This window comes from Pongo abelii, chromosome 18 (assembly GCF_028885655.2).
Source record: "Pongo abelii isolate AG06213 chromosome 18, NHGRI_mPonAbe1-v2.0_pri, whole genome shotgun sequence".
Classification (NCBI taxonomy): Eukaryota; Metazoa; Chordata; class Mammalia; order Primates; family Hominidae; genus Pongo; species Pongo abelii.
The window spans coordinates 72494565-72566653 of NC_072003.2; the positions used below are offsets into that span (position 1 = coordinate 72494565).

The 72089-nt window shown below is 39.9% G+C and overlaps 1 protein-coding gene and 1 long non-coding RNA gene across 2 annotated transcripts; one reads left to right on the plus strand and one right to left on the minus strand.

Moving 5' to 3' along the window:
- Nucleotides 1–21752: 21752 nt before the first annotated feature.
- Nucleotides 21753–46263, minus strand: LOC129050841 (uncharacterized). Its single transcript, XR_008514669.1, has 4 exons — nucleotides 46089–46263; nucleotides 24658–24721; nucleotides 23716–23928; nucleotides 21753–22861 (listed from the first exon to the last, which is right to left on the minus strand). It is a non-coding gene; the product is annotated as an uncharacterized LOC129050841 (long non-coding RNA).
- CMTR2 (cap methyltransferase 2) lies at nucleotides 45615–52690 on the plus strand. The gene is given in 3 exon segments (NM_001132150.1): nucleotides 45615–45892; nucleotides 46107–46162; nucleotides 49124–52690. A coding segment is annotated over 1 exon segment (2310 nt). The 5' UTR covers nucleotides 45615–45892; nucleotides 46107–46162; nucleotides 49124–49142; the 3' UTR covers nucleotides 51453–52690.
- The last annotated feature ends 19399 nt before the right edge of the window (nucleotides 52691–72089 follow it).

Sequence of the window (72089 nt, forward strand, 5' to 3'; positions counted from 1 at the left end):
TAGATCACAAGGTCAGGAGCTCAAGACCAGCCTTACCAACATGGTGAAACCACATCTCTACTAAAACTACAAAAATTAGCTGGGCATGGTGGCACACGCCTGTAATCCCAGCTACTCAGGAGGCTGAGGCAGAAGAATTGCTTGAACCTGGAAGGCGGAGGTTGCAGTGAGCTGAGATCATGCCATTGCACTCCAGCCGGGGCGACAGAGTGAGACTCTGTCTCAAAAAAAAGAAAAAGAAAATTTATCTCATTACCATTAACCAAAAACCAATATTATTTGCCATAAACAGGAGGTAACAAAAAAGTGTGGTAATGTCACATCATTATTATCATTTTATCAATGTTTATCTATGTATTAATTGCACTTGTCTTGCAGTTCACTAGCAGAATACATTAGGCTAAATCCTTCTGTAAGGAAAGAAGAGTATGCCCAGCTCTGGATTATCTATAGGTGGCAGGTCAGATTTACCATTCTCCTATGTCTTTTTCTGGGGAACTGTTAGTTCATTAATTCATTCATTGACTTGACATTGTTTAAATCTCTATTCTGAGCCTGGCAAAGGTCCCCATCCCTGTGATTCCTTCTAAGTGAGATTATTTCTGTGGGTGTTTTGGCCTGGGTTTTTGTTGTGCTTCCTTGGCTGCAAACTGGGCTGATCTTTAGCCAAGACACACCAGCACAGTCACACCACATCCATGGCTGACACCTGTTCTAATTGCTTAGTGCATCTGGTTCAGATGGAATCGTTTTTCAATATTTTGAATACCCCCCTTAGTGGCAGGCAATAGAAACAGATTCAAATTAATTTAAGCACAAGGGAATTCAATGGAAGGAACTGAGAGCTCACAGATTTTTTTTTCTTTTTTTTTTCTTTTTTTTTTTGAAGGCTGAAGAACCAGGCTGGCGACAGGGCAGAACTAAGGCCAATCTGGAGAGCAACAGTGCTGGAGTCCCCAGCTGATTAGAACATTGATGCTGGTCAGGAATGGAGCCCACCAGGGTTAGTCTCTTTGGCCCTCTGCTCATGAATAAAATTCTAGGGAAGGAGGGTCTGACTGCTGAAGGCTGTGGTCACAAGCACACACCTTGAGTGGCAAAAGGAAAGACCTGAATGCTTGTATCCCAAAGAGAAGAGGCACATTTTCAAAGGAAATAGGAGTGTTTTTAGAAGATGGAAGTGGATGCTGAGTGGTCAAAAGGCAACACATATCCAAATACATTGCCTTTTCAGATATGGGGGAGAAAAACGTAGGTCCCTTGCTAATCAGTAGAGTAATTGTGGGATGGAAAGATGAGTTTTGCCATAAATAATCATTAAAAAATGTTGGCAATATTTATGCCCTAACCATTTATGAGAAAGAAGTGTCTTTTTCTCTCAATCATTATGTATGTCCTTATTACACAATTATACTAACTACGCTTGTATATTTAATGAGAAGGATCTTTGTACCTGGAAATGAAAGATTCTCATTTTGCCTTTGTTCAACTCTGAGCTTAGTATAGGGAAAACAAACACACACACACACACACACAAACACACACAAGAGAGAGAGATTTAATGAACAGGATATTTTTCTCTGAGTCTCAGCCCTCTCATTGAGTAACTTGTGAGATCTTTGGTGAGATACTTTCTAGGAGCCTTTTCTGAAGTCAGAGACCAAGACAAACTTCTCAGTATCTGTCTTGGGTTGATGGCTACACAGATTGATGTTCTAAGGCAGAAGGTGACTCTGTAGGCTGGGTGCGGTGGCTTATGCCTGTAATCCCAGCACTTTGGGAGGATGAGGTGGGCGGATCATGAGGTCAGGAGTTCGAGACCAGCATGACCAACATGGTGAAACCCAGTCTTTACTAAAAATACAAAAATTAGCCAGGCATAGTGGTGGGCACCTGTAATCCCAACTACTCAGGAAGCTGAAGCAGGAGAATCGCTAGAACCTGGGAGGTGGAGGTTGCAGTGAGCCAAGATCATGCCATTGCACTCCAGCCTGGGTGAGAGAGTGAGACTCTGTCTCAAAAAAAAAAAAAAAAAAAAAAAGGTGACTCTGTAGAGGCCTCTTCAATTCATAAGCAGTTTTATTGATGCCCAACAGTGAAACAGTGAGAGAGCATACTTCTAGTGAAAATTCCCTAATTTATAAATTTTCTGGAGAAAAATATTTTAGTTTATTCTTTAGCATCAAGTAGATCAAGTCCCAGATGTCTGACTAAATTTTTGACTCAGGTGTTTGACATTTAGGGTACTAGCCTAAGTTCCCCAGAGATGTAATTTGCTGGGCCATTGGGACTTCTTTATTTACTGTGGCTAGACCAGGAGAAATGACACGTACAACTTTAATCAGAGGCAGAGACCAAATAGTCCAGCTGGAAATAGTTTGAGAATGGATTTTTCTAGAGAAAAGTGATCTAATGGATCAGTGGTCTCCCAACTTTTGTCTTCACTGAACACACACACACACACACACGCACACACACACACACCAAACAATAACAACAAAAAAACAGAACAAGATAGTAGGTTCATCAAACAATACTTACCCTGACTATGTGCAAATACACTATACATTTTTATTTCATTCTTTCCTTCTTTATTTTATTTTTAAAGTGCTGCTCACAGCCCTTTAGTATTGATTTTGCATAGGCCCACAATTTTAAGAACACTGATATAGCTGGGCGCAGTGGCTCATGCCTGTAATCCTAGCACTTTGGGAGGCCGAGACAGGTGGATCACGAGGTCAGGAGATAGAGACCATCCTGGCTAACATGGTGAAACCCCATCTCTACTAAAAATACAAAAAAATTAGCCGGGCATGGTGGCGGGCACCTGTAGTCCCAGCTACTTGGGAGGCTGAGGCAGGAGAATTGCTTGAACCTGGGAGGCGCAGCTTGCAGTGAGCCAAGATCGCACCACTGCACTCCAGCCTGGGCAACAGAGTGAGACTCCATCTCAAAAACAAACAAACAAACAAACAAAAAAACAAAAAAACACTGATATAGATGGTCTAATTTTAAAGCCAGCACCACCTGCCCCATTTGCAATTAATGGAGCTGTCCACAGTGCTGATTTCTGCCCACTAAATTGACTTGGTACATAAGAAAAAAAATCCTAAGGCCTTTTGAGAAAGATGCACTTTCATGCTCAGATTTTTCTTTTTTTCTTTTTTTTTTTTTCCCACTCTCTTTTTATTTATTTATTTATTTATTTATTATTATTTTTTCTTTTTTCAAAGTACAGAGAAATCTCTTTTTTTTTCTTTTTATTATTATTATTATTATACTTTAGGCTCTATGGTACATGTGCGCAACGTGCAGGTAAGTTACATATGTATACATGTGCCATGCTGGTGCGCTGCACCCACCAACTCGTCATCTAGCATTAGGTATATCTCCCAGTGCTATCCCTCCCCCCTCCCCCCACCCCACAACAGTCCCCAGAGTGTGATGTTCCCCTTCCTGTGTCCATGTGTTCTCATTGTTCAATTGCCACCTATGAGTGAGAATATGCGGTGTTTGGTTTTTAGTTCTTGCGATAGTTTACTGAGAGTAATGATTTCCAATTTCATCCATGTCCCCACAAAGGACGTGAACTCATCATTTTTTATGGCTGCATAGTATTCCATGGTGTATATGTGCCACATTTTCTTAATCCAGTCTATCATTGTTGGACATTTGGGTTGGTTCCAAGTCTTTGCTATTGTGAATAATGCCGCAATAAACATACGTGTGCATGTGTCCTTATAGCAGCATGATTTATAGTCCTTTGGGTATATACCCAGTAATGGGATGGCTGGGTCAAATGGAATTTCTAGTTCTAGATCCCTGAGGAATCGCCACACTGACTTCCACAAGGGTTGAACTAGTTTACAGTCCCACCAACAGTGTAAAAGTGTTCCTATTTCTCCACATCCTCTCCAGCACCTGTTGTTTCCTGACTTTTTAATGATTGCCATTCTAACTGGTGTGAGATGGTATCTCATTGTGGTTTTGATTTGCATTTCTCTGATGGCCAGTGATGGTGAGCATTTTTTCATGTGTTTTTTGGCTGCATAAATGTCTTCTTTTGAGAAGTATCTGTTCATGTCCTTCGCCCACTTTTTGATGGGGTTGTTTGTTTTTTTCTTGTAAATTTGTTGGAGTTCATTGTAGATTCTGGATATTAGCCCTTTGTCAGATGAGTAGGTTGCGAAAATTTTCTCCCATTTTGTAGGTTGCCTGTTCACTCTGATGGTAGTTTCCTTTGCTGTGCAGAAGCTCTTTAGTTTAATTAGATCCCATTTGTCAATTTTGGCTTTTGTTGCCATTGCTTTTGGTGTTTTAGACATGAAGTCCTTGCCCATGCCTATGTCCTGAATGGTATTGCCTAGGTTTTCTTCTAGGGTTTTTATGGTTTTAGGTCTAACATTTAAGTCTTTAATCCATCGTGAATTGATTTTTGTATAAGGTGTAAGGAAGGGATCCAGTTTCAGCTTTCTACATATGGCTAGCCAGTTTTCCCAGCACCATTTATTAAATAGGGAATCCTTTCCCCATTTCTTGTTTTTCTCAGGTTTGTCAAAGATCAGATAGTTGTAGATATGTGGCATTATTTCTGACGGCTCTGTTCTGTTCCATTGATCTATATCTCTGTTTTGGTACCAGTACCATGCTGTTTTGGTTACTGTAGCCTTGTAGTATAGTTTGAAGTCAGGTAGCGTGATGCCTCCAGCTTTGTTCTTTTGGCTTAGGATTGACTTGGCGATGCGGGCTCTTTTTTGGTTCCATATGAACTTTAAAGTAGTTTTTTCCAATTCTGTGAAGAAAGTCATTGGTAACTTGATGGGGATGGCATTGAATCTGTAAATTACCTTGGGAAGGATGGCCATTTTCATGATATTGATTCTTCCTACCCATGAGCATGGAATGTTCTTCCATTTGTTTGTATCCTCTTTTATTTCCTTGAGCAGTGGTTTGTAGTTCTCCTTGAAGAGGTCCTTCACATCCCTTGTAAGTTGGATTCCTAGGTCTTTTATTCTCTTTGAAGCAATTGTGAATGGGAGTTCACTCATGATTTGGCTCTCTGTTTGTCTGTTATTGATGTATAAGAATGCTTGTGATTTTTGTACATTGATTTTGTATCCTGAGACTTTGCTGAAGTTGCTTATCAGCTTAAGGAGATTTTGGGCTGAGACAATGGGGTTTTCTAGATATACTATCATGTCATCTGCAAACAGGGACAATTTGACTTCCTCTTTTCCTAATTGAATACCCTTGATTTCCTTCTCTTGCCTAATTGCCCTGGCCAGAACTTCCAACACTATGTTGAATAGAAGTGGTGAGAGAGGGCATCCCTGTCTTGTGCCAGTTTTCAAAGGGAATGCTTCCAGTTTTTGCCCATTCAGTATGATATTGGCTGTGGGTTTGTCATAAATAGCTCTTATTATTTTGATATACGACCCATCAATACCTAATTTATTGAGAGTTTTTAGCATGAAGCGTTGTTGAATTTTGTCAAAGGCCTTTTCTGCATCTATTGAGATAATCATGTGGTTTTTGACTTTGGTTCTGTTCATATGCTGGATTACATTTATTGATTTGCGTATATTGAACCAGCCTTGCATCCCAGGGATGAAGCCCACTTGATCATGGTGGATAAGCTTTTTGATGTGCTGCTGGATTCTGTTTGCCAGTATTTTATTGAGGATTTTTGCATCAATGTTCATCAAGGATATTGGTCTAAAATTCTCTTTTTTGGTTGTGTCTCTGCCAGGCTTTGGTATCAGGATGATGCTGGCCTCATAAAATGAGTTAGGGAGGATTCCCTCTTTTTCTATTGATTGGAATAGTTTCAGAAGGAATGGTACCAGCTCCTCCTTGTACCTCTGGTAGAATTTGGCTGTGAACCCATCTGGTCCTGGACTTTTTTTGGTTGGTAAGCTATTGATTATTGCCACAATTTCAGCTCCTGTTATTGGTCTATTCAGAGATTCAACTTCTTCCTGGTTTAGTCTTGGGAGGGTGTATGTGTTGAGGAATTTATCCATTTCTTCTAGATTTTCTAGTTTATTTGCGTAGAGGTGTTTGTAATATTCTCTGATGGTAGTTTGTATTTCTGTGGGATCGGTGGTGATATCCCCTTTATCATTTTTTATTGCATCTATTTGATTCTTCTCTCTTTTTTTCTTTATTAATCTTGCTAGCGGTCTATCAATTTTGTTGATCCTTTCAAAAAAACCAGCTCCTGGATTCATTTATTTTTTGAAGGGTTTTTTGTGTCTCTATTTCCTTCAGTTCTGCTGTGATTTTAGTTATTTCTTGCCTTCTGCTAGCTTTTGAATGTGTTTGCTCTTGCTTTTCTAGTTCTTTTAATTGTGATGTTAGGGTGTCAATTTTAGATCTTTCCTGCTTTCTCTTGTGGGCATTTAGTGCTATAAATTTCCCTCTACACACTGCTTTGAATGCATCCCAGAGATTCTGGTATGTTGTGTCTCGGTTCTCGTTGGTTTCAAAGAACATCTTTATTTCTGCCTTCATTTCGTTATGTACCCAGTAGTCATTCAGGAGCAGGTTGTTCAGTTTCCACGTAGTTGAGTGGTTTTGAGTGAGATTCTTAATCCTGAGTTCTAGCTTGATTGCACTGTGATCTGAGAGATAGTTTGTTATAATTTCTGTTCTTTTACATTTATTAAGGAGAGCTTTACTTCCAAGTATATGGTCAATTTTGGAATAGGTGTGGTGTGGTGCTGAAAAAAATGTATATTCTGTTGATTTGGGGTGGAGAGTTCTGTAGATGTCTATTAGGTCCGCTTGGTGCAGAGCTGAGTTCAATTCCTGGGTATCCTTGTTGATTTTCTGTTTCGTTGATCTGTCTAATGTTGACAGTGGGGTGTTAAAGTCTCCCATTATTAATGTGTGGGAGTCTAAGTCTCTTTGTAGGTCACTCAGGACTTGCTTTATGAATCTGGGTGCTCCTGTATTGGGTGCATATATATTTAGGATAGTTAGCTCTTCTTGTTGAATTAATCCCTTTACCATTATGTAATGGCCTTCTTCGTCTCTTTTGATCTTTGTTGGTTTAAAGTCTGTTTTATCAGAGACTAGGATTGCAACCCCTGCCTTTTTTTGTTTTCCATTTGCTTGGTAGATCTTCCTCTATCCTTTTATTTTGAGCCTATGTGTGTCTCTGCACGTGAGATGGGTTTCCTGAATACAGCACACTGATGGGTCTTGAGTCTTTATCCAATTTGCCAGTCTGTGTCTTTTAATTGGAGCATTTAGTCTATTTACATTTAAAGTTAATATTGTTATGTGTGAATCTGATCCTGTCATTATGATGTTAGCTGGTTATTTTGCTCGTTAGTTGATGCAGTCTCTTCCTAGTCTCGATGGTCTTTACATTTCGGTATGATTTTGCAGTGGCTGGTACCGGTTGTGCCTTTCCATGTTTAGCGCTTCCTTCAGGAGCTCTTTTAGGGCAGGCCTGGTGGTGACAAAATCTCTCAGCATTTGCTTGTCTGTAAAGTATTTTATTTCTCCTTCACTTATGAAGCTTAGTTTGGCAGGATATGAAATTCTGGGTTGAAAATTCTTTTCTTTAAGAATGTTGAATATTGGCCCCCACTCTCTTCTGGCTTGTAGGGTTTCTGCCGAGAGATCCGCTGTTAGTCTGATGGGCTTCCCTTTGAGGGTAACCCCACCTTTCTCTCTGGCTGCCCTTAACATTTTTTCCTTCATTTCAACTTTGGTGAATCTGACAATTATGTGTCTTGGAGTTGCTCTTCTCGAGGAGTATCTTTGTGGCGTTCTCTGTATTTCCTGAATCTGAATGTTGGCCTGCCTTGCTAGATTGGGGAGGTTCTCCTGGATAATATCCTGCAGAGTGTTTTCCAACTTGTTTCCATTCTCCCCGTCACTTTCAGGTACACCAATCAGACGTAGATTTGGTCTTTTCACATAGTCCCACATTTCTTGGAGGCTTTGCTCGTTTCTTTTTATTCTTTTTTCTCTAAACTTCCCTTCTCGCTTCATTTCATTCATTTCATCTTCCAGGGCTGATACCCTTTCTTCCATTTGATCGCATCGGCTCCTGAGGCTTCTGCATTCTTCACGTAGTTCTCGAGCCTTGGTTTTCAGCTCCATCAGCTCCTTTAAGCACTTCTCTGTATTGGTTATTCTAGTTATACATTCTTCTAAATTTTTTTCAAAGTTTTCAACTTCTTTGCCTTTGGTTTGAATATCCTCCCGTAGCTCAGAGTAATTTGATCGTCTGAAGCCTTCTTCTCTCAGCTCGTCAAAGTCATTCTCCGTCCAGCTTTGTTCCGTTGCTGGTGAGGAACTGCGTTCCTTTGGAGGAGGAGAGGTACTCTGCTTTTTAGAGTTTCCAGTTTTTCTGCTCTGTTTTTTCCCCATCTTTGTGGTTTTATCTACTTTTGGTCTTTGATGATGGTGATGTACAGATGGGTTTTTGGTGTGGATGTCCTTTCTGTTAGTTTTCCTTCTAACAGACATGACCCTCAGCTGCAGGTCTGTTGGAGTACCTGGCCGGCCGTGTGAGGTGTCAGTCTGCCCCTGCTGGGGGGTGCCTCCCAGTTAGGCTGCTCGGGGGTCAGGGGTCAGGGACCCACTTGAGGAGGCAGTCAGCCCGTTCTCAGATCTCCAGTTGCGTGCTGGGAGAACCACTGCTCTCCTCAAAGCTGTCAGACAGTGACATTTAAGTCTGCAGAGGTTATTGCTGTCTTTTTGTTTGTCTGTGCCCTGCCCCCAGAGGTGGAGCCTACAGAGGCAGGCAGGCCTCCTTGAGCTGTGGTGGGCTCCACCCAGTTCAAGCTTCCCGGCTGCTTTGTTTACCTAAGCGAGCCTGGGCAATGGCGGGCGCCCCTCCCCCAGCCTCGCTGCCGACTTGCTGTTTGATCTCAGACTGCTGTGCTAGCAATCAGCGAGACTCCGTGGGCGTAGGACCCTCTGAGCCAGGTGCGGGCTATACTCTCCTGGGGCACCGTTTCCTAAGCCCGTCGGAAAAGCACAGTATTCGGGTGGGAGTGGCCCGATTTTCCAGGTGCCGTCTGTCACCCCTGGAAAGGCAACTCCCTGACCCCTTGCGCTTCCCGAGTGAGGCAATGCCTCACCCCTGCTTCGGCTGGCGCACGGTGCACTCACCCACTGACCTGCGCCCACTGTCTGGCACTCCCTAGTGAGATGAACACGGTACCTCAGATGGAAATGCAGAAATCACCCGTCTTCTGCGTTGCTCGCGCTGGGAGCTGTAGACCGGAGCTGTTCCTATTCGGCCATCTTGGCTCCAGATTTTTCTTTTGCCCATCCTAGAATATATTCTCTGTCTACAGTGCTGGATATATCAATGCAGAATTGTGTGCAAGTGTGTGACTTGCTAGCAGTCAGCCACGGTCCCATGCACTTTGAATATACTATCTCTTTTAATTCTTATGATCACCTCATTCATAAGAGGTAGGCACCATTCTCATCCTCATTTTCCAGATAAATAATCTGATGCTCAAGGAGATTGTATAACTTGCTTGAAATTACACAGTTGCATAGAGTGGAGTGGAGATTTAAGTCCAGGCCTCTTCTGCCTTCAAACATTTTAGTAAAATCTTCTCCTTAATATATGTAGGTATGCAGGCTGAATAATTTAGATCAATACTAGTGCACAGTATTTACTTTTGACAGAAGGTCTTAGTTTTCTGTCCAAATAACAGTACTCACCCCAGGGCCCAGAGCTGCTGATGGATGGTCAGAGTGCACAACTGCACATGATGCTCAGTGTGGGTGACTGGCTAACACTGATGACTGAGCCTTGCTGATGGCCAAAAACACATTCCTCTGAACTCCAAGCACCCTGCCATCTGGAGAAATGCTTCCCTTATGTTTTGGAGGATTGCTAAACACAGCAGACCTTCCATAGCAGCAAATGTACCTTCCACATGCCTATATGTTGATTTACAGCAAATTCAGCCAACTAGAACACAGCCAATTCAAGAAAGCAGGAAGAGAGCACGTGTGTTCAAAGAGCACCTATATTTGCAGTCACCATAAATATACTCTCTGGCTTAAACCAGTGAGTTTAATATAGCTACTTAAATGGTCAGTATTATACCAATGTAAGCTTTCTCAAGGTCAGCTGGGCATTGCAATATTTTACAATCCGGACAACTGACACGAACCAAATGGCCCCCTTCTTCTTTTATAACGACGTGTTTACTTCTTCTCATCCTCCTGACATTTATGGAGTACCTGGTCAGATGAGCAAAGAAAAATAAGACAAGGCTCATCTGCTATTGAAGCTGATGCAATCTCATTCCTTCCAGAACTGCTTATTATGGATCTTTGTGTATTGCCTGAGGCTTTACCTTTCTCTTTCTGTTCTTTTCTTCTGTTTCTGCAAACTCCTTCTTGCTCTCCTCAGGGATAAACACAAATTAATGGGTGTACTGGAGGCCAGCACATGGTGACATCAGAATTTTAAGGAAGCCAGTTTTCTCTGTGTAGAAATGAGAGGCTCAGCTCTCCATGATTCCTTGACTTCTAATCAAACATGCTAATTAGAACCCCATAAACAAGCCAAGGCTTAGAAGAGGGTGGTTTCAAACAGGGTAAGTGTGGAAAGCTATTCTGAATTCCACTAACACTGTGGGTTAATACTTCTTACCCTTTTTTTTCTCATCAAAAAATACTATACTGCTCTTTCAACCTGCATTCTCTTAGCTACTATACAAGATAATAATCTATACCTTTTTTCCTGAGACTATTTTACCATCATCTTTATCATGGTTGACAAGTAACATATAATTTTGGTGTTCGTTTAATTGGTACTGTATAAGAGTAGGTATTGATATCTCTTTTGATCACCCTTTGACTTTTTACGGTAGGTGTTGAATACATGTTTGTTGAATTCATTAATGAAAAAATGATGCGGGTAAGTACCCAAGTGATACTCATAGTGCAAATATCTTCAATAAATTCCAGATTCATCTAGAAATCTTTCATTGTTCCTGGGTAGTATATGATAGAACATTCTCAAGAGAAATACTTATGGGAACTCTGAGAGTCAACAAACATCTCTGGATTTGGGGCAAAGTTCACATCAGCCAGTTAGTTGACCACAACCATCTTTTCTGACAGTGCCTTTATGCTTGTAATGAGATGTGATCACAGAGCTATAAAGAAGTGAGAAAGTTAAACCTGAGAGACTTGTGAAATATTACAGTGAGATAAATTTTGGGGACATTTGGACAAAATGTATCTTTTTTCAGTAACATGGAAGATGGCTACAGCTTTGTTCTCATATCTGGTAAATATTATCAATAGCATGTTCTAGGATTCCACAATCCAGACCTTTCTCTCATCTCTCTGTTGGCTTAGGACCCCAAAATGCCTTAAGATTCTTGGAATTTAGAGCCAGAAAGAAATTTCGATATTACTGTATCCAAGTTACTGTGTTTCATAAATGAGTCTTGAGCTAATAAATTCCTTCATTTATTCAACATCTATGTACTGAAGATCTCCTAGATGCCAGACACTGAACTCATGGACTGCAATATCACAACTAAAAAGGTTCTCCTAACCACACTCTTTGCTCTTATGTAGTTTGCATTCTGGTAGAATGACACAGAAGAGAAAACCAGTCAATAAATAAATGAGTAGCATAGTTTCAGATAGTGGTGAATACTGTGAAGAAGATAAAGCAAGGATGGACACAGGAATAAGGGAACACGCCTCGACAAGGAATGATATCTGAGTTGAGCTCTGAATGACAAGAAGGAGCCAGGCTTGGAGAGTTCAAGGTGAAGGATTTTCTGGCTGCTTCTCTGGCAAATATCACAAGGCAGGAATAAGTTGCCAAATTCAAATCAGAAAGCCCGTTTGCCTGGATCATAGTGAGGTATGAGGAGGAGAGAGACACAGTGGCTGTGTCAGGTATGGGCAATGGTTGTGTCAGGTATAGCTCTGTAAATCAGACCAAGCATTCTGGGTTTCATTCTTTGTGCAATGGGAAACCACTGGAAAGCTTTAAGCTGGGAAGTAAAGTGATATATTTATTTTTAAAAGATTACTCTAGCTGTCCAAGGAGAAACTAGTCCATTGGGGTTGGCATGGGAAAAGTATAGGTAAGAGGCTATGCTATGATCTAAATGAGAGATAAATCCTCAAACATATAGTGACTTACTGGCAGATCCTAGGGTAAAAATTTAGGTTTCCTCCAACAACAAATGAATTCAGTACAGTTAAAAAATACCAAATAAAAGGGTAGTTAATATTTATTAAGTGCTTAGTGTTTGCCAGATCCTTTATAGGCATCACTTTAGTTGGCTGCTTTCTAAGCATCATTTTATTTACTATTTGTCAGAATTATCTGAGGTGGATTCTATTCTTTCTATATTACAGATGAGGAAACTGAAGCCTTAAGAATTTAAGTGTGTTTCCCATGTTTACACAGATAGCAAGTGACAGAGTGGCAGGGTGGGGGCTAGAACCTAGACTGGCCCAGAACCCATAAGCCTCAAAGACCAGTCTCACTAGTTGTAGTGAGGGGCAGATAGTAGAGTGGTCACGCAGGTGGGTATTGGAGCCAGAAAGCCTGCATTCAGATCCCAGCTCTCTTGCTTATGAACCCTGTGACCTTGGGTGAATCACTTCATTAACTTCTCATGCCTTTATTTCCTCATCTATAAACTAGGAAGAAGAAGAAGAGTAGATTATGCTTCATAGACTTATTGATTTAACATATGCACAGAGTTTAGAACGGTGTTTGGCACATAGGAAGCATTTAGCAAATACTGTCATTGTTATTTAGTCACACCATGTGAATGTGAGCCACGTTTTAGACTATAATGCAAAGAAGCTCCTCCCTTCATCTTCTGGGTAACTGAAACGCTCAGCCCAGAGCAGGGGCTCAAGAGACATTTGTTTGAAGATATTGTTTTCTTGAAGCCAGATGGACTTCTTACTCATTTGGATTCCAGGTGAGCTGGGAGGAAGTGTGCAAGTGATCCATCTCTGCTAGTGTTCCCTAGTTTTGGGTGTGTCCCCCTTGGAAGCTCTGCTTGGCTAGGGGGAAACTGAGTAACTGCTACAGTTTCATCCTCAGAACAACAGGAGGGGAAGAGGAGCATCTGGGAGGAAGTGAGGCCTGGGGATCCAGCTTCATGTCAGGTGGTGGTTAGGGAAATTGTTTAGAGAAGTCCCTCCTCAGGCATAAAAACAAAGAGAAAAATATTTAAGGCTTTCATTTTCAGGTAACATTTCAGGGAGAGCCAGACACTCTAGATTCAGAACCAAGACAAAGATCCAATGACCTAACGAGATTCTAGAACTTTAGTAATGTGATTGCAATGTTTGCTATATTGCATCCTTTCCCCTCCCCATGTTCCCATGGTGATTAGTATTATAATAAAACTCGGGAAAGAAATATGACCCCTGAGCTTTGTCTTTGCAAAGGATGGAAAAACGGAGACGCTGGGTCCCATTTCACAGCCACAGTTTGTAGAATGGATATGGCAGCAGTGCCTGAAAGAAAGGGAAAACGCTGATTCTCTGGCTCCCTGGGGCAAAAGAAAAAGGAAAGTGGAGGAGGGGGAGTTTCATTGAACTTAGGGCTAATAAGTGGCTTTGGCACTGGTCAGGCAGAAGTCCACATAGGTTCCTTGGTATATGTGTGGTCTCAAAGACCACCAGCCTCTCATCCCCTTGCAGCCTCTGCTGGTCTCGGAAGCACAAGTTCATTATTTCAACGGGCTGTCGGCGTCTGTGCTGTTACACATAATGGTCAGCAGGGGGCAGTGTAGCCAACTTATTACTTGTGAGTGAGGGGCTGTCAGCTTTCCGCAGGAGGGTCTGGGGAAAAAGTTTATGCAACCTAAAATTGCGCCTAGCTGTGCAGGCTCTGAGTAGAAGACTCTACCTTTTCCCTTTCTCGCCTCCAGGATTCTACACTTCCCTCTCACTCTTGTCTCTTGTTCTATTTTGCTTCCTTGCTCCCTCTGCTCAGCCGCCTACCTTTTATCTTTGCAAAGCATGCTCACATCCACTGCCTTCTTGGGTCCTCCCAGATATTCTATGAGAGATGGGGCCAGGTTAAATATCGAACATTTTGCAGATGAAGAAACAGAGACCTAGAGAGGCGCCTGGTCCCTAGCCCCCGTTCTTTCTTCCCATACATTTAGGGGACACGAAAGCCAACAGCCCAGGGTTACATTGTTTTTCATTGCAGAGGAGGCTCTTCTGCCTCCAGGGGCACTGCACACACACGTTGGAATTAGAGCAAGAGCTGCCAAAGTAATAAATTGAGAAGGGGCTTGTTCAGAGGCATGGACTCTGGGGTATCGTCAATTTCGTCAGGCCCTCCACGGAAAGGATGAAAAGTCAAAGGACTATATACCCTTTGAAGACACACTTGGGACAAGGTGGGAAGAAATCTTTCCTTGTGCTTGTTAAGAAAAGACGTCACCAGTGCTCCTGGATCAGGGCTCGGGGGCCGGACCGAGCCAGTGAAAGCTAAGACTACATCCTCCGTACAGGAGTGTGAGACTATGAGTGCCTTTTTCCATCTCTTTAAACCTTGGTTTCCTCTCATATGAGGGGTGATTGTAACAGTGTTGATCTCGCAGAGCAGTTTTGATGGAGTCCTGCACATTCTCTGCATTCAATCAATATTGCTGTTAGTATCAAAATAAGAGATTGACTGTTTTCATAGCTACTCTGTGTGAAAGACTGATTATATTGATGGTGTTGGTTAATGCCTGCTTGTAGCTACCCTTTGCTATGGGACCTTCTAGTCTCTGCCCACTCTGAGTCCAGACTGGACTTGGGTCTTGCTTTGGCCAATGGAATGCCTAAGTGACTTTGGCCAAAGGGACTCTGTGATAGTTTCAAGCCTGGCTTCCAGTATCCTTGAACTCTTCTGTTTTCTCTTGCTTGCTCTTGAAACATTGCCACCACTGTATGGAAAAGCCCGGGCTAGCCTAGTGGAGGATGAGAATGACATGGAGCAGAGCGAGTCCAGTTTCCTAACCGAGGTTATTATTGGACCAGGCTCAGACGCTGGACTTCCAATCATGTGGGAGAGCCCAGCTAACATCAGCAGAACTGCCTACCTGACCACAGCTGACCCGGGTATAGGAGTAGATCCACCTGCCACCAGAAGAACTTCTCAGCTGACCCATACCGACTTGGAAACAATCATAAATACTTATTGTTTGATGCCACTTACTTTTGAGAGAGTCTGTTTTACAGCAATAGCTAGTGATCCACTACTTAAAGTTTTACAGCGCTTCATTGAAGGAGGGGGGCAATGCTGGGTAGGACTATCTGAAAAGTGACCAATGTATTAGCTATATTGCTAAATACTTAAGCCAGTAGTGATATTTTTAAAGTCTCAAGTTTAATGATAGGTGCATGATGATTCAGAGTAAACACTGGAGTAAGACAGTCCTGATTCCAAATGCCTGCTCCACCTTTGGCCAAATTTCGGAACTGCTGTATGCCTCGATCTCCTCTCCTGCAAAGTGGGGATAATAACAGTTGATGGGAGGAATTGTGGTGGGAATTACATGGGATAATCTATGTAGAGTGTTTACCATGGTGCCTGGCACATAGTGAGCACTCTATAAGTGGTAAGCATTTTTATTAATAGTGATGAATTAAATCTTCAAAGAACATCTCTATACACCACCATGTGTTTGCTGCAAATCCAGTTGATAATCCAGGACAGAATTTTGCAATTAATACATTTAAAGCTTTGAAAAAAGAACAATTACAATTACATATATATTGTATATGTATGTGTGTGTATATATATATATTTCCTTCTTTCTTTAATTAAAAAAGTAACATATATGTTGCTGTGTATATATTCCAACATATATACATATTTCCTTCTTTCTTTAATTAAAAAAGTAACGTATACTATATACCTTAATCCAAAATTTCTCCTAGGGCAAAAATGCTGATTCAAAAAAATTTGAATTGTGAGTTATGGCTTATGATTATGAAAATCGAACTCCATTGCACTGAGGTCAACTTTATTTTCTTAGAAAAGAAATGTGCACACTGTGCTCTTCTGTTAGATGATGGCATAAATCTCTTCGGGCTGTGAGTGGTAAAGATTTACCTTATATTTTGTTGAAGAAGGAAGCAGAGCAATTATCCACAATAGCTCAGGTGAGAAAAAAATCATCTGACTAGGTAGCTCTTGTGTAAAGGTTTAACTCATCAGGAGATCTCAAAAGGAAACTAGACTTAGGTTTAATTCAAATTCAGGATGACACTTCAAGGATCAATCCCTTACCAGCTTTCAGATTGTACGTGGTGTTTATTCCTAATGGAGAGGAGAAACTGGGGAGCAGATAGGAGTCATGGAGAAATTCTCCAGTTTGCAGAGGAATGCTGTGTCAACTCCTTGTTCCTGGACAGAATTACGCTGTGTGAGCACTCACTGATTTTGTTGATTCTCAGTTAATTACAAAAAAAAGGTAAAAATAAACTTGACCCTCTCCCCAAACACTAGCTCTTGCACTTTTTTGTCTTATCTTGGTCCTGTCTTTGGAATCCTGTCCTGTCCTATCTGGTGTTAGCTACATGCTTGTGGATGTTGCACGTAAGATCAAGGGCTTTTCCTGGGTATCCTTTTTAACATTCTGTCTCATTGATCTGTCTAATGTTGACAGTGGGGTGTTAAAATCTTCCATTATTATTGTGTGGGAGTCTAAGTCTCTTTGTAGGTCTGTAAGGACTTGCTTTATGAATCTGGGTGCTCCTGTATTGGGCGCATATATATTTAGGATAGTTAGCTCTTCTTGTTGAATTGATCCTTTTACCATTATGTAATGGCCTTCTTTGTGTCTTTTGATCTTTGTTGGTTTAAAGTCTGTTTTATCAGAGACTAGGATTGCAACCCCTGCCTTTTTTTGTTTTCCATTTGCTTGGTAGATCTTCCTCCATCCCTTTATTTTGAGCCTATGTGTGTCTCTGCACGTGAGATGGGTCTCCTGAATACAGCACACTGATGGGTCTTGACTCTATTTGCCAGTCTGTGTCTTTTAATTGGAGCATTTAGCCCATTTATATTTAAGGTTAATATTGTTATGTGTGAATTTGATCCTGTCATTATGATGTTAGCTGGTTATTTTGCTCGTTAGTTGATGCAGTTTCTTCCTAGCTTTGATGGTCTTTACAATTTGGCATGTTTTTGCAGTGGCTGGTACTGGTTGTTCATTTCCATGTTTAGTGCTTCCTTCAGGAGCTCTTGTACGGTGGGCCTGGTGGTGACAAAATCTCTCAGCATTTGCTTGTCTGTAAAGTATTTTATTTCTCCTTCACTTATGAAGCTTAGTTTGGCTGGATATGAAATTCTGGGTTGAAAATTCTTTCCTTTAAGAATGTTGAATATTGGTCCCCACTCTCTTGTGGCTTGTAGAGTTTCTGCCAAGAGATCTGCTGTTAGTCTGATGGGCTTCCCTTTGAGGGTAACCCGACCTTTCTCTCTGGCTGCCCTTAACATATTTTCCTTCATTTCAACTTTGGTGAATCTCACAATTATGGATTGAACTCACCTCTGCACTAAGCAGACCTAGTAGACATCTACAGAACTCTCCACCCCAAATCAACAGAATGTACATTCTTCTCAGTACCACATCACACTTATTCCAAAATTGACCACATAGTTGGAAGTAAAGCATTCCTCAGCAAATGTAAAGAACAGAAATTATAACAAACTGTCTCTCAGACAACAGTGCAATCAAACTAGAACTCAGGATAAAGAAACTCACTCAAAACTGCTCAACTACATGGAAACTGAACAACCTGCTCCTGAATGACTACTGGGTACGTAACGTAATGAAGGTAGAAATAAAGATGTTCTTTGAAACCAATGAGAACAAAGACACAACATACCAGAATCTCTGGGACACATTTAAAACAGTGTGTAGAGGGAAATTTATAGCACTAAATGCCCACAAGAGAAAGCAGGAAAGATCTAAAATTGACACCCTAACATCACAATTAAAAGAACTAGAGAAGCAAGAGCAAACACATTCAAAAGCTGGCAGAAGGCAAGAAATAACTAAGATCAGAGCAGAACTGAAGGAAATAGAGACACAAAAAACCCTTCAAAAAATCAATAAATCCAGGAGGTGGTTTTTTGAAAAGATCAACGAAAAGATAGACCACTAGCGAGACTAATAAGAAAAGAAAGAAGAATCAAGTAGATGCAATAAAAAATGATAAAGGGGATATCACCACCAATCCCACAGAGATACAAACTACCATCAGAGAATAATATAAACACCCCTATGCAAATAAACTACAAAATCTAGAAGAAATGGATAAATTCCTGGACACTTACACCCTCCCAAGACTAAACCAGGAAGAAATTGAATCTCTGAATAGACCAATAACAGGCTCTGAAATTGAGGCAATAATTAAGAGCCTACCAACCAAAAAAAGTCCAAGACCAGATGGATTCACAGCCGAATTCTACCAGAGGTACAAGGAGGAGCTGGTACCATTCCTTCTGAAACTATCCCAATCAATAGAAAAAGAGGGAATCCTCCCTAACTCATTTTATGAGGCCAGCATCATCCTGATACCAAAGCCTGGCAGAGACACAAAAAAAAAAAGAGAATTTTAGACCAATATCCCTGCTGAACATTGATGCAAAAATCCTCAATAAAATACTGGCAAACCAAATCCAGCAGCACATCAAAAAGCTTATCCACCATAATCAAGTGGGCTTCATCCCTGGGATGCAACGCTGGTTCAACATACACAAATCAATAAACGTAATCCAGCATATAAACAGAACCAACGACAAAAACCGTATGATTATCTCAATAGATGCAGAAAAGGCCTTTGACAAAATTCAACAGCCCTTCATGCTAAAAAATCTCAATAAATTAGGTATTGATGTGATATATCTCAAAATAATAAGAGCTATTTATGACAAATCCACAGCCAATATCATAATGGGCAAAAACTGGAAGCATTCCCTTTGAAAACTGGCACAAGACAGGATGCCCTCTCTTACCACTCCTATTCAACATAGTGTTGGAAGTTCTGGCCAGGGCAATCAGGCAGGAGAAAGAAATACAGGGTATTCAATTAGGAAAAGAAGAAGTCAAATTGTCCCTGTTTGCAGATGACATGATTATATATTTAGAAAACCCCATCATCTCGGGCCAAAATCTCCTTAAGCTGATAAGCAACTTCAGCAAAGTCTCAGGATACAAAATCAATATGCAAAAATCACAAGCATTCTTATACACAAATAACAGACAAACAGAGAGCCAAATCATGAGTGAACGCCCATTCACAATTGCTTCAAAGAGAATAAAATACCTAAGAATCCAACTTACAAGGGATGTGAAGGACCTCTTCAAGGAGAACTACAAACCACTGGTCAATGAAATAAAAGAGGACACAAACAAACAGAAGAACATTCCATGCTCATGGATAGCAAGAATCAATATCGTGAAAATGGCCATACTGCTCAAGGTAATTTATAGATTCAATGCCATCCCCATCAAGCTACCAATGACATTCTTCACAGAATTAGAAAAACTACTTTTAAGTTCATATGGAACCAAAAAAGAGCCTGCATTGCCAAGACAATCCTAAGCCAAAAGAACAAAGCTGGAGGCATCACGCTACCTGACTTCAAACTATACTACAAGGCTACAGTAACCAAAACAGCATGGCACTGGTACCAAAACAGAGATATAAACCAATGGAACAGAACAGAGCCCTCAGAAATAATACCACACATCTACAACCATCTGATCTTTGACAAACCTGACAAAAACAAGAAATGGGGAAAGGATTCCCTATTTAATAAATGGTGCTGGGAAAACTGGCTAGCCATATGTAGAAAGCTGAAACTGGATCCCTTCCTTACACCTTACACAAAAATTAATTCAAGATGGATTAAAGACTTAAATGTTAGACCTAAAACCATAAAAACCCTAGAAGAAAACCTAGGCAATACCATTCAGGACATAGGCATGGGCAAGGACTTCATGTCTAAAACACCAAAAGCAATGGCAACAAAAGCCAAAATGGACAAATGGATCTAATTAAACTAAAGAGCTTCTGCACAGCAAAAGAAACTACCAGAGTTAACAAGCAACCTACAGAATGGGAGAAAATTTTTGCAATCTACTCATCTGACAAAGGGCTAATATCCAGAATCTACAAAGAACTCAAACAAATTTACAAGAAAAAAAGAACCCCATCAAAAAGTGGGCAAAGGATATGAACAGACACTTCTCAAAAGAAGACATTTATGCAGCCAACAGACACATGAAAAAATGCTCATCATCACTGGCCATCAGAGAAATGCAAATCAAAACCACAATGAGATACCATCTCACACCAGTTAGAATGGCAATCATTAAAAAGTCAGGAAACAACAGGTGCTGAAGAGGTTGTGGAGAAATAGGAACACTTTTAGACTGTTGGTGGGACTGTAAACTAGTTCAACCATTGTGGAAGACAGTGTGGCAATTCCTCAAGGATCTAGAACTAGAAATACCATTTGACCCAGCCATCTCATTACTGGGTATATGCCCAAAGGTTTATAAATCATGCTACTATAAAGACACATGCACACGTATGTTTATTGCGGCACTATTCACAATAGCAAGGACTTGGAACCAACCCAAATGTCCATCAACGATAGACTGGATTAAGAAAATGTGGCATATATACACCATGGAATACTATGCAGCCATAAAAAATGATGAGTTCATGTCCTTTGTAGGGACATGGATGAAGCTGGAAACTATCATTCTCAGCAAACTATTGCAAGGACAAAAAACCAAACACCACAAGTTCTCACTTATAGGTGGGAATTGAACAATGAGAACACCTGGACACAGGAAGGGGAACATCACACATGGGGGCCTGTCGTGTGGTGGGGGGAGTGGGGAGGGATAGCATTGGGAGACATACCTAATGTAAATGACGAGTTAATGGGTGCAGCACACCAACATGGCACATGTATACATATGTAACAAACCTGCATGTTGTGCACATGTACCCTAGAACTTAAAGTATAATTTAAAAAAAAAAAAAAGATCAAGGGCTTTATGATCCACAGACCCAGGTTGCAGGTCCTGTTTTAGAGGAAGTGGCAAGTTTCTTAAATCCCACCACCCAGAGGTGGCTCTTTTCAGCCTCTTCTCACTCAGATCAGATGTAGGCTTTTCATCCCTGTCTAGGATACTCGTGTGTGTTCTTCCGGGAATCACAGTGAGTGAGCCAGAAAAGCACTGGACATTGTCTCAAAAGCCTCCGCTGTGAGTTGTCTGCCACAGATACTGACTCCCCAGTGGGTTACAGAGCAAATCTGCAATCACACCAAGGTTTCTGTGCTATGTCACCGTGACTCACTGCTGGTGATCTGAGGTTCTTAGGCCCCACCTTTCCCCAGCCTGCCTGCCTTCGGGCTGCAGTGTGGTCAAGGCCAGATTGCAGTGGCCTTGGGATGGCAGACAGCTGGTGGGTACCCAGCATTCAGCAGTGGGACCACACCAGCTGTTTATGGTGAGCTCCTTCTGGATTGGTTGGTATTTGGACCTTATTGGTTGTTAAATGTTAACATTAATTCATCTAAAGCTTTGAAAAAAGAATTATCATTGCATATATATACATATTCTGTTTTTTCTTTAGTTAAAAAAGTAACATATACTATACACCTTAATTCAAAATCTCTCCTGGGGCAAAATTGCTGATTCAAAAAAATGGAAATATCACCCCTGGTTGCATGTGACAGAAACCTAGTTTTTATTGTACCTTTTCAAACCCAGGGGAGGAACCACAACCATCCTCTTTGTCTCTCTCTCTCTCTGTCTCTATGCCTCTCTCTGTCTCTCACTCCTATCTAGCCATCTCTACTTATTTTTGAACACAGCAGAAGATGGCTGTCCCAAAGCTCCCAATTATTTCATTTCAAACCTCTAGCAGAAACCAACCAGGGTCTCTGAATTGCAATTCAGAATTCCTGGGGGAGAGAATCTAATTGGCCTAGTTTGGATCAGGTGTCCATCTCTGGTCCAGTCAGCTGTGGCTGGGGGCGGGGGGTCACAGTCACAGAACGCAAGCACATCGTTTAGCTTGCCCCTAGGAGTGATGGGGTGGGCAGTTGTCTGAGAAGGGCGCAGTGGTAGGCGGCTTCTGAAATGCCTCCCAATGATCCCGACCTACTGGTATTGACACCTCTGTGTAATCCCCACCCCTTGAGTAAGGGCTGGACCTGGTGACTCACTTCTAATGAATCAACTCTGCCAATAGTGAGGAGCTGTCACTTACAAAATTAGGTTACAAAAGACCATAACTTCCATTTTGCACACTGTTTCTCTCTGGTTCTTCTTGTTCACTTGCTCTGAGAAAGCAAGCTGCTGTGTGTGCCCTGGGGAGAGGTCCATGTGGCAAGGGACAGAGGGTGGCCACTGGTCTAGTGCCAGCGAGGGACTAAATCCTGCTAACAACCAAAAACAGAGATTGGGAGTGGACCCTTCCCCAGTCCAGCCTTGAGATGGCTGCAGCCTTGCCTGTCACCTTGATAGTAGCCTCATGAGAGACTGTGCGGTAGAGGCACCCTGCTAACCCATGCACAGATTCCTGACCCATAGAAACTGTGAGATAACAGATGTTGTTTTAAGCCACTAAGTTTTACCCCACCGTTCCAGCAGTCCTGCTCCTAAGCTACGAAATGTTGGGGCAATTTGTTATGCAGCAGTAGATAACTAATACAGGTATTTCATGATTGGAGAGACTCTTGAGGTCAGATGCCCGTGTCTTGTCCTTGCTTCATCATGTACCAGCTGTGGTCTTGTGCAAGTCATGGAACCTATTCAAGCCACATTCTCCTCTGTAAAATAGAGATAATAATAACAATATGGTTGCTGTGAGGACTAAATGAAATAATATAAACCCAGTGCTTCCACTTAGTTTAGGTATATTCATATTGACTAATTAAAATGAATATTAGCAATATCAATAAAGTTTAGCTATTGTTAGTGAGCTGTCACAGCTCTTCCAACCCCTACATATTTGGGTCATTTGTGCCTCAGTTCTATCTTCAAAGAAATCTGGAGAATTTTATGCTCTTTACAGAAATGATATGGAAAGAAACATAAAATATCCAAAAATCTTGAAGCAAATGGCTATTTAACTACTAAATATAGAGAACTATTTTCATTTAACTCATTTTGGTCATACAGCAAAGAACAATTGCATATCATGGAGAAGACAAATAGAAATTGAACCAGTGCTCTCAGATTTGAAATATAAAAAAACAATTTGAGTTGATGGAATAAAATTTGTTTTTGTAGTTTCCTCCCACAGCAAGGCATCTGACAACTTTCTGCAGCCAATTATTTTGTGCATGGAAATGCCAGGGCGCTGTGCAGGTGGCAATCCACTACAGAGACGAACCTGAAGATGAGGGGCACAGGGGTTGTCACTGGCACTTTCAAGGTTTCTGCCTTCTGAGGCCAAAATCCATGATGTCAAGGGTTTGATGGGATTTGCTTATTAATTCCAAGCACAAATGCTCAGTTCCTGTGTTTTCATTCCTCCTTGAGATGTGGTCTTTCTATCCCTGGGAGCTGTAAACCTTGTTTGGTGGTGAGAGAGTCTAGATTTGCAGATCCCCTACCCCACCTCACCTTCATCCTTTCACTGCTCCGGCCCAAGGCCACTGTTGGAGCCGAGATTTCCTACCTGCCATGGCTGTGTGTTCGTTCCAGGAGCCAGGGGCTCAGCCTACCGGCCCCCTCTTCTCCATCCATTCACATCGCTGTGCCTCTTCCTTCCTGAATGTGGCTCCTGGGGGTGAGGGCGGTGTAGGTAGCTTCCTTAGCTCCCCTACTTTTCCTGTCTTAAGGTCAGGCACAACAGAAGCCCTTTCTGTGTGAAAAGCAGCATTACTCCTTGCTGAGAAAACAAAGGGTAGCAGAAAGATTGAATGAGAAGTATGGTGGGCAGGTACGCTTTACAAAAAAAATACCAAGCCCCCTGAGGACAGACTGCCTCTGCCATGAAGCTGGGTGCTTCTGGGGTCTGGTGGGGGTCACTGCATTTCATCACCCTCACCCCAACCCTGTCCCTAATGATGCTAGAAAAAAATTGGCAGTATATATATTTGTTTTTGCTTCCAGAATCACCCTCCTCCAATCCTCAATGAAATAAACCAATTAAAAAAATTACCAGTAACAACTAGACAAGGAAAGAGGGGATCCTCTTGCTATAAACTGAAAAGTATCCAACAAGAAGAAAAGCAGGAGATTTTAGTGTGACTTAATGCAGCCCCTCTTCCTACAGAATGATACAAAAGGAAGTGAGTCGTAAAACCTCGAAAATTCTCACCAATAACCCCGATTTGGATAGAAGCAGACAAAGTTAGGAATAGGGGGCTTAGAAAAAAGTCAAAGAAATCTTCCTAAGTGCAGAGGCTCCTAGGTGTGGTTTCAGTATTTCCCGGCTCAATTCAAGTTGAGTCAGGAAAAGCCCCAAAGTGTTACCATCTCCCAGGACCCTGTGCTGAATCCGGGGACTGATCTGAAGTCTGAGAATACCCCCACTCCATGAGAAGAGGGAGAAAGGGAGTACCCCAAACTGGACATTACCAAAACCTTAGAAGAGAGGGTAAGCCCAGTACCATACCAAAGGCTGCAGAAAGTTTGCCAAGCTTTTTCCAAGTTCCTGTCCCCCGGCATTAAAATAGTATCTGGAAGGGAAAAAAGACCCCAGGTAAGGTTGGGAGGGTTTCGCTGAGAATTACTCTTCTTTTTGTCAGAGCCAAAAGAAGAACTGGACAGAGCTGTCCGCTTGAAGCATGAGCAAGATGAAAAGAAGCAATATGGTTACTGAGCAAGCATTTTGCAGGAGAATACAATGAAAGCGAAGACTTAAATAAGCATGGTAGGCATAAAACAGAGGAAAGACTGCAAGAAACAATAACCCAAGGAACCTAGGAAAAGTTTCTTGCAATTGCTTCGAGCTGCAGAGGAAATTATTAAAAACATGAATTCAATAAGACAAGAGCCAAAACCAAACCAAAACAAAACCCAACTACTTCAATGATGAAATTCAACAAACCAAAAGACAAACGGAGAAGCCAAAGAAAGAAGAATAAATGTAACACTCATTCCCCGGCAATCATGGAGCAACTGCTGCAAACCTGTGGGGGAAAGAAAGTATAAATGTCCTTCGGGGATAAAGGCAATAGGAGACATTTATTTTTATTTTTTAAGGCAGAGTCTCGCTCTGTCACCCGGGCTAGAATGTAGTGACATGTTCATAGCTCACCGCAGCCTCGACCTCCAGGGCTCAAGCAATATTCTCACCTCAGCCTCCTGAGTAGCTGGGACTACAGGCACGCACCACCATGCCTGTTTAATTTTGTTTATTTTTTGTAGAGATGAGGTCTCACTATGTTGCCCAGGCTGGTCTCGAACTCCTGAGCTTCAGCTATCCTCCCACCACGGCCTCCCAAAGTGCTGGGATTGTAGGTGTGAGCCACCATGCCTGGCCAATAGGAAATATTTTAAGCTTGCCCTATTTAAACTTGGCATCTATGAACCCTCTTGAAAAAAGCATAAATAGAAAAACCATAGAGTCCTTTTACTGAAGGACTCAAAGTGAATCAACTTTTATATATGATGATAAAAAGATTTGCATTTGCACAACTTGGAGAATGAGTTACCATCTCATTCCAGTCCCAAACAGTTGACTGTGGTAGGCTGTGGGTGGAAGAGGTGTTTGGAACTGAAATTCAATTTTAACTCCATTTGAGAAGCTTATGAGGCATCCCAGTGGAGATGTTGAATAGGCAGTTGGATCTAAGAGACTAGAAGTTGGAAGACAGTTCTGGGACGAAGACACACATTTGGGACTCATAGACATACAGGTGGTATTTAAGGCTTGAAAGTGGATGAGATCACTCAAAGGGTGTAGAGAAGAAGGCCAAGGAATAAGACTTTGTTCACTCCAGTATTAAGAAATCAGGAAGAAGAGGAGGAATGAGCAAAGAAGACTGAGGTGGAAAGTCAGTGAGGAAGGAAGAAAACCAGAAGAGGGTGGTATCTGGAAGGCCAAGTGAAGGACAGGTATCAAGGAGAAACGCCATCAGCTGTGTCAACTGTGGCCGAAAGATCAAAGTAAGATGAGATCTGAGGATTATCCACTGTTTTTAGCAATGCAGAAGTCACGGGCGATTTTGACAAGAGTGTTTCAGTGGAGCTGGAGCTGTCGAGTTGAAAGCCGGCTTAGAGGGAGTCTAAGAGAAAGAGTTGGAGAGAAATTGGAGCAGTAAATATAGACAACTTTTTCAAGAAGTTTTGCTGCAAATGGAGCAGATAAATAGGTGATAGCTGGCTGGGGTGGTGGGTTTGAGATAATTTTTTTTTTTTTTTTTTTTTTTTGAGATGGAGTCTTGCTCTTTTGCCCAGGCTGGAGTGCAATGGCACTATCTTGGGTCACTGCAAGCTCCACCTCCTGGGTTCACGCCATTCTCCTGCCTCAGCCTCCCGAGTAGCTGGGGCTACAGGCACCTGCCACCACACCTGGCTAATTTTTTGTATTTTCAGTAGAGACGGGTTTCACTGTTAGCCAGGATGGTCTCAATCTCCTGACCTCGTGATCCACCCTCCTCGGCCTCCCAAAGTGCTGAGATTACAGGTGTAAGCCACCGCGCCTGGCCGAGATAATTATTTTTTCAAGATGGAACTGGATGTGGTGAGTAAGGCTAAGAGGGGTGATTTCTAATTCTGTTAGGCAATTGGCCAGCTGATTCTAGCCTCAGTGATGAGCTCTGGGTTGGAAAAATAAACTTGAGGATCATCATTAGATTTAAAATTGCCTAGAGATGGCCCAGTGCAGTGACTTATGCCTGTAATCCTAGCACTTTGGGAGGCCAAGGCAGGGGTATCGAGCTTAGGAGTTCAAGAGCAGCCTGGGCAACATGGCAAAACCATGTCTCTACAAAAAATACAAAAAGTAGCTGGGGATGGTGGCGTGCATGTGTAGTCTCAGCTACTTGGAAGACTGAGGTTGAAGAGGGGTCCCTTGAGCCTGGGAGGCAGAGGTTGCAGTAAGGTGAGATCGGGCCACTGCACTCCAGCCTGGGTGACAGAGCCAGACCCTGTCTCAAAAAAAAAAAAAGCCTAGAGATGAGATGATATGTCCTAGGGGAGTATGTAGACTAAGAGTCAAGGGCCTAGCAGAGAACCCTGAACATACAGTTTTTTAACAAATAGGCAGAGTTATTTGTTAAAAATCTGTATCTTCAGAGTGTTGGGGGCATGGTTTCCTCCTATGGTCATTCTCCTGTAGGCTTCTTTGTAGGTCTACAAAGCCAACAAAGAAGCCTAAAGGAGAATGACCACAGGAGGAAAATCAGGAGATCATGTTGTTACCAGAACCACGGAAGAGAACGTTTCATTTCAATAGGGTTGATGAGTGCCAGAGATTTAGTAAAGAGCAAAGAATTCTAAGTTGGATGTAGCACCACAGGAAGTTATTTGGGATCTTCAATGAGAACGTTTCAGGAATATAATGGAGGAGAAGCAGATTTATCATTAGTTGAGAAATTATTGGAAGATGATGAACTGGAGACAGTGAACACAGAACCCTATCAAGAACTTTGACTGTGAAGGAGGTAGAGCGAGAGAAAGGGCAACAATTGGAGGAGGAGAGACTTATTTTCAAGATGGTAGAGGTATGCATGACTAAACATTGATGGAAGGTTTCCAGGAGAAAAAGAGAGAAGGAGAGAGGGGAGAGGCGGGAGAGGAAGGCAGGGAAGGGTGGGGAGCAGAAGGCAGGGGAGGAAAAAGGAGGGGAGGAGGGGAGAAAGAACTCTGAAACTTCCTCCACTTATAAAATAACAAAACTATCTGAAATCAGTTGGAACCAATATGGCAGTGGACTGAGCTTGCTGACATCATAGCCTGAATTTCCGCTGCATACTTTCCCATCAGGAAGTATAAAGCATGAACTGCGCATGCCCAGGGACCTTCCAGACCTCCCCTTTCCTTCCACCAATCACCGGCGGCTAATCCCAGAATCCACTCCCAAACAGTTTCTAATGCAATTACTGCCTTGAAGCCAGCACAGGAAGACAGATTTGAGCTGGACTCCTCTCTTCTCATTTGTCAACTTGTAATAAAAGCCATTCTCTTCTCAAACACCCAGTATCATAGTATTGGCTTCTAACACACTGAGCATTGAGCCGCTTTTGCTAGGTAACAAGAGAATGTTCAACAAAGAAAGAGAAACTAGACATGCAAGAGTGTCTATTTATCATCTTCCACAGCAAGCTTCCACAAATAAGGATCCACCTTATTTGTGGATAAGGGCCAAATCCAGCCCACTGCCTGTTTTTGCGATAAAGTTTGATTGCAATCCAGCCACACCCACCTGTTTACACATTGTCTGTGGCTGCCTTACAGCTACATCAGAGTTGAGTGGTTGTGATAGAGACCTTATGATCTGCAAAGACAGAAGTTTTACTATCGGCCCTTTACAGAGAATGTTTGTCAATCCCTGTTCTACAGGAAAGATGGGAAGGTTTTAGAGAAAAGGCAACCTTCAGAAAAATCCAACTTCTGAGTCTGTTTCCTTTTCTGCAAAATAAGGACACCATTCATTAAATCAGTCTTTCATTTCACAGACATTTATTGATTGCTACTATGCGCCAGAAGCTGGGAGTGCAGAGATCAATAAGATCTAGCCTTGTCCTTTGAAAGTCCATGGTCTAGTGGCAGAGATAGATGGATAAACAAATAGTTGGAATATTTAGAGTCAAATGCTATGTGCATGCTGTGCAGATGAAGGGGAGGCACTTTACCTGGCTTGGATGGGGCTGGGAAGGAATCATTGGCATATGAGGTTGCTGTGGTTGAGAATGAAGCCAGTCAGTGATTAGTATGGCACAAGTAAAGATCAAAGAGAATCAAAGAGGAAGAATTCCGGAAAGCACTAAGATAGAAGGGCTAAGGGAAGGGAGACTGAGAAGGAGCAGTGAGAGAGGTAGAAGGAGAATAAGGAACGTGTTCCTGGTTGATTTTAGAACTATAGCACCCTATCTTCCAAAAAAGAACATACATTTTTCCAGAGCAGCTAATATTTATCAGATACTGGCTAAGTGCAAGAATCTGTTCTAAGTGCTTTACATGCATTTGGTAATCCTCAATACAAGCTGGTGGGAGAGGGATGTCTTCCTAGCCCAGGGTTATACAGCTAGTAGGTGAAATATCAATGGGACATACATAGGATACCACTCTATCACTCTGCCCTTGACACACCTCCCTAGCTGATCATTGCCCTCCCTGCTCAGTCCAGATGTGGCTTCACAATGTGTCTCAACAGAGCTTTCTGGGCAGCCACCACCAATCAGTTGGAGTCGGCCCCTGAGATGAAATCTATTTTATTTGTTATCCCGTCTTTTTTTTTTTTTTTTTAGTTTTTAGTATCTATATTTTTGAATTTCCCATTACAAAAAAAAAACTATAAAAATGCTACTGGTTGTATATGATAAAAATTTTGCACTTGATTTTCCACTATTTAATTTAGCATTGATCAAACTCTTTGAAGGTGGCAAACAGTGTTTTTCTTTCTTTCCATTTTCAGCTACTGCCTTCTTAAGCACATTTTCTTTTTTTTTTTTTATTATACTTTAAGTTTTAGGGTACATGTGCACAATGCGCAGGTTAGTTACATATGTATACATGTGCCATGTTGGTGTGCTGCACCCATTAACTCATCATTTAACATTAGGTATATCTCCTAATGCTATCCCTCCCCCATCCCCCCACCCCACAACAGGCCCTGGTGTGTGATGTTCCCCTTCCTGCGTCCATGTGTTCTCATTGTTCAATTCCCACCTATGAGTGAGAACATGCGGTGTTTGGTTTTTTGTCCTTGTGATAGTTTGCTCAGAATGATGGTTTCCAGCTTCATCCATGTCCCTATGAAGGACATGAACTCATCATTTTTTATGGCTGCATAGTATTCCATGGTGTATATGTGCCACATTTTCTTAATCCAGTCTATCATTGTTGGACATTTGGGTTGGTTCCAAGTCTTGCTATTGTGAATAGTGCCACAATAAACATACGTGTGCATGTGTCTTTATAGCGGCATGATTTATAATCCTTTGGGTATATACCCAGTAATGTGTTATCCCGTCTTAATGCACACCCAAGCAGTTTGTAAAGTACAAAGCACCCCTGCCTTAAAATGTGGTATTACTATTACTATTGATTATTAATAAAATTAAACAAAATAAAAACCTAACAATGACATGATAATATGTGTGACATTCAACCCAGATGTTTTGGAATCTGGAATGTATTTTGGCAATGTAAATGTAACACAAATACATAACTGATCTTTAATAGATTCATTATACTCTTTTCAAATTGAGTCTAGGATGCATACTCATTCCTGGAAAATCATTCCTACATGTAATTTAACTGAGCAAATAAGGAATTTCTAAAATGTACGGGAGATTGAATGGATTTAGGAATGGGGCAGATAGTCCCCTTTATTATGTTTAACATTTTAAGGAAATATTTCAAACATTCAGTAAAGAGAAAAGTATAACACCCATGTATTCACTACCTAGATTTTAAAAGTAGACATCCTTCAGTATCCATGAGGGATTTGTTTCAGGACCCCTCTATCAGCATACCAAAATCCATGGATGCTCAAGTCCTTTATATAAAATAGTGGAGTGTTTGCATATAACCAATGCACTTCCTCCCGTATACTTTCAGTCATCTCTAGATTACTTGTAATACCTAATACGATGTAAATACTATGCAACTAGCGGTATGCTGTATTGTTTAGGGAATAATGATAAGAAAAAGAGTCTGTACATGTTCACTACAGATGCGACATAGATTTTTTCCTCTGAATATTTCTGTGATTGGCAGAATCCACAGATGTAGAAGCCAGAGATACAGAGGGCCATCTGTACTAGCATTTTGCCATTGCATCAGAGATTAATGAAAATAATACAATTATTACAGATACAGTTGGTGTTCATTTTATGCCTCCTTCCCATCCTGAATTCTCTCCTTCTCCCTGGAGGTTACCACTCTTCAGAGGGTGGTGTGTATCCTCTTCATCCACGTTTTTATATTTTTACTGTATTTATATAAATGAACACTAAACAGAACTGTTTCACATGTTTTTAAACATTACAAAAATGCTAAGGCAACGTAAAATTGTTCTGCAACTCGCCTTTATCATTCCATACTATGTTTTTGAAATGCCTTTGTGTTGATTCATGTGTTCATTCATTTTATAGCCTGTCTTCTTTCTATTCTTTGAAACCTGTCCAAATTGTTGAAGACAGAAAGCAGATATATCTGACAGCTTCTCTGTAGCAGATATGAAATCATTTGGCCTCAATTGTTTTCTCTTTTTTCCCTTTTTTCTTCTTAGTCTCTCCCCTCCCCTTTCCTCTTCTGCTCTACTAAGGATTTTGAATATAAAAGGAAACAGCAGAAGAGAGAAAACTCTACATGGAGGGTCTGAATTTAGCACCTTATCTTCCAAAAAAGAACAGACATTTTTTTTTGGAGCAGCTAACATTTATCAGATACCAGCGAAGTGCAAGAATCTGTTCTAAGCACTTTACATTTATTTGGTAATCTTCAATACAACCTGGTGGACAGAGGTGTCTTCCTAGCCCAGGGTAGGTGGTGATTTTATTTATTTATTTATTTATTTATTATTATACTTTAAGTTTTAGGGTACATGTGCACAATGTGCAGGTTAGTTACATATGTATACATGTGCCATGCTGGTGCGCTGCACCCACTAACTTGTCATCTAGCATTAGGTATATCTCCCAATGCTATCCCTCCCTCCTCCCCCCACCCCACAACAGTCCCCAGAGTGTGATGTTCCCCTTCCTGTGTCCATGTGTTCTCATTGTTCAATTGCCACCTATGAGTGAGAATATGCGGTGTTTGCTTTTTTGTTCTTGCCATAGTTTACTGAGAATGATGATTTCCAATTTCATCCATGTCCCTACAAAGGACATGAACTCATCATTTTTTATGGCTGCATAGTATTCCATGGTGTATATGTGCCACATTTTCTTAATCCAGTCTATCATTGTTGGACATTTGGGTTGGTTCCAAGTCTTTGCTATTGTGAATAATGCCGCAATAAACATACGTGTGCATGTGTCTTTATAGCAGCATGATTTATAGTCCTTTGGGCATATACCCAGTAATGGGATGGCTGGGTCAAATGGTATTTCTGGTTCTAGATCCCTGAGGAATCGCCACACTGACTTCCACAATGGTTGAACTAGTTTACAGTCCCACCAACAGTGTAAAAGTGTTCCTATTTCTCCACATCCTCTCCAGGACCTGTTGTTTCCTGACTTTTTAATGATTGCCATTCTAAGTGGTGTGAGATGGTATCTCACTGTGGTTTTGATTTGCATTTCTCTGATGGCCGGTGATGGTGAGCATTTTTTCATGTGTTTTTTGGCTGCATAAATGTCTTCTTTTGAGAAGTGTCTGTTCATGTCCTTCACCCACTTTTTGATGGGGTTGTTTGTTTTTTTCTTGTAAATGTGTTTGAGTTCATTGTAGATTCTGGATATTAGCCCTTTGTCAGATGAGTAGGTTGCGAAAATTTTCTCCCATTTTGTAGGTTGCCTGTTCACTCTGATGGTAGTTTCTTTTGCTGTGCAGAAGCTCTTTAGTTTAATTAGATCCCATTTGTCCATTTTGGCTTTTGTTGCCATTGCTTTTGGTGTTTTAGACATGAAGTCCTTGCCCATGCCTATGTCCTGAATGGTAATGCCTAGGTTTTCTTCTAGGGTTTTTATGGTTTTAGGTCTGACGTTTAAGTCTTTAATCCATCTTGAATTGATTTTTGTATAAGGTGTAAGGAAGGGATCCAGTTTCAGCTTTCTACATATGGCTAGCCAGTTTTCCCAGCACCATTTATTAAATAGGGAATCCTTTCCCCATTTCTTGTTTTTCTCAGGTTTGTCAAAGATCACATAGTTGTAGATATGCAGCGTTATTTCTGAGGGCTCTGTTCTGTTCCATTGATCTATATCTCTGTTTTGGTACCAGTGCCATGCTGTTTTGGTTACTGTAGCCTTGTAGTATAGTTTGAAGTCAGGTGGTGTGATGCCTCCAGCTTTTTTTTTTTTGGCTTAGGGTTGACTTGGTGATGCGGGCTCTTTTCTGGTTCCATATGAACTTAAAAGTAGTTTTTTCCAATTCTGTGAAGAAAGTCATTGGTAGCTTGATGGGGATGGCATTGAATCAGTAAATTACCTTGGGCGGTATGGCCATTTTCACTATATTGATTCTTCCTACCCATGAGCATGGAATGTTCTTCCATTTGTTTGTATCCTCTTTTATTTCATTGAGCAGTGGTTTGTAGTTCTCCTTGAGGAGGTCCTTCACGTCTCTTGTAAGTTGGATTCCTAGGTATTTTATTCTCTTTGAAGCAATTGTGAATGGGAGTTCACTCATGATTTGGCTCTCTGTTTGTCTGTTGTTGGTGTATAAGAATGCTTGTGATTTTTGTACATTGATTTTGTATCCTGAGACTTTGCTGAAGTTGCTTATCAGCTTAAGGAGATTTTGGCCTGAGACGATGGGGTTTTCTAGACATACAATCATGTCATCTGCAAACAGGGACAATTTGACTTCCTCTTTTCCTAGTTGAATACTCATTATTTCCTTCTCCTGCCTAATTGCCCTGGCCAGAACTTCCGACACTATGTTGAATAGGAGTGGTGAGAGAGGGCATCCCTGTCTTGTGCCAGTTTTCAAAGGGAATGCTTCCAGTTTTTGTCCATTCAGTATGATATTGGCTGTGGTTTGTCATAGATAGCTCTTATTATTTTGAGATATGTCCCATCAATACCTAATTTATTGAGAGTTTTTAGCATAAAAGATTGTTGAATTTTGTCAAAGGCCTTTTCTGCATCTATTGAGATAATCATGTGGTTTTTGTCTTTGGTTCTGTTTATATGCTGGATTACATTTATTGATTTGCGTATATTGAACCAGTCTTGCATCTCAGGGATGAAGCCCACTTGATCATGGTGGATAAGCTTTTTGATGTGCTGCTGGATTCGGTTTGCCGGTATTTTATTGAGGATTTTTGCATCAATGTTCATCAAGGATACTGGTCTAAAATTCTCTTTTTTGGTTGTGTCTCTGCCAGGCTTTGGTATCAGGATGATGCTGGCCTCATAAAATGAGTTAGGGAGGATTCCCTCTTTTTCTGTTGATTGGAATAGTTTCAGAAGGAATGGTACCAGTTCCTCCTTGTACCTCTGGTAGAATTCAGCTGTGAATCCATCTGGTCCTGGACTCTTTTTGGTTGGTAAGCTATTGATTATTGCCACAATTTCAGCTCCTGTTATTGGTCTATTCAGAGATTCAACTTCTTCCTGGTTTAGTCTTGGGAGAGTGTATGTGTTGAGGAATTTATCCATTTCTTCTAGATTTTCTAGTTTATTTGCATAGAGGTGTTTGTAGTATTCTCTGATGGTAGTTTGTATTTCTGTGGGATCGGTGGTGATATCCCCTTTATCATTTTTTATTGCATCTATTTGATTCTTCTCTCTTTTTTTCTTTATGAGTCTTGCTAGCAGTCTATCAATTTTGTTGATCTTTTTAAAAAACCAGCTCCTGGATTCATTAATTTTTTGAAGAGGTTTTTGTTTCTCTATTTCCTTCAGTTCTGCTCTGATTTTAGTTATTTCTTGCCTTCTGCTAGCTTTTGAATGTGTTTGCTCTTGCTTTTCTAGTTCTTTTAACTGTGATGTTAGGGTGTCAATTTTGGATCTTTCCTGCTTTCTCTTGTGGGCATTTAGTGCTATAAATTTCCCTCTACACACTACTTTGAATGCATCCCAGAGATTCTGTATGTTGTGTCTTTGTTCTCGTTGGTTTCAAAGAACATCTTTATTTCTGCCTTCATTTCGTTATGTACCCAGTAGTCATTCAGGAGCAGGTTGTTCAGTTTCCATGTAGTTGAGTGGTTTTGAGTGAGATTCTTAATCCTGAGTTCTAGTTTGATTGCACTGTGATCTGAGAGATAGTTTGTTATAATTTCTGTTCTTTTACATTTGCTGAGGAGAGCTTTACTTTCAAGTATGTGGTCAATTTTGGAATAAGTGTGGTGTGGTGCTGAAAAAATGTATATTCTGTTGATTTGGGATGGAGAGTTCTGTAGATGTCTATTAGGTCTGCTTGGTGCAGAGCTGAGTTCAATTCCTGGGTATCCTTGTTGACTTTCTGTCTCGTTGATCTGTCTAATGTTGACAGTGGGGTGTTAAAGTCTCCCATTATTAATGTGTGGGAGTCTAAGTCTCTCTGTAGGTCACTCAGGACTTGCTTTATGAATCTGGGTGCTCCTGTATTGGGTGCATATATATTTAGGATAGTTAGCTATTCTTGTTGAATTGATCCCTTTACCATTATGTAATATAATGGCCTTCTTTGTCTCTTTTAATCTTTGTTGGTTTAAAGTCTATTTTATCAGAGACTAGGATTGCAACCCCTGCCTTTTTTTGCTTTCCATTTGCTTGGTAGATCTTCCTGCATCCTTTTATTTTGAGCCTATGTGTGTCTCTGCACGTGAGATGGGTTTCCTGAATACAGCACACTGATGGGTCTTGACTCTTTATCCAGTTTGCCAGTCTGTGTCTTTTAATTGGAGCATTTAGTCTATTTACATTTAAAGTTAATATTGTTATGTGTGAATTTGATCCTGTCATTATGATGTTAGCTGGTTATTTTGCTCGTTAGTTGATGCAGTTTCTTCCTAGTCTCGATGGTCTTTACATTTTGGCATGATTTTGCAGCAGCTGGTACTGGTTGTTCCTTTCCATGTTTAGCGCTTCCTTCAGGAGCTCTTTTAGGGCAGGCCTGGTGGTGACAAAATCTCTCAGCATTTGCTTGTCTGTAAAGTATTTTATTTCTCCTTCGCTTATGAAGCTTAGTTTGGCTGGATATGAAATTCTGGGTTGAAAATTCTTTTCTTTAAGAATGTTGAATATTGGCCCCCACTCTCTTCTGGCTTGTAGAGTTTCTGCTGAGAGATCAGCTGTTAGTCTGATGGGCTTCCCTTTGAGGGTAACCCGACCTTTCTCTCTGGCTGCCCTTAACATTTTTTCCTTCATTTCAACTTTGGTGAATCCGACAATTATGTGTCTTGGAGTTGCTCTTCTCGAGGAGTATCTTTGTGGCGTTCTCTGTATTTCCTGAATCTGAATGTTGGCCTGCCTTGCTAGATTGGGGAGGTTCTCCTGGATAATATCCTGCAGAGTGTTTTCCAACTTGGTTCCATTCTCCCCGTCACTTTCAGGTACACCAATCAGACATAGATTTGGTCTTTTCACATAGTCCCATATTTCTTGGAGGCTTTGCTCATTTCTTTTTATTCTTTTTTTCTCTAAACTTCCCTTCTCGCTTCATTTCATTCATTTCATCTTCCATCGCTGATACCCTTTCTTCCAGTTGATCGCATCGGCTCCTGAGGCTTCTGCATTCTTCACGTAGTTCTCGAGCCTTGGTTTTCAGCTCCATCAGCTCCTTTAAGCACTTCTCTGTATTGGTTATTCTAGTTATACATTCTTCTAAATTTTTTTCAAAGTTTTCAACTTCTTTGCCTTTGGTTTGAATATCCTCCCGTAGCTCAGAGTAATTTGATCGTCTGAAGCCTTCTTCTCTCAGCTCGTCAAAGTCATTCTCCGTCCAGCTTTGTTCCGTTGCTGGTGAGGAACTGTGTTCCTTTGGAGGAGGAGAGGCGCTCTGCTTTTTAGAGTTTCCAGTTTTTCTGCTCTGTTTTTTTCCCATCTTTGTGGTTTTATCTACTTTTGGTCTTTGATGATGGTGATGTACAGATGGGTTTTTGGTGTGGATGTCCTTTCTGTTTGTTAGTTTTCCCTCTAACAGACAGGACCCTCAGCTGCAGGTCTGTTGGAGTACCCGGCCATGTGAGGTGTCATTCTGCCCCTGCTGGGGGGTGCCTCCCGGTTAGGCTGCTCGGGGGTCAGGGGTCAGGGACCCACTTGAGGAGGCAGTCTGCCCGTTCTCAGATCTCCAGCTGCGTGCTGGGAGAACCACTGCTCTCTTCAAAGCTGTCAGACAGGGACATTGAAGTCTGCAGAGGTTACTGCTGTCTCTATGTTTGTCTGTGCCCTGCCCCCAGAGGTGGAGCCTACAGAGGCAGGCAGGCCTCCTTGAGCTGTGGTGGGCTCCACCCAGTTCGAGCTTCCAGGCTGCTTTGTTTACCTAAGCAAGCCTGGGCAATGGTGGGCACCCCTCCCCCAGCCTCGCTGCCGCCTTGCAGTTTGATCTCAGACTGCTGTGTTAGCAATCAGTGAGACTCCGTGGGTGTAGGACCCTCTGAGCCAGGTGCGGGATATAAGCTCCTGGTGCACAGTTTTTTAAGCCCATCGGAAAAGCACAGTATTCGGGTGGGAGTGACCCGATTTTCCAGGTGTTGTCTGTCACCCCTTTTTTTGACTAGGAAAGGGAACTCCCTGACCCTTGCGCTTCCTGAGTGAGGCAATGCCTCGCCCTTCTTCGCCTTGCGCACGGTGCGCGCACCCACTGACCTGCGCCCACTGTCTGGCACTCCCTAGTGAGATGAACCCTGTACCTCAGATGGAAATGCAGAAATCACCCGTCTTCTGCATCACTCACGCTGGGAGCTGTAGACCGGAGCTGTTCCTATTTGGCCATCTTGGCTCCCCAGGTGGTGATTTTAACCCAGGCATTGAGATGCCAGAGCTGATGCCCTTCCCTATTCAAAATAAAAAGTCATATTGATCCCAGCCTCCCACAGTGTAAGGCAAACTATGAAAAGTGAGAGTCCCCAGGGCTAATGCTTTAAGAACTTTGGGTATTGATTCCACTACTAAATTAAGTATCATAATGATTGCTAATAATGAATAATAATAAAGTAGGTACTTGAAAATCCACAGGGCTGAGTGTTACCTCAGTTCAGTTTTCTCACCTGAACTTTAGCCACCCATTGATTTCCCATTCCCCTCTGGATATTTCCATTTGACTATGCCATGACTGTTCCTAACTCTGTAAAAACCAAGCTTAGTTATTCCCTCTTGACCATTTCTTATTGCAGCAGATCTGGTGCCTCAGTCTGCCTTCCATGGTCTTCCGTAGTCTGGTTCCTCAATACCTGCTAAAGACTGAATCCCACCACCCTCCCAAATTCCCTAATCTCCAGTGTGATGGTATTTGGAAATGGGGACTTTGGGAGGTAATTAGGTTTAGGTGAAGCCAGGAGGATGGGGTTCTCATGATGGGATTAGTGCCCTTCTTGAAGAAGAGACAAGAGAGCTTGCTTTCTCTCCACCATGTGAGGATACAGCAAGAAGCTGGCCATCTGCAAGCCAGTAAGAGAGCCTCGATCTCGAACTTCCCATCTCCCACTTGAGAAAATAAATTTCTGATGTTTAAGCCATACTGTCTGGTATTTTGTTGTAACAGCCTGATATGGTTCGGCTCCGTGTCCCCACCCAAATCTCACTTTGAATTGTAATTGACAGAGCAGGAGTATCGCCATCTTGGACAAGGACTGTCATTTAAAAATTCACCTTAATCAAAAACCGCCTAAATCCAAAGGGCATCAGCCTAATGGCTAAGGTCAGCATGAACATAAACCACAAATAACATCTCTGACCAGAAACATTCCAAACTCCTCCCTGATCAGAAACATGCTAGCCCCAAGATAAGCCCCCTCTGGCAAGGAAGATGCCAGCCTCAGATAACTCCCCTCTGGCCAGGAAGATGTCAGCCCAAGATAACAGAAACATTCCAACCCCACCATAAACTTCTCCCCCCACCCCCAAAGAAACATTCCAAGCTTGTGATAAACCTGCTCACCCTAAAACCAATTTATACTGTTAGTCGGTAAGAGAAAGTGCTCCTGACCAAAATCAGCCAGAAGCCCCCTCAGGTTTTTTCTCTAAAATAAACCTGTCTTTGACTGTTAAGCCTTGTTTCATATTTCTTTCCTCTTCCTTTAACTCTTAAAGTAATAATCCCCACATGTTGTGGGAGAGAGCTGGTGGGAGGTAATTTAATTATGGGGGGCAGGTTTTTCTCATGCTGTTCTCATGATAGTAAATAAGTCTCATGAGATCTGATGGTTTTATAAAGGGGAGTTCCCTTGCACAAGCTCTCTTGCCTGCCGCCATGTAAGACATGCCTTTGCTTCTCCTTTGCCTTCTGCCATGATTGCGAGGCCTCCCCAGCCGTGTGGAACTGTGAGTCCATTAAACCTCTTTCCTTTATAAATTACCCAGTCTCAGGTATGTCTCTATTAGCAGCATGAGAACAGACTAATACACAGCCCAAGCTAAGACACTATATATAGCACCTAAGCCACCTATTTAGCATTTAAACATATTAACTTTCCATCCCTTTTCTGCAAATCTACATTACCTGTCCTGTTGCCTGTTTTTTCACTTATGTTATTTTCCTGAGCTAGGTTGGCAATCCCCTTCCCCACGTAACTTTACCCTTAAAAGAACAGAAATTAAAGTTCCTTTTTCCCTAGTCTTTTCCCATATTTTTCCTACTAACTTCACATTCTTTAGACTCCTACAACACTTAACTTGTACCACACCATATAGCACTTACTTGTATAAATGCTATTTATTGAGTGTGTACTTTTCACTTTGCAATAAATCCCTATACTTTCTTTATTATTATTTTGAGACAGGGTCTCACTCTGTTGCACTGGCTAGAGTGCAGTGGTGTGATCTCAGCTCACTGCAGCCTCAACCTCCTGGGCTCAGGTGATCCACCTCACCTCCCTTGTAGCTGAGATTACAGGTGCATACCACTACGCCAGGTTAATTTTTTGTTTTTCAGTAGAGATTGGGTTTCACTATGTTGCCTAGGCTGGTCTCAAACTCCTGGACTCAAGCAGTCTGCCCGCCTTGGCCTCCCAGAATGCTGGGATTACAGGCATAAGCCGCCACACCCAGGCCGTGCTTTCTTTTTTTTGGGGGGGGAGACAGAGTCTCGCTCTGTCACCCAGGCTGGAGTGCAGTGGCGCAATCTCGGCTCACTGCAAGCTCCACCTCCTGGGTTCACGCCATTCTCCTGCCTCAGCCTCCCTAGAGCTGGGACTACAGGCACCCGCCACCACAGCCGGCTAATTTTGTTGTATTTTTAGTAGAGACCAGGTTTCACCATGTTAGCCAGGATGGTCTCGGTCTCCTGACCTCGTGATCTGCCTGCCTCGGCCTCCTAAAGTGCTGGAATTATAGGCGTAAGCCACCGTGCCCGGTGCCCATGCTTTCATTATTTTTAAAAATGCTATTTATTTTTAAACATCTTGTGTCTGCAATGAAATGATAAACTCTTCAAGGGTGGGCCGTATATTGCATTCTTCTTCCATGTATCAGTGTTTCCCAATATTTTTAAATGTCTGAGCCCATCTCATAGCAATACACATTCTCTCTTTTTTTTGTTGTTCTTTTTATTATTATTACTATACTTTAAGTTTTGAGATACATGTGCGGAACATGCAGGTTTGTTACATAGGTATATATGTGCCATGATGGTTTGCTGCACCCATCAACCTGTTATCTACATTAGGTGCAATATACATTCTCTATTAAACTCTTACGATTTTTTCTTCAAAAGTCTATTGGTCATTTTTGCATGAAAGAAAATAAAGAAGTGTGTGTTAGTCTACCTTGGCTGCCATAACAAAATACCACAAGACACAGCGACTTAAACAACAGAAGTTTATTTTCTCACAGTTCTAGGGGATATAAGTCCAAGATCAAAGATCAAAGTGCTGGCAGGGCTGGTTTCTAGTGAGGCTTCTCTTCCTGGCTTGCAGACAGCTGTCTTCTTGCTGTGTCCTCACATGGCCTTTCCTCAGTGTGTGTGTGTGTGTGTGTGTGGAGAGAGAGAGATTGAGATTTCTGGTGTCTCTTCCTCTTTTTATAAGGGCATCAGTCCTATCAGGTTAGGGTGCCACCCTTAGAATCTTTGGGACCTTAATTACCTCCTTTAAGGCCCTAGCTCCAAATCCATTCAGGAGTTAGAACTTCAACAGAAGCATCTGGTCGGGGGGGCACAATTCAGTCCATAAAAAACTATTTTAAGTAAAAATGTATTTTGGGTCAGCATATTATTAATGACTGTATTATAAATCTTATTTTAAGATTAATCTTAAACATAATCTTTAATGATATTTATAACATATAAAATACACTTTGAGTTTTCCCCAACTTAGTGACTCACACTGTTTAGTTAACTTTAAATTCACTATGTAAGAAAAAAAAACATGAATTACTGAGAAATACATTTTAAGAAAGACATTTCACATTGAATTTTAGTAATGAATGTATAAAGTGCAAAATGAAGTTTAATTGTGTGTTACACCATTAAAAGTAGACAAAAACTGCTTTCATGACCTGATGTTTAGAATTCTTGTATTTATCCTTACAAATCAATTAATTTGTTTCATAACTTTTGCTTCTAAATACTAAGAAAAGAGATTCAGGCTGCTGCTTACAAGCACTTTCCCACAAATACCACAATGTAGATGTTCTACCCAATAGTATAACACACGAATTGGTTATAATTTTTACTATATTTTCTCTTAACATTGTGTTTTGATAGCATAAGTGCTGTGTGAAAATTTTGATCAGAATGCTATATAAAGATCTAGTGAAGGGCTGGGTGCGGTGGCTCATGCCTGGAATCTCAGCACTTTGGGAGGTCCAAACGAGACGATCCCTTGAGCCCAGGAGTTTGAGGTGGCAGTGAGCTATGGTGATGCCACTGCACCCCAGCCTGGGCAACAGAGCAAGACCCTGTCTCAAGGAAGGAAGGAAGGAAGGAAGGAACGAAGGAAGGAAGGAAGGAAGGGAGGGAGGGAGGGAGGGAGGGGAGGGAGAAAGAAAGGAAGAAAGAAAGAAGAAAGAAAGAAAAAAGAAAGAAAGAAGGAAAGAAGAAAAGAAAAAGAAAGAAGGAAAGAGATCTAATGAAGCTCTTAAGGGAAACTGAAAGAATTATCAGGTTCAGAATTCTTATCAACTTCTGGATTTCCCTTAGGATCACTGCCTTTGCTGCCTTTAACCAGTGGTCCATTCCATGCAGCAAGAAGAGACTAAATGGAACATCAAGTGACAAAGAATAGGAACAATTTAAGATTGTATAATAGTCAAAACCAACGCTGTGTGGTATTCCACTGAATCAGAAAAACAGATCAAACATATGAGCTCTAAGAACATTCCAGAAACCATCATTCTGAGCAAACTATCACAAGGACAGAAAACCAAACAGCGCATGTTCTCACTCATAGGTGGGAATTGAACAATGAGAACACTTGGACACAGGATGGGGAACATCACACACTGGGGCCTGTTGTGGGGTCGGGGGAGGGGGGAGGGATAGCATTAGGAGATATACCTAATGTAAATGACGAGTTAATGGGTGCAGCACACCAACATGGCACATGTATACATATGTAACAAACCTGCACGTTGTGCACATGTACCCTAGAACTTAAAGTATAATAATAATAAAAAAGAACATTCCTCTTGTCTCCACCAAGTCCGATGCTGTTCACTCAATGCTCACTCAGAGCTCTGTTTTACATGTTAATGGAAAATACTAGACACATACAACAGCATGGATAAATATTTAACTGAATCTAAAGGGGCTGGAAACAAAAAGGCATAAGCTGTAATGATTGAATTTATATAAAATTCTGGAATAGGTAGAACTAAACTATGGTGATAGAAAACAGATGGGTGGGTGCTTCTTGAAGGTGGTAAATGGATTGGGATGGAGAGCAAGGGTGCTTTCTGGAATATTTAATAGGCATTTGTCAAAAGTAGTTGAATAGAACACTTATGATCTCAGCAGTTCACTGTATATATGTACACCTCAAAAAACTGAAATATAAAAACAAAAAAAGAAAAAAGAAGAAGAAGAAGAGGCAACCAACCAGTGAGTCTGGAAGATCATTTTCTTTCAAACAGTTTTTCAGTGGTTTCTTTCCATCTTCCCTAACACGTTTTCAGTCTTTTTCATTTTAGCTATTCTGGTGGGTGTGCAATGGTATCTTATTGTGGTTTTGGTTTGCATTTTCCCAAAGACTAATGAGGTTTAACACCTTTTCATATGTTTATAGGCCTTTTGGATATATCTTTTTGAAGTGTCTGTCCATTTTTCTTTTCTTTTTTTTTTGTTGTTGTTGTTTTCGTTTTGTTTTTTTGAGACAGAGTCTCACTCTGTCGTCTAGGCTGGAGTGCAGTGGTGCAATCTTGGCTGACTGCAACCTCTGCCTCCCGGGTTCAAGAGATTCTCCTGCCTCAGCCTCCAGAGTAGCTGGGTTTATAGGTGCCCACCACCAAGCCCGGCTAATTTTCAAAAATATTTTTAGTAGAGATGGAGTTTTGCCATGTTGGCCAGGCTGGTCTCTAACTCCTGACCTCAAGGGATCTGCCCACCTTGGCCTCCCGAAGTGCTGGGATTACAGGCGTGAGCCACCACAGCCAGCGTCTGTCCATTTTTCTACTGTATATATATATTTACACACACACACAAACACACACACACACACAAACACACACACACAATCTTCTCCCACTCTGTAGGTTGCCTTTTCACTCTCAATGGTGTCTTTTGAATAGATATTTTTAGTTTTAATATAGTTCAATTTATACATTTTTCCTTTATGATTAGTGTTTTGTGTCCTGTTATAAACTTTTTGACTACTTCAAGGTTGCAAAGATGTTCTCTTATGTTTTCTTATTAACTTTTAAAATACAGACTGACAATCCAAATGAACGTATTTTTGTTTATGATGTGAGGAGGGTCCAAATACAATTTTTTTTCCATGGAGAGACGCAAATGACCTACCACTATTTTGTGAAAATATAATCTTTTCTCCATTGGTCCATGTTCTGGAAGACTTGTAAAAAATGAATTTTACATTTATGTCTATATATCTATTTACACAAATGGTTAAAAACTCTACACATAATTGTAATATTCTTCTATTTTCATGCAATACTGTTGACACATATAGCCTATTAATGGCTGCATATAATGCATATATGTGCATTATATAGATGTACTGTAATAATTTAATTAATTCTCTTAAAGTAAACATTTAGAGTATTTCCATTTGGCTATGTTATTGAGATGCTAAATGAACATTTTGTCCAAAGTGAGCGCCAGTTGTTTAATTACCTCCTAAGGATAAATTGCTAGGAGGAGGAATTGCTGGGTTGAAATGCATGTCTTCTTTTTTTTCGAGACGGAGTCTCGCACCGTCGCCTGGACTGGTGTGCAGTGGCGTGATCTCGGCTTGCTCCAACCTCCGCCTCCCGGGTTCAAGCGATTCTCCTGCCTCAGCCTCCCAAGTAGCTAGGATTACAGGCGCCCGTCACCACGCCTGGCTAATTTTTTGTATTATTAGTAGAGACGGGGTTTCACTATGTTGGTCAGGCTGGCCTCGGACTCCTGACCTCGTGATCCGCTCGCCTCGGCCTCTCAAAGTGCTGGGATTACAGGCGTGAGCCACCGCGCCCAGCCAAAATGCATGTCTCTTTTCAACGTTTGCCTTCTGGGCTAGGCGGCTTGGCTCATGCCTGTAATCCCAGCACTTTGGGTGGCCGAGGCCAAAGGATCGCTTGAGTCCAGGAGTTCCAGACCAGCCTAAGATGGGGAGATGCCATCTCTCTAGGAGGATCGCGTGAGCCCGGGGAAGTTGAGGCTGCAGTGAGCTGAGATCGAGCCACTGCACACCAGCCTGGGTGAGGGTGAGACCTTGTTTCAGTAAACAAACAAATAAATAAAGTTTGCCTTCCGTAAGGTTTCTAATAACGTTTTTCTAACATCCACAGATGTAAATCTGTTACCCCATAGTCTCACCAACAGTGGTCATTACCAAGGTTTTACATCTTTGCTAAACTGAGTAAAAAGAAAAATTACTGTTTTCATTTCCATTCTTGTCTAATAATAGTTTAAACAGCTTTGTATATCCTTAGTGGCTGTTTGACTTTTTTGTTTTTTGGGAGGCCTGTTCTAATATTTGCTCATTTTCCTTCTGGGGTTGTTGGCCTTTTTCTTATTGGCTTGTTAAGCAACAAAATTAATATTTATTATGTCATGTATATATAAACAATCTTATCTCGCAGTTCCCTAGTTTGGCTTTTAACCTATTGTCTTTTGAGTTGCAGTTTTAACCCAGTCTGTACAGGAAGCAACATCTGTCCAGAAGCGTCTGAAAGCCCTTGGGGCCAGCAGCCAGTGGGCGGAACCAGCACGTCCTAACAGACAGGTTTGCCCCGTCCCTTCCCTCCCTCCCTCTCCCCCGCTCCCCCTCCCCTCCCCCCTCCCCCTCCCTTTCACCCCCCCCTCCTTTGGGGACGGAGCCAAAGAACGCTCCGCCTGCGCGCGCCGCTTCCGTTGCCATAGTGGCCGGGGGCGGGAGGCTGGCGCCTCCCAGCTTCTGTACTCCGCGAAGCAAAACCTAGGGAGCGGAGGCCTAGGCGAGGCGAGAGTCGCCGGCGTGCGTAACGTTGGCGCACGTGACTCCAGCCCGGCCTACAGGGCGCGTGCGCAGTGGGACTTGAGAGCCCCTGGTCCCTGTCTGCCGGCATTCGGCGGCTGCGTGGCCCGGAGGTGGGGCCGGCTTTCCGGTGCCGCGAGGGCGGGTCCGGACAGCCTTCCCCCAAGTCCGGCGCACCATCTCCCTGCCTTGTGGCTGGAGGCGCCGCGGACCCAAAGGGAGGGACCATCCCGGGAAGCAGCCCCGAGAGCGGAAGTGCAGAATGGCTTCCTCGAGGGAGTAAAGTACAGCCTCCCCAGACACTGGGGCCCAGGTGGGCGTGGGCGAAGGTAATCCAGGCTTGAGTACGATCCCGGGCCCTCCTTCGACTTCCCAGCGGGTGAGCCAGGGGCTGGGACTGAGTTTCCTCCAGGTCAGGAACCGGGCCTCTGGAGTGGGGTTTGGGACTTACTTCACTAGATGAAATGAGATCTGGGGTACCCGGCCCAAAGTCAGCCCTCGATACTCACTGGCCGTTGTTTTCACAGTTGCTGGTAGGAGGAGTTGGCGGAAGCACTTGGAACTCCCTTGTGTCAGTTGAGAGGTAAAAACTGTTGATGAGATCTTCTGGGTTTTGTTTTGGGTTCACGAATTTTACGAGTATTTCCTTGGGCGGGGGCTACATAACTGCCTACTTGAGTTTGCAATATGAGAATGGTAATAGCGACCCACTTAGCAGAATTATGATGCCACAAAGCTCAAAGGAGTGTTTAATGAAAGGCTCAGAGGATCATATACTGGAAAATTTTTCCACACACGGTGTAAGCCACATGCTTCTTTTTTTTTTTTTTTTTTTTAAGTCATGCATTTAAGTGCTGGAGTGAAGTTGAGGTGCACTATTAATGACTCATATTCAGAACTTGAAGAGAGAGATGCCTTTTGTGCTAAGTATGATATCCACTCATTTATTCAGCAATACTGAGTGCTTACTGTGTACCAGGCAATGTCCAACTTCTTGGAATGGTCTATGTGTAAACAAAACAAAGATCTCCCCTGTGGAGTTTACATTCTAGTTTGGGGAAGACAAATGATAAACAGTAAACAAAAAGAAGCAAGTTATAGGTTGGAAGGACATGAGTACCATAGGAAAAAAATACAGCGAAGTAAGAGGCATGGGGAATGCAAGATGCAATCTTAGGTAGGCTTCACTGAGAAAATGACATTTGAGCAAATATTGGAAGGAGGTGAAGGACTTAGCTGTGCTGATAGCTGGGGAAAGAGCATTCCAGGCAGAGGGACGACCAATGCAGAAAGACTTTTGACTTGGAAATGTGCTTGGTGTCTTCAGTGAACAGCAGAAAGGCCTGTTTGGCTGGAGTAGTGAGTAAGGGAGTAGTAATAAAAATTAGGTGGCAACACAGCAAAAGTATAGTCAGAACGGTGGAGTGTCTGAATCACTTAAGTTGTCCTCATGTGAAGGTAATTACCTATTAGCTTAGGTAAGATTTCACAGCTTAACTACAGTCATTAATTAGTATGTGAAGTTAATGACTAAAATTAGACTTTTTCCAAAATAGAATATAGATGAGATCTAAACATGGCTGTAGTTTCCAGCAAGCACAATGCGAATTAAGACAGAGGAGCTTGTTGTAAAAAACTTTTATTTGCCCTTATTTAAGATTTTAGTGAATGTGGAAACACCTCAATTTTGTCTTCGTTTAGAAATTTGTCTAAATATAGCTCTACCAGTAAAAAACAAACAAACAAAAAACAGGCATAGTGGCTGACACCTGCAATTCCAGCACCTTGGAAGGCCGAGTTGGAGGGATTGCTTGAGCCCAGGATTTTGAGACCAGCCTGGGCAACAGAGCAAGACCCTATCTCTACAATTTTTTTTTTTTTTAACTAACTGGGTGTGGTGGTGCACGTCTGTAGTCCCAGCTCCTTTGGAGGCTGAGGTGGGAGGATCCTTTGAGCCTGGGAAGAGGTCAAGGCTGCAGGGAGCTATGACCTGTGCCACTGCACAGGTAGCAGAGTGAGACCCTGTCTCAAAAAAAAAATTTTTTTTAATATAAATATACTGTGGCAAACAAATGACTAAGAAGACACCTGTTACTTCAGGGAAATTACAAACTGGTAGAGTAGACTTGCAAATAATTTAAACAAAATAAGAAAGAATGAAAAGAGTGTGCTAAAAGAACAATACAAAGTAAATGCTAAAAGAAACATCATCTGAATATTATTGTATGTATTACGGCAGTAGTTCCCTTTGTTTCTCATTTTGTCCTTGAACATCTGCTTTTCTGGAGTGATGATTTGATTGTTGATTTTTTCATATTTAACAAATTTAGATTTTTTGGAAAATCATTTGTAGAATGCATTGTATATGCCAAATAAGTGCAGAATTTATAAACTAAAGCATCTATTGATTAACATTGCACTAACAGGTACTATGTAATATTCATTGCTCTCCCTGCTGGAATTTGTAACTTTTCCAAAACTATGCCATTAAGCCATACTTCTCATATCCTTTTCCCTCTTCAGAAGGAAGAGGTTTCTTTGTTTCTGGTTTCTTTGGCAGTGTTGACTGCCAGAGTATGTAGAGTGACTATTTGTAATTTGTATATTCAGTACATATATTTCTTCAGTATAAAATTCTGCTATCCAAGTGTTAAGAAGTTTTAGTGGCTAGAAGAAATAATGATATTTTATGGTGGAAGTGTGGAGCTGTCTGAACCATATGAAAGCCAGGAATCTGTAGTTTGAGACATACCAGGGTAAACTGTTGGTCACTTTCAGCATCAAGCAGAAAAAGGCTAACCACTCAAGTACAGCACAGTTTACAAGCAGTATGATGATGAACATTAGTTGATGACCTGTATAGGTGATTGGTACCACCAAAGTGCCTGTCTTAGAGAATGAAATCTGGACAGAGAGGATGTATTCAACAATCCTACTAGGGAGGTAAGTGGCTTGTGGCAGGATCAGTACTGGGTTCAGGTGCATGATCCTCTCCCCGAAGGAGGTAAGGTATGACGGGAACTGAAAAAAAAAAAACAAAAAGTCACATGTTAGAGCTTGAACAAAGGTCATGTCCAGGGATGAATCTCTAAGGGTGTGTTTGTTTGAGGTCATGTAGGTGTTGTCACAGCCATTGATAGTGAAGAACTTTGGGGAAGAGTTAGATGGGTTACTATGATAATCAGAGCTGTCATTCACTGATGATTATACTTTTTTATATGTTTTTTATATGCTAGTATGTTTTATCTTCTTAAAAAATGATAGGCTTTTTTTTTTTTTTAAATGAGAAGAAACCAAATCCAAGAGATGGAATTTGCCCAAGGGTGCTTATTAAGCCATAATTAGCAGAGCTGGAATTTGAACCCAGGTCTTGGATATCAAAGCCTTTTTCATTATTCCAAATTACTTGGTTAAATAACAGAGTATGCTGACTTTAGCCTTCCCATTTTATGGAGTTTGTCATGAGTGTGATCATATTTGCTGCTCATGAGATTTCGCTCACTGATAAATTTGATTCATTTCATTATGTGTTTTCTCTTCCTAGATTTTAATTTGATTTGAAAATGAGTAAGTGCAGAAAGACACCAGTTCAGCAGCTAGCAAGTCCCACATCATTCAGCCCAGATATTCTTGCTGACATTTTTGAACTCTTTGCCAAGAACTTTTCTTATAGCAAGCCACTTAATAATGAGTGGCAGTTACCAGATCCCAGTGAGATTTTCACCTGTGACCACACTGAATTTAATGCATTTCTTGATTTGAAGAACTCCCTAAATGAAGTAAAAAACCTACTGAGTGATAAGAAACTGGATGAGTGGCATGAGCACACTGCTTTCACTAATAAAGCAGGGAAAATCATTTCTCATGTTAGAAAATCTGTGAATGCTGAACTTTGTACTCAAGCATGGTGTAAGTTCCATGAGATTTTGTGCAGCTTTCCACTTATTCCACAGGAAGCTTTTCAGAATGGAAAACTGAATTCTCTACACCTTTGTGAAGCTCCAGGAGCTTTTATAGCTAGTCTCAACCACTACTTAAAATCCCATCGGTTTCCTTGTCATTGGAGTTGGGTAGCAAATACTCTGAATCCATACCATGAAGCAAATGACGACCTCATGATGATTATGGATGACCGGCTTATAGCAAATACCTTGCACTGGTGGTACTTTGGTCCAGATAACACTGGTGATATCATGACCCTGAAATTCTTGACTGGACTTCAGAATTTCATAAGCAGCATGGCTACTGTTCACTTGGTCACTGCAGATGGGAGTTTTGATTGCCAAGGAAACCCAGGTGAACAAGAAGCTTTAGTTTCTTCTTTGCATTACTGTGAAGTTGTCACTGCTCTGACCACTCTCGGAAACGGTGGCTCTTTTGTTCTAAAGATGTTTACTATGTTTGAACATTGTTCCATAAACTTGATGTACCTGCTAAACTGTTGCTTTGACCAAGTCCATGTTTTCAAACCTGCTACTAGCAAGGCAGGAAACTCCGAAGTCTATGTGGTTTGCCTCTACTATAAGGGGAGAGAGGCCATCCATCCTCTGTTATCTAAGATGACCTTGAATTTTGGGACTGAAATGAAAAGGAAAGCCCTCTTTCCCCATCATGTGATTCCTGATTCTTTTCTTAAGAGACATGAAGAATGTTGTGTGTTCTTTCATAAATATCAGCTAGAGACTATTTCTGAAAACATTCGTCTGTTTGAGTGCATGGGAAAGGCGGAACAAGAAAAGCTGAATAATTTAAGGGATTGTGCTGTACAATATTTTATGCAAAAATTTCAACTGAAACATCTTTCCAGAAATAATTGGCTAGTAAAAAAATCTAGTATTGGTTGTAGTACAAATACAAAATGGTTTGGGCAGAGGAACAAATATTTTAGAACTTATAATGAAAGGAAGATGCTAGAAGCCCTTTCATGGAAAGATAAAGTAGCCAAAGGATACTTTAATAGTTGGGCTGAAGAACATGGTGTATATCATCCTGGGCAAAGTTCTATTTTAGAAGGAACAGCTTCCAATCTTGAGTGTCACTTATGGCATATTTTGGAGGGAAAGAAACTGCCAAAGGTAAAGTGTTCTCCTTTTTGCAATGGTGAAATTTTAAAAACTCTTAATGAAGCAATTGAAAAGTCATTAGGAGGAGCTTTTAATTTGGATTCCAAGTTTAGGCCAAAACAGCAGTATTCTTGTTCTTGTCATGTTTTTTCTGAAGAACTGATATTTTCCGAGTTGTGTAGCCTTACTGAGTGCCTTCAGGATGAGCAGGTTGTAGAACCCAGCAATCAAATAAAGTGCCTGCTGGTGGGCTTTTCGACGCTCCATAATATCAAAATGCATATACCGTTGGAAGTTCGACTCTTAGAATCAGCTGAACTCACAACTTTTAGCTGTTCATTGCTTCATGATGGAGATCCAACTTACCAGCGTTTATTTTTGGACTGCCTTCTACATTCATTGCGGGAGCTTCATACAGGAGATGTTATGATTTTGCCTGTACTTTCTTGCTTCACAAGATTTATGGCTGGTTTGATCTTTGTACTCCACAGTTGTTTTAGATTCATCACTTTTTTTTGTCCCACATCCTCTGATCCCCTGAGGACCTGTGCAGTCCTGCTGTGTGTTGGTTATCAGGACCTTCCAAATCCAGTTTTCCAATATTTGCAGAGTGTGAATGAATTGTTGAGCACTTTGCTCAACTCTGACTCACCCCAGCAGGTTTTACAGTTTGTGCCAATGGAGGTACTCCTTAAGGGGGCCCTGCTTGATTTTTTGTGGGATTTGAATGCTGCCATTGCTAAAAGGCATTTGCATTTCATTATTCAAAGAGAGAGAGAAGAAATCAACAGCCTTCAGTTACAAAACTGAACGTGTTCTTTCTGAGATTCAACCTTATGACTTCTTATAATTTGCCCAGTATTTGCATCCTGTTGCTCTATTAATTTAAAAGCCTTTTATTTTGGGGAAAGGCCAACATTTGCATCATTCAAAGTCTTATTAATTCTGGAAAACCATCCATTCTGATCTCTAGGGTATATACACCCACAGGCATAGAGCTCTTCTGCGTGGTGGAATCTATGCAGTGATAGATGTTCACACTCTAAATATGAGGTGTGTGTATGTGTATGGGTGGCCACAGCCATGCTTACCTATGCCATTTAGTTGGTCTTGCTTAATCTGCTTAAGATTTGCGTCTTTGTACCTTTGTTCAGATTAGTTTTTTTTTCCAGCCGATTTCCTCTTAGTGGCTAATGCTGTTAGTGAATTTTCCAACTAATTTCCTCTCATTGGTTAATGTTGTTAATGAATTGAGAGAGGTAATTGAGGAAAGGAAATGAGTAAATCACTGTTCAGCGACACTGATTTCCGTTAACACATCAGTTATGAATTTCAGGGAATTCATCTCGCCAGATTCTTGATAACATGCCATTCATTGCCCTTAGGTGATTGACCCTATTTTCTTATATGGCTCAAATAAAACTAGTATGCTGTTGTATGAATCTTTTACTGACCACACCATCCAACTAAAAAAAGATAACGGGACAGCTTTAAACCAAAGATCATGTTTAGAACAATGAAAAATTATTTGTTGTATCTAATATACGCCTGTATCGTGAAAAGCTGCATTTAGCAATGATGTAATAATTTTTAACTTCCAGGAAATAATCTGTGAATGGAAAGATTTTTTAAGATTTTGAGATAGTGTTTAGTCTTATGTTGGGAACACATGAATGTGATGAACAAAGTGAATACTAAAGAAAACTCTTCAGACTTTCAGAATGATGGTTCAGAATTTAAAATTTTTAGTCTTTTTTAATTTCTTTTTTTCAGTATGAAAATAGCACTTTACCAAAAGATTAGCCATGAAATGGTTATTTTGCCAGTTACATTTTTTTTCTTTTGTATCTGCAGTGTAATGAGTTCTTTTATTTCTTCTGTATTTGCAGTGTAATGAGTTTTTGTGGCAAACTGTATTAAGCAATTTTTCATTATCTTGAAGTTCCACAAAGTGGAGAATATTTATATTCTCACATGCATTTTAGGCACTTTTGATATGTGAAAATAGATGTATTTTCTGATGCATTTGGTTAATAAATATTAATCTGCAAATTTTCGTGTTCTTTGCTATTTTGAATTCCATTAGAGATTCATGAATAAAGTCATTACTAGAGAGATTTTGTGTTCATCTTTTTTAAATGGAATTATGGGAGAAGTTAAAAATATAAGTTGGAAAGAGACATTTTTAAAGGGAGTTTTGAATGATAGTTAATGTTCTTTCATTTTCTCTGATTTGCATTCATTAAAATTTAGTCCTTAATATTGTAATATTTATGGAAGGTCTGCTTCAGGAAAGAAATTGAATACTTAAGGGGGATTGGAAGGAGGAGTGTGTGGAGGCCTGGAAGTAGATTTTTGAAAGAAATCTGATTTCCTACTGGTGACTCTATGGAAGCAATTCCAGTTGTATGATGATCGAAGTCTGATAGAAGGTTGATTACCAGGAGGAAAAAAAAACACTCTTGGAAAACCATTTTGCACTTAATAGTCTTTATGCCTTGCTAAGTGGGATTCAATATACTAGTAATGCAGCTTATTTTTTACTTATTTTAACTATTTGATAAGAATGAAGTTGAAAGCATGAGTCCAGATTCTAGCATTATGACAGTCTTTAAGCCCTTCAAATAAGTATTGAATGCTTAGTGTTTTGTTGACACTAATCTGTACTGGAATATATAACACTGACATATTCTCAAATGTATTTTGCTTTTTAACGTGGTTTTTGGAATCAACTTCTCATCTGATTCATTGGATTCAAATTGCTTTAGAGGTTAGACATGAATTGAGGAAGGTTCAGATTGAACTGGATATATTAATAGATGACAGGCACTAATGATTTATATGAATTTCTCTTTAAGAGAAAGGAGAGGAAAAATGCTATTCAAAAGGTGAATGGAAAAGTAGAAGAAGACAGGAAGAGGTGAGAGTATGCATGTTTTACCAAGGTAGACTGTTCTTAAAAACTTTTTTCCACAGGTTTTGAGATTTTTAATTTGTAATGTCTATTAAAAAACAAACATCAAATTAAGTTTCCTTTGTAATCTGTTTAATTTGAACAAAACATACACTTAGTGTAAGTATTGTACTCTTAAAATGATGACAAATTATTATATTAAGATGGGACAGATATGTAAGACCTGGCTGCAAATTTGTTTACTACATAGTTAACACTGAAAAGATAGACTCAATTATTTTATAATAGGCTTCCCACACCTTTAAAAAAAAAACTGGATAAAACATTTCAGGCTGATCTTAGGAGCAGAACTCAATATAAAACAAATTTCAATATGGAGACAAAATATGAACATTTCAAATTCAATATTGAAATGGAAAATGAATTTCCATTTCAATGGTAAGCATTTTTTAGGGTTGGCCTAATGGGCCAAGTAGCAAGTAAACTCAAAGCTTGATACTATGTATGGTAACTCATAGTATGTAGGTATGTTTTAGGACATGTAATTATAAGAATAATCCTCAATAGATGTATAATGGGTTGTTATTATTTTGAGCCTCTAATGCATTTTTTAGTTTATATAAAATTGCAGGCCTTGAATAATGAGTTCTCCCCTGCCCCGTTATTCTCTTATTGTCTGTTTAATATTTGCTTTTTCTTTGTTGGCCAAAACAGAAATGCAAATAAGTTATTTTTGATAACTAAGTTTATACTGGAATGATTTGGGCAGAGGTGAAGCTTCTTTATGACCACAGATACATGAAAGTGCATTATTAGTGAAAAGATTTAAAAATTATCTGTCATTAAGCATAGTTAGCATTTAATTTCACTCAACCCAGTCTGTGGGTGATAGTGTGGCTGAGCAGTCTAATTTCACTCAACTGAAAATTGTAGTCAAATCTGCTTGTTTCACATATAGGTTGTGTGCTCATTTACAAATTGTGTCCATGATAATATTTCTCTGAATTTTTTGAGATCTTGATCTTTGTGTCTTTTCAGAGCCATATCAACTAGGTGTGATCATTCTGTGTTCATACCAAGTGCAGCACATCAGTTTAGCTTATTATGGGATATGTAGTATTAATATTGTGGCGATATTTTAATTTACGGCTTGGATTGTTGTGATTTAAGGAAAACGTTTGTAAAGATTTTTCTTTAAACTATTTGTGTTCATTACCTTGAAATATTCTACTGATCTTTGCTGATAAACATATTTTATGTGTTTGCATTTTTTTGCTATTTAAGATTGTGCTTCAACACCAAATTATTTCACTGGGCAAGACAGATGTGTTTTTTCTGTCTGCTTTTGAGAGTTTCTATTTTGTTTCCATTGAATCCCAGGATTGAAAGATCTGTATCTATAATAGAATAGCTGGGAAAATTGAAAACAAGCAGAAATATATTTGAGTGGATTTCTTTTTAGTAGGGTAAACAATATCCCTGCAACTACAGTAATGTTAATCTTTGTGGAGCTATTGCACTTAACTTGCTTGCATCGTTCAGATTCAGCATTACTTTGAGTGATCTTACGTTGTTATGTCTTTTTTCATTTTCTTTTTTTTAGGATTATAAATTCATCAAGCACATGTACTTATTTTGTATGCTATATCATCAACATAGGTTTCTACAGAATGCTATTTGATTTTGTTTTTATTATAGAAAACCTTCAGACATACACAAAATAACAACCCCCACCCTCACCCCATGTACCTGCACTCAGATTTTGTAACTATCAGCATTTTACTGAACTTGTTTTACCCTCCACTTTTTTTCTTGGAGTATTTTAAATTCATGAAATACATAGCTCTAAATACATACAGACATACAAATACATATCTTTCACAGATAAGCAATTTACCACAACTAACAATATCACCCAATACCCAGTCCATGTTTAATACCCATTTTCAATATCACCCAATGCCTATTTTCCAGGTTGTCTCAGAAATACCTTTTTATCGTTGTTGTTGTTTTTTCCTTTCAGATAAGGAGCCAAATAAGGCTTCTACTGTTTATTTGATGTCTCTGAGGTCTCTCTTAATTGATTTAGTCCCTGTCCCCAAGCCCAGCCCCAACATTTTGTTTGCCATGCCATTTAAACGGCTGAAGAACTGGTTATTTGTCCTGTAACCTTTTTTATAATCTGAATTTGGCTGATTAATTATTTGTGATTACTTTTTAATTGCATTTCTATGCCACAGATTTCCCATAGATTGGTAGATAGATTTGCAGAATTGATTGCTTTTGGCAAGAATAGTTCATGAGGGTGGTGTGTACTTCCTTTTCATCACTTCACAAGCACAAAATGGCTAGCTGCCTCCCTCAGTGATATTAAGGTTAATCAGTTCAGATATTGTCAACCTGATCCATCAATTAAATTTTCTATCTTTCACTTAATAGGTTTAGCATCCACTGAATATTGATACTAGCTCTATTTATTAAGGGTTGCAAGCAGTGTTTTCCTAACCAGGTTCCTTCTGTATTAACTGAACTTTAATGAAGATGAATTCATCAACTATTTTTTTTCTGAAGTAGTTTAGGAAAAGCTGGACAAATGTTTAATTTCTTTAACTTTTATCAGTTTTCAGAAAGATAAGTTTGTATCTTAGCAACCTTGAAAGGTGGCCAATGAGATTTCTTTGTTGTGGTTGTGGTTGTTTTTAAACTCTCTAGGAACTCATGGTTGGTTGTATACTGGATATATTTTAATCAATTATGACTATTCTTACTTGATGTTCAAATTACTCAAATTTGGCTTGGGTGAGTAGGGGAAGGGCTCCTTCATGTTGATGCCTGTGTCATTTTTTAAAATGTAATTCAACAGTCTGATAGCTTTCACACATTTCTGGCATAATATGCACCTGTTTCATTGTGTATGTTTTCTTCCCAGAGCTCACTTCCCCCTGATTTTAGTGGCTATAGTGCAGTGGATCTCAAAATGTTGGGCCTCAAAATTTGGTCTCTCAATAATTATCAAGGAACCCAAAGAGCTTTTGTTTGAGAGTCATAGCTGTTATATAATTCATGTCAGATTAATAACTGAGACAAATTTTATTAATGTTAATATAATGATAAAACTATTACATGTCATAAATAATTTTTTATGAAAAATATCTTTCAAAACAAAATGTGAGAAATGTGATATTGTTTACATTCTTGCGATTCATTTTTTTGTCTTTATAATAGGAGACAGCTGGATTCTCATCTGATTCTACATTCAATCTGTCGGAATACATTGTTTTGGTTGAAATATTTAAGAAAATATGACCTCATATAGATATGAAGTTGGGAAAGGGAGGAGTATTTTAATAACCTTTAAGGTAATTATGGATTTTTTTGATGTTACATCAAAATTTGGCAGGTAATAGTTTCTTAAACATTGGTTGCAATGAAGAATCAAGCTATATTATGAATTTTTTCAACTCTTACACTAAAATCCATTGATTTGTCTTGCACTTTGAATGGATCATTTACCCATATGTGGTTTTTTTAACACCATGAATTTGTCATTTGAAAAATATTGGTTCACTGAGTTATGCAGATCATGCAAATGTTGACACATTTGATTACACATTATGCAAAAAATTACATTTTAAAACATCACCACTGATCTCATCAAATAAATCTAAGTACTGGGAAGCTGTGAAGCTCAGAATGATGGACACATGTTTGATAAAATTCTAATTTTTCCTTGAATGCTCAAATTTTATCATGTCAAAAAATACTGACAGTTGTTTTCCTTGAAGTGTTGCTCACTTTATTCATTTTTGAGAAAATATCTGCCAAATACTCAAGTCTCAATAACTATGGTTTGCCAGTTTTTCTTTCCAGTAAAAATGGTGTTTCATGAAAAATGCACCATTTGACTTTGCAACTCAATTACACAAATGCTTTTCCTGGAGGCACTTGTTCTACTTTGGGGTGCAGCAAGAGCTTTATGTGTACACAACTTTCCATTTCTTCACCAATATTATTAAAGTCATGTACTCATAAGAGCAAGACTTAATACAATTAATATTTTTTGCTACTTCATCAAGGACATTCTTAAGTAAAAATGGCTCCCTCTGACCCCCATTATGAGCATGTATGATGAAGAATACAATGCCTACTAGTATAGTTTGGCACCCTGCCTTGATTTGTGCTAAGGCAACAGCAGTTTTGCTCACCACTGCTTTGCCCCATCAGTGTAACTGCTGACATTGTGAAAAGGGGAAATGATGCATAATGTCTTGGTTTCGATGCAGGCAAACCCCAAAATTGGGGCTCAGCCCAGGAGGGTTCTTGGCTTCACGCAGGAAATAATTCATACGTGAACCAACAGGGCAAAGCCAAAGCAAGTTTATTCGAACAACAGACAGCAGCAGCAGCCCTGTGGATTGCTGGCTAGCAGTATATATGGCTATTCCTTGACTATATGCTATGTAAGGGGCAGGTTATTCATGACTTTTCTGGAAAAGAGCTGGGGAGTTCCTGGAACCAAGGATTCCTCCCCTTTTAAACCATATAAGGTAACTTCTAGGGGTTGCCGTGGCATTTGTAAACTGTCAAGCCACTGGTGGGAGTGTCTTTTAGCATGCAAATGCATTATAATTAGCATATAATGAGCAATGAGGGCAACTAAAGATTGCTCTAGTCACCATCTTGGTTTTCGCTGGTTTTGGCTGGTTTCTTTGCCGAGTCCCGGTGCTGGGAACACAAGTGCTGCTGATCTCCTGTCTCAGTTTTACCATGAAAATAGTTTTGATCTCACAGACCCTTGAAAAGGTCTATGGGCCACACTTTTAGAACTGTTACTCTAGTGTTTCCCCATTAGGTGCTGATTTTTTAGTTTACTATTTTTATTAAGGAGGTTTTCCTAGTTTTGGGGGTTTTTTAAAAACATAAATGTTTGTTTAAATGTTTCCTTTTTTTAAATCAGTGGATATGGACATATTCTCTTTAATTCTATTAATATAATTAGTTGTTTTAATTACATTATTTCTTTGATTGCCTTGTTTAGGGACTGCTGTTAATGTATGTTGTATATTAGCACCTGTCTTCTTTATCTATTACTTTCTCTGAAATTATTTTTATCTTTTTATTTTTGATTTTTAATTTCCTTTTTCTATTTCTATTACTGTTTTCCATTATGTATGTTAGCTCTTATGTTTAACATTCGTATGTGAAGTAATTGGTTTCTTCTTATTTCCTTACTGATGAAAGAAAAACTTCAGCTGAATTAAATTTAAAGGCATTTAATTCAGCAATAGACAATTTATGAATTGGGCAGCCTCCTGAGCCAGAGTAGGCTCAGAGACTCCAGTGCAGCCATGTGGTGGAAGAAGATTTATAGACAGACAAAGGAAAGTGATATACAGAAAACGGAAGTGAGGTACAGAAACAGCTGGATTGTTTACAGATTGGCATTTGCCTTATTTGAACAGGGTTCAAACAGTTGGCTACATTTGACTGGCCAAAACTCGGTGACTGGCACAAGCATAAGCTATGATCTGTTTATACCTCTACTTATTATAGTTCATGATGTACAGAGAAACCTTTAGGCCGAACTTAAAATATGTAAGGTGGCAGCTTCAGGCTAAACTTGATTTAACATTACTGAGCTCTATTTTTTTTTATCTTCCTGCTGATATAAACTGTATTTTTCTATTTTAATTTATGTTGTTCTTTTAGAGCTTCTGTTTTCTTCTTTAATATCACTTAAATCCATCTTGTGACTTTTTTTTTTTTTTTTTTTGAGACGGGGTCTTGCTCTGTCACCCAGGCTGGAGTGCAGTGGTGCGATCTCGGTTCACTGCAAGCTCCACCTCCCGGGTTCACATCTTGTGACTTTTTTTAGTGTGTTTTCTTTGGGGTATGTTTCTCATATCATTTTCTGCCTTTTCCTTGCAATATCACTATATATATGTTTAATTACAATCATTTTCTATGGCTCTTGTTTAAATGAGATGCATTTTCCTGAACTTTTAGGAAGTTTTAGGTTCTTGTGTGATAGTGGAAGTGGACCAAAATAGATAGCTTTCGTAGCACAATATTTTCAGGGCTTTCTCCTTTAGTGTTACTTTAAAGGATTTTAAAATATGCCCTCTGTGTGTAGCCACCTTTATAGTGCTTTTTAAGCTATGTCTTCCTTGGTTCTCTCCTTCACTGGTATCTGAACCTTCTCTTTTCTTTTACCTCGTCTGTGTCTGGCTTCTTTCACTCATTATGTTTGTGAGATTAATTTATGTCGTTTCATGTATAGGATTCCATTATATAAATATATTATAAATTATTTATTCTACTATTGCCTGATACTTGGGATATTTTCAGTTTGGGCTGCTATAAACATTCTTCTATATGCCATTTGATGCTCATATGAATGCATTTCTGTTGGATATTGAATTAATTATCTGGGGCTGCTATAACAAAGTACCACAAACTAAGTGACTTAAACAACAGAAATTTATTATCTCACGGTTTTGGTGGCCAGAACTCCAAGATGAAGATGTTAGCCAGGCCTGTCCTCACTCTGAAGGCACTAGGGAAGGATCTGTTCCAGGCTTCTCTCCTAGCTTCTGGGAATGCTTTGACTTGCAGTAGCGTAACTCCAGTTTTCACAGGGAATTTTCCCTATGTGAGTGCTTCTGGGTTCAAATTCCCCCTTTTCATAAGGACACCAGCTATCTACATTTGCAACAACTCTATTCCCAAATAAGGTCACATGCTGTGGTACTGGGGTTAGCAGTTCAACATACGAATTTTTGGCAGACACAATTTAGACCATGACAGGTATATACCTAGAAGTGGAATTGCTAAATTATCAAGTGGCTAGTAGGTACTACCAACAGTTTTCCACAGTAGTATACTAATCTACACTCCTAGTAGTCATGTGTCAGACTTCCAATAGGGTATAGTAATGTTTGGCAACTTATTTAGTTCAGCATAATTTCAAAATGAACAGAAGAATTGCAAGAATAGTACAAGGAACTCCCACATGTCCTCTATCAAGATTCATCAGTTGTTTACATTTTTCCCTATTTGATTTATAATTCTGTGGGTGCATATAATTTTATTATCTGAACCATTTGAGAGTATCTTGGAGACATTTTGCCCCCTTAAATACCTAGGTATACATTTTCTAAAAACAAGGATATTCTCTTATGTAACCACAGTATAATGATCAGACTATTTAACATTGATGTAGTACTATTATCTAATCCATAGTCCATATTCAAATTTCAATAAGTGTCTAATTAATGTTCTTTATAGCTCCTCTGCCCCTCTGTCCCTAGTCCAGATCTGATCTGTGGTCATTCATTGTATTGGTTTTTATGTCTGTTTAGTCTATTTGAATCTGGAAGAATTTCTCAGCCATTCTTGTCTTCTTGGCCTTGGAATTTTCAAAGTGTTTAGGTCAGTTATTTTATATATTGGCCCTCAATTTGCATTTGCTTTATGTTTCCTCGTGTTTTGATTCAAGTTATAGATTTTTGGCAAAACCCCGTGAAACTGATAGTATTTCCTTTTCAGTGCATCATGTCAGGAGGCACAGGATGTTGGTTTTTTCCCAATGTTAGTAATGTTAACTTTGATCACTTGGTTAAGATGTTGTCTGCCAAGTTTCTCCATGACGTTACTAGCCTTGAGTTTACTGATTCTTTTTTCTGACGTCTTCAATCTGTTAAGTCCATCTAGAAAATTTTTCATCTCAGGTGTTTTAGTTTTCAGTTCTGTGATTCACATTTGATTCTCTTTTATAGTTTCTATTTTTCTGCCGATATTCTCTGTATGTTCATATCATATGATCATATTTTTCTTTAAGTCTTTTAACCTACTTATAATAGTGACTTTAAACTTCTTTTCTACTAATTCTAGCAACTGGGTCCTCTTAGGGTCAGATTTTATTGACTGGTTTTTCTCTTAACTGTGGATTACAATGTACCCTCACATGTCTAGTAATTGTTTTGGCCACCAGACATTGTGGGTGATATGTTGTGATAATTTCTGAATCTCTTGTATTACTCTAAAGAGTGTGGATTTTTGTTTTAATGGGCAGTTAACCTGGCTGGCTCAAATTCCAGACTACTCCCATGTTTTGGGCAGCTCCTGAAAGTTCTGCTTAGTTTTTTTCAGTCTTTCCAGCTGTTGTCATTTGCTGGCAGCCTCATAGTCTTCTCTGTTTATTTGTAGTTCAAAGATTGGTCAAAGATTGGGTAGAAAATATAGAGATATTTTAGAACTCCTATTTCCTTGACCTCCTTCTTATTGGGATTTCCCCCTTTTCAGCTACTATTGGAGACCTCAACTCTATTATCTGACTCAGTAAGCCAATAGGATTACAGATTTCTGCTTGCATTTTAGCCTCCCCATGGGGAACAGACTAGAGAGTACCCTTAAGCAAAAAGCCTTTAAAATACAAATATTCCTCCATCTTAGTTACCTTAGTTTAGAGGTCAACTCCCCTCTAGTTTCTGCCACCTTTTGGTCTGTCTCTCTCCAGTGCCTTCAAATAACTGTTTTCAAAAAAACATTTCATTCAGAGTTATAATTATTATCTGCTAGAGAGAGTTAAACCTATACAAGCTACTCCACTATAAATGCAGAGGTTTTAGAACAGTATTTGTTTTTAGCTTCTCTATACTTAAATTTAATTAGAGTAATGAAAGTGGTTTTATTAATATAGTTCACACCTGGCCTAATAGTTACTAATTAGTCACCTGTGGTATTTGAACATAGTTACTAATGCCTGAGCACATCAGTTTTAAGAATATGCATATTTCTGCTAATGTTGATTAAATCTCTTATGAAAATTGAGGTGGTACAGAAAACTTGGAGTTCATTTCAGGCTAAATAGGTCTCTGTGTGAAATAGCTGTATTGTATTTCTGGTTCCTAAATCAATTAGCAGACTAAGGGGCAAGTAATTAATGCTTTTTAATTTCCAAGGTTCCATTAACTAGACTTCCAGAGATACACTGTACTTTGCTTACTTAAATATTATTTCTGCCCTTGTGCTATTGAAATGGCAGATAATGTTAAAGACTTTTTTTTTTTCTGTAAACTCTGCAATTAAGGGGGTGAATTTTGGAGACTCTGATAGTTAGCAGAAGAATTTTAACTAGGATTTCAAAGACCAGGAATACAATAGTATACAGGTAAGTTGTTTTCTAATCTTTGTATTTTGTTTAAAATTGCTTTGACTCACAAAGAGTTCCAAGTTATGTCATCTGTAACATATATTCAAGAATGTATAATTCAAGATATGCAGGTTTCTTTTTTTCCCTCCAACTTTATTTTTTGAAAAATTTGAAACCTACAGAAAACATGCAAGAATTGTACAATGACTGTCTTATATCCTTTATCTGGATTTATCAATTTTCAGTATTTGGAATTTATTGGTCAATTCGTTTTTACATAAGGATAGAGGCTTATTAATTTTGTTCCTGCAGAGAAGTGTCAATAATTGCTAAACTGCTCCCCATCACCTTTTAAGATTTGCCTGCCTAATTCCTGTTGCTTAAACCTTGTGACCTTCTTACCTTCCAGCCCACCCTCTCCTTTATCAGTTGATTGGACCAAGTTTGGTCAGCTGTCTGGAATGTAAGACCAAAAGATGATTTCAGCTGATTAGAGTCTTTTGCAATTGGAGAACTTAGAGGCAGTGAGGAGTGAACTCTGAAGCTGTAAGTTTAGGAACTGAGAAATCCTGGATAGAGCATAACATACAAATACATTGTGTGTATGTGTAATTTTTTTTTCATGGCTGGCTTTACTCTATCCTTAAAATTTCAGCTCAAATGTCATCTTCTCAGAAAGACTTTCACAGAGCACCTAAGCCCTAGCCCCATTCGCCTTCCCTGACCATCACCATTCTGTGACACAGAATCTGGTTTTTTCTTAGTTTGGGTTGTTTGTGTTCTTATTATTTCTTCTATTCCAGTCTCTCTGCTTTTTATTTCATTTTCTTGCCATTTTGTTCTAGCTAGGATTTCCACTATGATGTTGAGTAGGAGTGCTGTGAGGAAGTACTTCCTTGCCTTAGTCCTAATCTTAGGGAGAAATGGTCTTTTATCATTTTGGTATTAGATGTAGAGTTTTTCAGTAAAAGTCCTTCATCCTATTAAGAAAGTTTCCTTCTATTCCTATTTTTTTGAGATTAAAATAAAACACATGAATGGATGTTGAATTTTGTCAAATGCCTTTTCTGTAATTGTAGAGGTGACCATGTGGTTTTTCTTCTTTAGACTGTTAAGATGGTGAATTATATTGGCTGATTAATAAACAACTTTTTTTTTTGTAGAGGTGAGGGTCTCACTATGTTGCTCAGGCTGGTCTTGAACTCCTGGGCTCAAACCATCCTCCCTGTTGGCTTCCCAAAGCACTGGGATTACAAGTGTGAGGCTACTGCACCCAGCTGTTTTGGCTAATTTTTGAATGTTGAATCTGCTTTGTATTCCTGGGATAAACTCCACTTGGTTATATTATCTCTTTCATATATTTCTGGATTTGATTTGATAAATTTCTTGGAGAATTTTGATATCTATGTTCTTAATAAATATTGGTCTGCAGTTTTCTTTTCTTGTAATGTCTGGTTTTGGCATCAGAGTAATGCTGGCCTCATAAAATGCTTTGGGAAGTGTTCTCTTTTCCTCTATTTTCTGGAAAAAATTCTGTAGAATTGATTTTTCTTTCTTAAATGTTTGGTATAATTCTCTAGTGAAACCATCTGGGACTGGAATTTCTGTTTGTTAGAAGGTTTTTAACTACAAATTTCATTTCTTTAATCGATATACAACTCTCCTGGTTGACTTGTTGAGTGAGTTTTGGTAGTTGGTATCATTCAGGGAATTGCTCCATATCATGCAAGTTTTTACATTTATGGGCATTGAGTCTTTCATACTATTCTTTTATCTTATTAATATCTGTGGCATCTGTAGTGACATCCTCTTTTTAACTCCTGAAATTCGTAATTTCAGTTTTCTCCTTCTCCTCCCCTTCCTTCCTTCCTCCCTCCCTTCCTTCCTTCCTTTCTTTTCTTTTTCTTTCTTTCTTTCTTTCTTTCTTTCTTTCTTTCTTTCTTTCTTTCTTTCTTTCTTTCTTTCTTTCTTTCTTTCTTTCTTTCTTTCTTTCTTTCCTTGCTTCCTTCCTTCCTTCCTTCTTTCCTTCCTTCCTTCTTTCCTTTTCTTTCTTTCTTTCTTTTCTTTCTCTTTTCCTTCCTTCTTTCCTTCCTGCCTGCCTCCTTCCCTCCCTCCCTTTCTTTCCCTCCTTCCCTCCCTCCCTTTCTTTCCCTCCTTCCCTCCCTCCCTTTCTTTCCCTCCTTCCCTCCCTCCCTTTCTTTCCCTCCTTCCCTCCCTCCCTTTCTTTCCCTCCTTCCCTCCCTCCCTTTCTTTCCCTCCTTCCCTCCCTCCCTTTCTTTCCCTCCTTCCCTCCCTCCCTCCTTCCTTCCTTCCTTTCTCTCTCTTTCTTTTTTCTCTTTCTCTCTCCCCCTCCCTCCCTTCCTCCTCCTCCTCTTCCTCCTCCTCCTTCTCCATCTGGCTAGAGTTTTTATCAACTTTATTGATCTCTTTAAAAACACAGGTTTTGGTTTTATTTATTTTTGTGTACTTTGTCCCAATTTTATTGATTTCTGCTGTATTTTAAAATCTTTCTGCTTGTTTTGAATTTTATTTGCTCTTCTTTGTCTAGTTTCTTAGGTCAAAGCTTAGGTGAATGATTTGAGATCTTTCTTCTTTTTAAATATAAGCAATGTATGCAATGAATTTTCTTCTAAGCATGATTTTAGCGGCATCTCATGTGTTTAGTTTTTATTTTCAAAATATTTAAAGTGGGTTTCTTGTAGACAGCATACAGTTGCTTTTTAATATATCTGAAAATCTTCCTTTCAATTGATGTTTTAACTGCTTGCATTTAATGTGAATACTGATATTGGATTAAAATCTATCTTCCTGCCTGTTTTCTATAAATTCTTTATATTTCATTTTTTTCTGCCTTTTTTGGGTTAAGTGAGCAGTTTTTATTATTCCATTTATTTATCTATACTATTGACTTACTACCTATAGCTCTTAAAAAGTTTTTAGTAGTTACAATATAACACATTAATCAGAGTCTACCCTCAAGTAATATTATACTCCTATGTGTGGTATGAGGACCTTATACTCATGTTTCCAATCAGTCTGTCTCATTCTTTGTGCTATTTTTGTCTCCTATGTTACTTCTATGTATGCTACAAGGCACAATATAGTTCCACATTTTTGCTTAAATTGTTCCTTTTCAGAACAATTAAAACTGATAAAAACAAAATTGTTATTTTTATTTATGCCATTTCTAGCATTATTTGTTTCTTCATCTAAATCTATGTATGTGGTATCAAATTTCTCTTTCTGAAGAATATTCTTTAAAATTTTTATGGTTTAGTCCTGATGACAATTAATTTAATGAGTTTTCTTTTCTAAGAAAGTCTTTTTATCTTTTATTTTTGAAAGATATTTTCACCAGGTAGAGAATTCTGTATTGACACTATTTTTTCTTTTAGTCCTTTAAAAATGTTACTCTATTGTCTTCCGACTTGCATGGTTTCTAATAAGATGGCTGTTTATTTCTCTGTGTTAATGTGTCTTTTTTACCCCTGCTGCTTTCCTTCAAGACTTTGTTTTGTGTTTTCAGAACCTGAATATGATATGTCTATCTCTGGCTTGGTATTTATCTTGGTTGTTGGTTTGGATCTGTAGTTTAATGTATGTCATTAATGTTGGAAATTCTCAGGCATTATCCCTTCTTATATTTATGCTACCTCATCTCTCTCTTTTTTCCTTCTGGAATTCTAGCTATACATCTGTTAGATCATTTTATATTGTCCTATAGTTTCTGGATGCTAGGTGCTGTTTTTATTTTTTACTCTTTATTCTCTTTCAGTTTGGATGATTTCAAATTCACCAATTTTTCCCTTAGCACTGTCAAGTCTACTGATGAGCCTGTCAGTGACAATCTTGATGTCACTTGGTCTTGATCTTGTTTCTGTGTTTTTCACTTTTAACAGCCTCATTGGATTTTTTTCTTACAGTTGTCATTATCTCTACTGAAATTACCCATCTGACAATGCATGTTGTCCAGTTCTTTCACTGGAAACTTCAATATATTTGTCATAGCTATTTTAAATTCCTTATCTAATAGTTCCGATATCTGTGTCATATATGAGTCTGGTTCTGTTGATTGCTTTGTCTCTTGGCATTGTGGGGCTTTTTATTTTCGTTTTTGTTTTATATACCATGTACTTTATTTACTTTTTTATTGAACACTGGACAGCACTGATTGAGGTAAATAGTTTTTATGCCTGCAAATGTGGTACATTTTTTCTTTTTCTAGATTTTTTTTGTTTTTTTTTTTTTGAGACAGAGTTTCACTCTTGTTGCCCAGGCTGGAGTGCAATGGCACGATCTTGGCTCACTGCAACCTCCACCTCCTAGGTTCAAGTGATTCTCCTGCCTCACCCTCCCTAGTAGCTGGGATTACAGGTGCCCACCACCATGCCCAGCTAATTTTTTATATATTTTTTAGTAGAGACAGGGTTTCACTATGTTGGCCAGGCTGGTCTTGAACTCCTGACCTCAGGCAATCCACCCACCTCGGCCTCCCAAAGTGCTAGGATTACAGGCATGAGCCACCGTGCCCGGCCTCTTTTTCTAGATTTTTAGTGTGGAATGTGAATCAACCTAGACAGGCGTTGAGGTGGCTTTGGGGGTTTGTTGTTCACAGGGCTATCCTCAGTGTACCAGAGACTTCCAATTCTTCTAATAAAATGTTGTATTAGGAGCAGGGCTGGTTTACCCACTGAATAGACTTTTCTCAATGTTGGGCCTACCCTTAGCCTTACACTTGCTCCTTATGCAGTGACCCCTAGACAGTTTCTCTCCATGTCCTTGCTTCTCTCTGGGCCCTCTCAGCAGTCATCTGCTGTTGCTGTGAGATGCTTCTTGCTCTGGTGGTGGCAGGTGAAGGAAGTGTTCCTTGTTGTTCTGACTAAGCCTCAGTGTTGAGTGGATACTGTGTCTCTGGGTCTCAGGAGTGTGACCTTTTTCATGCTTCTGTTTCTCCCCAGTGATAGTTCTGAGCCCAGCATATACTCCTGCTCTTCCCTGAGGTGTGGAGGATATATATATATATTTTTTTTTTAACAATTTCCTTCCCAAAGCTGCAGTTGGTATTCAGGAGTGCCCTAAGGGCGATAGTGCTTGTTGCTCTTATTCCCCACTCTAGGTGAAGTTGTTGGGTTTTCTTGTATTGCTTTTGTTTTAACAGGGGAGATAGGGAAGAAGGATCTGGGCAGGTATCCATGCCCTTCCTGCAACAACTGCTTCTCGCCTCCCCTAAGCATGTCTTCTCAGCACTGCTGCCATCATTGTTTATGAGCATCCACTAGGGCCTGTAGAGAGAAGCCTGTGAGTGGTGTAAACTCCATTTGTATCTGAGGCCATATTCTGTCACCTGCCAATACTCAGATTCCACCAGTTTCTTCACAGTTCTTCTGGGTGTTCAACTGCCCCACGTAAACAAATGCCTGCATCTGACTTTTCCTGTAGACACTTCTCTTTCCTTTGATTTTGGGCTAGTTGGTGCTTCTTCAAAGAAACTAGTTGTTTCTTCAATTCTTTGATGGATCCAAGAAAAGTTGTTAACTTGAAATTCGTTCAACTTACTTTTTTTAAATTAATTTTAAGTGTGGGAGAGGTATTCTTTCTAGTTCTTTTCCAGCTCCCCAGTTCCAGAGTTGAAACCAGAAACCTGATCCTCCTTTTTACCCCTAATATCTTCTATTCATAGGTGACTGTTCGTCCTGGTTTACACCAGTATAATTATTAACAGCACTCACTTTTCACTCAGTTTCTCTGTTTGCATGATAACTTGTATGATCACCTTTTCTTTTGGTAGTTTGTCCTTGAAAAATATTACATAATGAGGTTTCACCAGCAGCATATGTTAGGTTTGGACAGATTTAGTTATCCTGGATAAAAATCAAATATTGAAGATCATTTTGGTGATATTCAAAAGGACATGGAGAGAAAAGGTGTAAGTGAAAGACATATCAGCCAAATCTAATGTATAGACCTTGTTTGGACCCTATTTCAATCCAAAAGGATTTTTTTTTCCAGAGAATCAGGAACATTCGAACTTGGGCTAGGGATTACAAGATATTAAAGAAATATAATTATTTTGTTAGATATTGCAATGATATTATAGTTATGTTTTAAAAATCTTATTTGTTAGAGAGACATTCTGATGGATTCAGAGGTTAAATGGTATGATAGCAGAGTTTTTTTTTTTTTTGAGATGGAGTTTCACTCTTGTTGCCCAGGCTGGAGTACAATGGCGTGATCTCGGCTCACTGTAAGCTCTGCCTCCTGGGTTCAAGCAATTCTCCTGCCTCAGCCTCCCGAGTAGCTGGGATTACATGCATGCGCCACCACGCCCGGCTAATTTTGTATTTTTAGTAGAGACAGGGTTTCTTCATGTTGGTCAGGCTGGTCTCAAAGTACCAACCTCAGGTGATCCACCCCCCTCGGCCTCCCAAAATGTTGGGATTACAGGCATGAGCCACCATGTCAAGCCAGAGGTTTATTTTAAAATATTCAAACACAAAAAGAAAAGTGAAGGGAGAGAGAAAGGTGGTAGGTAGACAAGAACAGCAACATTTTGATAATCACTGAAGCTAGGTGATAGGTACTTGGGGATTCATTATCTTATTATCTCAATTTTTTCTGTTTGACAATTTCCATAATAAAACTTTTTGTTTTGAGACAAACTCTCACTCTATCACCCAGGCTGGAGTGCATTGGCACTATCACAGCTCACTGCAGCATTGAACTCCTGGGCTCACGCGATCCTCCTGCTTTAGCCTCTCAAGTAGCTAGGACTACAGATGTGCACTGCCATGCCTGGCTAATTTTTTACATTTTGTAGATATGGGATCTTGATATGTTGACCAGGCTGGTCTTGAACTTCTGGCCTCAAGTGATCCTCCTCCCTTGGCCTCCCAAGATAATAAAAACTTTTAAAGAGAGACAAGGATATAATCAGGAACCTATATCTAAAACAAGAATAATAATAAGATGATTTTTCAACCATTTAAACTAGTAAGGTGATTTTTTTCTTGTGGCAGAGGCTAGGCAGCTATGCCTCCAAAATTCATTTGAAAACTTTTTGGTTCAGTGATTATTCAGCAAACCAGATGATCTATGATATGGCAGGTCAAGGAGAATAGAAAGAGGTGAAATGCCATAGTTTCAATGCAGTTCAGTCCTGCAGACCCACTCTGGACCAGGATGGGGGAAGAGCCTTGCAGATGTCTTCTTAAACCTGACTCAACTTACTGTGTATTCTGTGCAAACTTCAGAGGGAGAACGCTGTGCTTTTCTTCCCTTTTATCCAGGTTCTCATTGTCGTTTTATTATCTCCTGTTCGTAATATGTAGAGACAAATGCCTTGGGAAGGGAAGTAACAAGGCTGTAAATCCAGTGGAGGAAAGGACTGTTCACTGTTTTGAACAGTGAACAATACGCCTACTGCCATTACTGGCACATAAAATACATTAAATAAATATTGTACGAAGGAATGAATGAACAAGTCCATATTTGCTGCTTGCCACATAGAAGATAAATAAATACTGTCTACATTGAATTGAATTGTGAGTGACAAAATGGAAAAAAGAACTTTAGAGTTTATGTTGGACCATTTAATGTCGGACCTCTTCAAAGTCTTTTGGAGACAAAACCAGCCAATGTGATGTTCATGACCAGGCAAGGGAAGCCAAAATGAAGGGCAGCTTTATTTAAAATGAATAGAACAAGATATAGTTACATACATGCCACTGTTCTTTTAAAATATATCCATAGAAATGATTAGTCCTTTAAAAGTCTTCATGCCACAGTTCTGCAAAGAAATCAGGAGACTTTGTAATATCCTGTCCGCAAAAAGTTAGAATGACAAGCACCCTTAAATAAACAGGAATAATTAATCATAGGTGTGGTTGTTTTGATGAGCATGCAAGAGTGACAAGTTAAGAAATCAGCAGTTCATACAGGGAAAGTGGCTAAGGAGGGGCTGTGGTTTAATTTACATCTTTGGAAGGCAACAAAGATTTAATAATCTCCCTGCCTCATACATCAAATGAATACCCCTGAGGCAGAAAAGCAAAACATTTTTAACTGTTAATCTGAGAAGCAACAAAATCCTGCCTCAGGTCACAAATAAATTGAGTTTCTAGTGATCTCAATGGATCCCTAGTATGTGTGATTTATTCAGATTCTAAAGCTACTCAGGACCACTTAGAGCCTTGGGGGAATGCCATGGGAGTTACCAATCTAATCAGAAGTTCTAGACTAAGGGCAATGACTGATCTGAGCTTACATCTACCCATTAATTTATTTTACCTTCTTGGTCAACTACAAATAGATTATGAACTACAAATATATGAATTTGAGATTCAGTTCTAAATGATTGTTTTTAGTTGGGATTTTAACTATCGTTGTGCTTATGTAGTACGTGTGTTTGAAAGATCAGAAACTGTTTTGAACTTTCTGCTTTCTAAGTGTAGGATTTTCACTGGCTAGAGAAACCGGGATGCCAAAAGGGAAATAACTCTCCATGGCATCACAAGCCATTTGTGAAATCTAAATAATTTTCAGGTTTCTAAAGCAGCTTCATTTCATAAGCCTCTAAGCTATGGGGTGTATTTGTTACTGGAAAGCGGTCCCAATCTAGACCCCCAAGAAAGCGTTCTTGGATCTTGTGCAAGAAAGAGTTCTAGGGGAGTCCATAGAGTAAACTGAAAGCAAGTTTATTACGGAAGTAAAGAAGCAAAAGAATGGCTGCTCCATAAAAAGCGGGTTGGCTATTTTTATGTTTATTTCTTGATCATATGCTAAATAAGGGGTGGATTATTCATGAGTTTTCCAAGAAAGGGGCGGGGATTCCCAGAACTGAGGATTCTTCCCATTTTAGACCATATAGGGTAACTTCCCAATGTTGCCATGGCATTTGTAAACTGTCATGGTGCTGGTGGGAGTGTCTTTTAGCATGCTAATGCATTATAATTAACGTAAAATAAGCAGTGAGGATAGCCAGAGGTCGCTTTTGTCCCCCTCCTGATTTTGGTGGGTTTTGGCCGGCTTCTTTACCACATCTTGTTTTATCAGTGAGGTCTTTGTGACCTGCATCTTATGCCAATCCCCAGTCTCATCCTGTGACTAAGAATGCCTCACCTCCTGGGAATACAGCCCAGCAGGTCTCAGCCTCATTTTACCCAGCCCCTATTCAAGATGGAGTCACTCTGGCTTGAATGCCTCTGATGTATTGATTTTATTAATTTGGAAAACTTTACCCTTATGAATATTGACATAGAAAATATTACCTTCCTTGTTTAAAGGACAGGCAAGGATGGTTTCAGAGAAAGGAGAAGGTAGTTATTTGCATTACATATATATGTGTGTATTTGTTTCTCCAATTTGTCATGAAGTACTTTTA